Here is a 72,089-nt window from a genome sequence, read left to right on the forward strand (position 1 = left end):
GCCTAGAAATCACATAAAATGATGCGATTTCATGTATCGGTATGGGCTTTTAGGACTTTTGCTTCGATGTAGATGCTGTTGGCAACACGTTTGGGCTAAGGATAACCTCTGGACTGATCGTCCAAGGCCCCAAGCCCTTGCGGAAATCGAAAAGTGATTTTCGATGCGTTTTTCGGCGAAACCCGCCGATAGAACGCGGGTTCGGTTCGGAATTATTCCAACGGTGCTTCGTGAGCTATTGTGTAGTCGCCGAGCCTTGTTTGCTGGCCACTTGCGTCATTTCGAGAGTTCAGAAATGACGAGTGAGCGACGGTGGGTTCCGGTGTCGAATTAGACACTTCCGGGAACCCGAATCGAAACGACTATCCGACGATAATTGTTTCGACACGAGGAGTTGTGTTCACTGCCATGATGCATGATTATTTATGTTTAGTGGCAGCAGGTGACTCGTAGCTCAAGTCGGTATGTTCCGGGACAGTTCGTGGCTCCCGGCGGAGTCCCCGTGCGATTACGGGACTTCCGGCGTATTACGGCGATCGGTTTGGGAAACCGATCTCCATGGGTTTGCTTGTAGGTTGTGGATTTAGTGGTTATTAGCTGTGGGTCAGACACTAACCCGGTGGACCTTCCTTAGGTCCGGTTGATGTCCTTTTTCAGTCAGGAGACAGGCGCAGCATTTGTACAGGTAGGTACTTCGATCCGAAGTCGGTACAGTGGTGCACGCTCGGTGATATTTCTTCTATCCCTGTTCTTCTGTTGCTATTTTCGTATTATATGTTGAGCTTGCATCCCCGTTGTTTCTATTATACTCTACTCATATGTTTCTATGCTTAGTATCATGTGTAGGAGTAGAGTAGTTCATCCATATGTGATACCGGTGACCTGATTGGTCGGTTCTCGTACTTTGTTTCGGTGACCTGATTGGTCGGTTCTCGTACTTCGTTTCGGTGACCTGATTGGTCGGTTCTCGCACTTTGTTTCGGTGACCTAATTGGTCGGTTCTCGTACTTCGTTTCGGTGACCTAGTTGATCGGTGCTTTTATCTTATATCTGTTGACCTGGTTGGTCGGTTATTGCATTATGTATTGGGTTGGTCTGCTTCTTGACTTCCGTCGTTTGATGACCTTTGTGGTCGGTGTACCCTGAGGGGTAGGATTGTCGGCCATGGCCGACGGTAGTTCTAGATTATATACTCAGATGACTTGTTGATCGATTCTTGCATATATACAGTAGTTGACCTATTGATCAGTATCTACATACTTTTGGTAGGATGTTGAGTTGTTCCATCCCAGTTGACTTGATTAGTCAGTACTTGCATACAGTTGAGAGGATGTAGAGTCGTTGCATCCTAGTTGACCTGAGTGGTCGGTTCTTGTGCTTCTTTATAGTTTGATTGCCTATTGGTCGGTTTGCCCCGAGGGGCGGTGATTGTCGGCTGGTTGCCGACATTTGGCTATTGATCATATCTGCATTGATCGCCACAGCTCGAGTGCATTTCACGTACACCAGCGGGTTGATCCCCCGCAGGAGGGTATTCTTTTCCGAAAAAGTGGTCGTACATCCGACCCGTGAGCCCAGCGGTGTTCTCTCTGTGCTACGGTTACATGCCAGGTGTGAGCAGGTAGTGGCTTTTGCCTGAGGTCCTTAGACCGACACGGCGGTTTAGATTGGGTACTTTTGGACTACTTGTCCGGTTGACGCATATAGTTATAGTAGCGGTTGTTACATGTATACTTGTAGTTCCTTCTTTACACTTATCTTGCTACTATAGTTTTGATATCCCTGTATGTATGCTTTTCGTTCTATTTACAGTAGCGGTAGTTGTTCTCTCATATCTATATCTCATTCGTCATTATCGTTGCTACTGTATTTCACTTACCCATATACCATTGTTTATCTTCCTGATCCGGTGAGTACTCCTCGCCCTCGTCGGCTTGCGGTACCCACTGGGAGGGAAGACATGTTTACATGTTCTCACCTCCCCCACCATTTTTCAGGTATTGCAGGCGTTGAGTTTTGGGACGAGACGTGAGGTACGTTCGTAGCGGTCGATAGAGCTTCCGACCCAGGTTATCGGCTTAGTTTTATCCCTACTATTCTATTGTTATAGCTTAGTCAGTTTATATGGTTCAGTATTTTTATTACATTAGAATATGTGGACTTTCATGAATGTAATAAAAGGATTTCTGGATTTGGTAAAATAAAAGGTTTTCTACCCCTCGTGGTAGCTTTTATAAAAGATAAAAGTTTTCGCACATGGAACGGTTTTCAAAAGATTTTCGTGGACTTTTGTTTAAACATTGAATGTAAAACTACGGTGTGAATGGTGAATGTATGAATGTATAGTTATCTGTATATTCATTTAGTTGTGGTTGTATACTGTTTGTACTTTTGTACTTGTGTGACGCCGTGCAAATATAGGGGAGACTCTGTCCGTGTGAACAGTAGACTCCCTGTATTTGTGGCGGATCTGGCATACTCTGGGGTCAGGTTTTCAAAAAAAAATTTAAACGCTTTTCCGCTGTGTTTCAAACATAAAGGGGACCCGGGGCGTGACACCTCGCCGCCCTCGATTTCGGCGACAGTAGGAGAAAACCGAGGTGGGCGACGATAGGAGAAGGGCAAAGAAGGCGAAGGCGAGGCGGCGGAGGACGGCGAAGGGGATGTGGGTGAGGGCGAGGCAGTGGAGGACGGCGAGGCGGCTAGGCGGCGAGGTGGCGAGCCGGAGGAAGTCGAAGCAACAGGGAGATGGCAGAGGGGTATTTTCGGCATAAAAATATATTTTTTAACGGAACCCTAACGGTAGGGGGTGAAGTGTACATTTTTTATTTTACAGGGGGGCAAAGTATAGGTTTTTAAATGTCAGGGAGGGAAAGTGAAAAAACGGGTTAGTACAAGGGAATTTTCTGTAATTTAGCCTTATAAAAAATACTCGAATAAACTATACAGATAATGCGAATTACCTATCCAATGCATTTCGAAATGTTGTAATTTTTGGTATTTCTAAATTAATATAAAACCTTGATGCTGAACATGTCGACAGATAGATCTTATCTGGATATAAATTTGCTAATATTGATTCTAATATTTTTTTCTTAATTGTTATTGCTAATAATTCTGATTTATAATAGTTGCTTTTTATCAGAATGAGAAAGTATAAAAATGTAAAAAACAATTTTATCAGATGCTTGGCATTGCCCCGGAGAATTTAAGAAAAAGCAATAATAGGGAGTGAAGAAAAAAGAAGGAGACAAAAACTATAAATAAGAAAATTGAAGAAGGAAACAGATGAATTCAATATATATATATATATATATATATATATATATATATATATATATGTTGTGAAGAAATATGATAACCTTTGAATAACATTTATTAGCTAGTGAACAATCTACATGTGAAGAAATATGATAACTATTGGAACACATTATAAATTATAAAATCACATTTAAGCAATGAAGGTCATGCTCTTCGCTGCAGCTAGCAACAGATACCTGTAGATAATTTTAAAACATATGTTACTTTACAAAGATACATTACAAAGAGCAGAAATAACAACCATAAATTCTAACCTAAATAAAATAAAAAATCAGAGTCCTTACATAAATTGAAATTAACAAAATCATATAAAAATTTACATGAAAGTAAACACTCGTAGAATCCGAAAATATTGAGAAGACAAAGCAACTAATAATCGTCGATAACATTAAAACCTATATTGTAAAAAAATTGAAACAATGATAATTTTTATGATAAACTAACCAAGCTAGTCGCAAAAAGGAAAAAAATTAATACACTATAAAAGGCATAATTCAAATGAATTCTTTGAATCTCAGCCAACCAACTAATTATAATAAAGCTGTGAGACCCCAGATAGTCCTATATATGAGATATAATAGGGCTAAACTCTTAACTCGGCTTAAGCATTTTGGGTGGTGGCTAGGCCCAAGAGGTTAAGAGAGTTAAGCGTGCTAGGACGGGAGTAGTCCTAGGATGGGTGACCCCTGGGAAGTTGGGGCGTTACAGATGGTATCACAGACAATTACCAGCCGAAAATATGAGATGAGTCTCGGCTGAGCCAGGGTCTGGATGACGGGCTAGCGAGACGAGTCTTACATCGCCTGGTACTTGTGAGTCTGAGCCTGACGAGAACGTCAGAGCTTAAAGGAGGGGAGATTGTAAGACCCCAGATAGTCCTATATATGAGATATAATAGGGCTAAACTCTTAACTCGGCTTAAGCATTTTGGGTTGTGGTTGGGCCTAACGAGTTATTATTGCTAGTGGGCTGGGTCGTTACATTTGGTATCAGAGCCGGTTCACCAGCTGGACATGTGTGGCAAGTCTCGGCTGAGCCAAGGTCTGGATGACGGGCTAGCGAGACGAGTCTCACATCGCCTGGTGATCTTGGGCTGTGTGTGTGATTGGACTGACGAGGACGTCAGGGCCTTAACGGGGGGAGTCTGTGACACCCCAATAATCCCACATCGGATGGGAATGGGGTTGTCATTAGGTTTATAAGAGACTTAGACACTAGTAATAATAACTGGGCTTAAGCATTTTGGGCCGGTGGTTGGGCCCAACGAGTTATTGTTGCTAGTGGGCTGGGTCGTTACAAAAGCAAAAACAATCAGCAAAAAGAAGAAGAGAAGAAAAAGCTTGAAAGGTGAAATGGATAGAGCTAATCTGAGTAATGAGTTGACAATGTAGTTGCTTCTATTTGCAGAGCTTGCACTTTTTGTTCGAGTTCAGCAAAATGATGCAATTTTCTTACCTAAAAATCGTGCAATTGATTGCTTATTGACCCAAATCCTATAAGATCAAACAGAAATATATATATATTAGTGAAGACAACTAAACATTATGAAATCAATAGCTTGCAAACTAAATAGAAACTGCAACTTGAAGAAGTAAGCTGAATCTTTTGCTTCTTCTGATCGCTATATTGCACCCATTTTCCAAGAGAGTAGCGTAGGCAGTGTAGATGCAGATAAATCATAGATCAGAGAGAAAGAGAGAGAGCAAGAGAGAAAGACCCCGAAACCTAAAAAATCTTGATCGGAGAGGTAGAAAGTTCGAAGTAGTAGGATTTATGGTCGGTAGTTGTGCAGAGTACCCGAAACCTAGAAAATCTTGATCGGAGAGGTAGAAAGTTTGAAGTAGTAGGATTTATGGTCAGTAGTTGTGCGGAGTAGTGCGGAGTAGTCTACTATAATTTTATGAAACACATAGTCAAAAATCTGGACAAAAACATATAAGGCTCAGACCTTGCTACCCCCCTACAAAAGTAAAGAACCGCGTCGGCTAGCATGCTGAATCTATATCTGGAGAAGCATCGGGCAGGCAGCGATGATTCCCATAAGGCCATCCGCATTGGCATGCCTTGGGACATTATGTTGTACCAAAATATGAAGTAGCACCTGGAAGGCTGCAGTGATTGCCTGAAAGCCATTCGGACTGCCATGCCTTTTAAATAGAGATAGTAGAGAAGAAAATATCAAGCAGCTACCCTTATCATCATTGCCTTACGTCAAAAAGCAGGAGGAGCAAGAATAAATAAAAGAAAATAGATAGAAAATAATGTTCAGTGCCGGCAAAAAGAACTCCAACTAAAACAAAGAAAGAATGTAAATAAAGCACATAGATAAAAAAAAGATGCATTGTGTAGTTTGGAAAGAAAAAAATTTCAAATTCAAACAAAACAGGGATAGAACTGAACTTCAATAGGATGAGGCACACAAAATGACAGAAGCAAAGCAATAGTACCCATATAGAAGAAAGCAAATAAGAACTTATAGGGATCAGTAACAATAATAAAAGACATTAGTAACAATAATAATAGACATCATAGCCAAAAATATATAGTAGATGGACCACCGAAGCAACATATTTTTGAAAATATATAGCAGACGGACTAAGGAGAGGATTGGATGAGCTACAGAGTGAAAGAAAGAATACCTTTCTCTAAAACAGGAAAGAAAAGAAATGCAAGCAACAACTCTGAAACCACGATTCTACTCGAACACAAAACATATCCTTAGATTCCTTCTTCCCAAACATATTTTACATATCTTTAGATGTTCACTTTCCAAAACAACTAGCTGACAATTTTTTCCAAACAAAACATATCTTCAGAGAGATGGTAAGTACAAAAGGCATGATTTTTTTTTTCCTCCAAAGATAAATGGAAACAAAAAGAAGAAAGTAGACAACATCTGCAAGCCCCCACACCGACCAAACAAAAAAATGATAGGCCGGATATTTTGCAATCATTCTGAAGCATTAGAGAGGACCTGAGCACTATCTTCATCGGGAAAAATAGCAATTCACACATTCCAGTTTTCTTTTAAAATAGGTTTGAAGGTGAAGACAATGAAAAAAGCAGAAGTAAAAATATAGGGGAAGGGAAAAATCTGGACAAAAACATGTAAGGCTCAGACCTGGGCACCGAAAACGGTGGTAGATTTTATGAGCACGATCCTGTCGATCCAGTCTGAAACAGAAATAGGGGGCGGATGCTGCGGTGTAGAGAGGAGAAGAAAAGATTTACTGTAATGGACTGGAGAAGAAGCAAGATCGCATGGAGGGGGAGCGATTTACTGTAACGGATAAGAAGAACATGAGAAGAAGCAAGGTCATGAGGAGGCGGTGCGATTTACTATTTCGCGCGAAGAAGAAGCAAGGTTGCGTGTATTGGTTCGGTTTGATTTAGAAGTTTAGATAGTGAACGGTTCGGTTCGGTTCTGTTCGGTTCAGTTCAGTTCAGAGAGAGGCAGTTCAATGGTTCGGTTCAGATGTTTAGAGACAAAGGTTCGGTTCGGTTCAGTTCAGAGGTTTAGAGAGATGCAGTTCAATGGTTCGATTAAGAGGTTTAGAAAGATGCAGTTCAATGGTTCGATTCGGTTTCAAATAGACGATTCGGTTCAAAAGAAATGGTTTGGTTCAAAGTAGGTTATAGATAATTTTTTTTATTATTATTATAATATTATGAGGATGAAGGGTTTCTTGCCATGTGGCAAGAAAGATTGTCGATTCATTTAGGTTATAGATGATTAAACAATATAAAATGTGAACCATTATATTTCATTCAATCTAAAAGTATGATCAATTAGTTCAATCATTTATGAATGTCAACATACCAAATAATTCAAATAATTAACTAAGTGACAAATTTATTAGTAATCACCAAAAATAAGATAATAAAATAAATTCCTCCAAGAGCGCACTAGTAATACTTCAATGTCATTCACCTACGAATATTCTCGACCTGCAAAAATTAAAACAAATTACAAGTCTTACTACTGCCAAGTTTTAATTTGCGAAAAATTAAATAGTCTGAAATGCAGCATCTCCAATTGTTTTCAAATTTTCATATGATCTAATTAACTTTTCTGATGAAATAATGGGTACTTCAATATAAACTTCCCAAAACTGAGTCCCCAGTCTTCCGCCCCCTACTTGTGTAAATGGATTTTCAATATTAATAAGATAATATGCATGAACTAGATAACAATCAAAGATAAGCAATACAATAAACATTTTCATATACAAATTCAAACATAAAAGTAAAACAAAAAAAGTTTTGAGACAAGGAAAATGTCAATATCATAGATTATCTCATATACTTGAATTATAAATACTCTACAATGAGTAATTTGCCCAACATGAAAACTTTTTATGTTATTTGGAATGCAAATAAGTACTTGCTCTGGGACATCTCAAAAATTGCTCTGTTATATATGGGTAGCTAACAATATTGAATGTAAGATGAGATCCTGGTCACAATATAAATATATAGAGATTATAAGAGATTGCTCTCTTTTAGCTAACAGAAAAAAAAGGCAAATAAATATTTAGGAAAATTAGATGATTATTCCTTTTATATAGAATTAAAAAGACAAATAATTATTTAATAAAAGATTAAAATTAATAAAGCAAAACTTAAAATTTTATAATGGATCAATGCACATGATAAATTATCTAACACTTGAATTATTTTATTATAGTCTGATACTTCTAATGCTTTAAATATGGAATAGTATATATAACAGATTAATGATTTTATTGAGAATTTGTCTACAAATGGTGTGCTATTTTGGTGATAAATAGCTTTTTGTCCAATCATATTGAGAATTACTTCATTATGACAAAAATATCTCATCCTTCTTATTTCCTTGGTAATAATTCAGTGAAAGTTGAATATGGTTACATACTAATTAACAAAAATATAGAAATCCACAAAAAACCCACGTCCAAGACCATATGAAGATCTGAGAGAGAAAATAGATAGATATCGAGAGACCTATTTTCAAGAAACGACGTCAAACGACAAGAGAGCGACGAGGACCACTGGCGACAAGCATCAATTTCAAGCAGCAAGCCGTCGACGCATGAACCACCGGCGATAAGCAACAAGATTTTTGAAGTACCGTACGAGAAGAGAAATAATAAATCGTGAGGAAGAAGCCGCTTGAAAAAAATTAGGAAGGAAACTGTGCGCGCTAAAAATAATTTTAGAAGCCGTTTACAATTGTAGACGCCCGCGCGCTCGTGAAGTTGAGTGGGACGAAGGAGCGAGGAAGCGAAGTTGAGGGCGTTAATTGAGGACGAAGGGGCGACAAGCAAACTAATTAAAAACGTCTGCCTGGGCGAGCAAGCAAACTAATTAAAAAGTCTGCCTAGGGTTTTTTAATTAAGAATATGATATTCTCACTATTTAGTTTTAGTTATTTGGTGTTCACATACACTCCATTATTGTACATAATACATAATATCAAGAGTACAAATAACAAAATAATAAAATATTATTAAATTAACACTAATATCTATCTATTAAAACAACCAGGATTAATATAGTAGCTAATTAATTATAGAAAAATTAATTAATTATGCAAATATGGAATTACAAAGAAAAGGGCAGTGCTATAACAGTCGTTAATTACAACTGAAATTGCTGCTAAGAAATAAAGAGTAGCGGTAACTACAAAGGTCGCTATATATTTAACTTAGCGGCATATTTTGAATCTGTCGCCAAAAAAATTGCCACTATATAGCTTATTTCTTGTAGTATGACGACGCTTTTTGGACTATGGGAAGTGTTGAGCAACAGTGTTAGTGAGGTTTGATGTTCAGATTGTTTGAGGTCCCAAAATCTCCCGCGGTTGATTTAGTGCAAATGACAAAAATCGAGCCGAGATCAGATCGATGAATTGGGTTTCGATTGCGTTTTCACAGAATCGGAATTGTGGATATCCTGAATAGGTGTCAAGCCTCATTGGCTGACCTCGCCTCGCTATTTGTGTCCCTTGTGGCAGTGTAAACGTTGTGGGTGGTCTCAATATCGAAATAAATATTCTGGAACCCGGTTTGAGTTACTTTTTGGAGCTGTGGCTCCTGTTCTTGCGCGTTTTCTTTACGGTTTGCCAAACACCAAAAATAGGGTGATTGGGGACAGCAGGAAAGATTCGAAGATGTTTGGTGTGACTCGGGACATTTTGTGGCCTGACGTGACATCCTGGTGGGTTTATGCGGAAGTAGGCGGATTTCGAAAATCGATAAGTAGGTCCTATGTTTTGATTGGGTCGTTGCGTGTTTGTGGTTGACTTGATGTCACCTGGTTGGTAATGTTGTGGTGTTGATACTGTCGTAGGATCGAACTTTTATTGTGTGCGTAATCTGACATCAAAGTGGTGTTCCGATTATCGTAGCGGTGCCTTTAGGCCTTGTCGTGGGTTTAATTCAGTGGTTGTTGTCTAGTTCGTCGAGCACTTGCCGTGCGGTCGTCCTGACACCTAAAGTGGTGTGTCTCTAAATAGTAGAAGTGTTGTTGTGATTTCCTGTTGAGTCTGTTCGTTATTGGGCTTACTTCTGTGAACTTGGTTGTGGAATTGATGTTCCAGTCGGGTCGTGGTGCACGTTGGTATAGGTTGAGCGTGTCGTTTAGTATAGATGACACGTGTGGTACTGATTGTGACATTTGGTAATTGTATCTTTTAGGTACAGGTGATAGCTAGATACGTTGGTCGAGTCGAGGACTTGGGTACTTGAAGAGGTAAGTACTCCATTCTGAAATCGGTAAAGTTGTATCTTACTCGGTTTTCCTATATATTTCTATTGTTTTATTAAACTCGTGAGTAGTATAACTTGACATCCTAATATGACATGCTCGTTGCTCTACGTGTTGGTTGCTTGATCTATCTACTTATCATATTGCTTATATTGGTACCAAGAAACACTTCCCCTTTCCCCCTCGCTCTCCCCCTCCCTCTCGTCGCTGCTTTTCAAAAGGAAGGAGGAGAACCCCTGAACCCTCTCAACCCTCGATTCAGGAACCTTGCCTAGGGTATATCTACACGATTCCTCTCTCTTTCTCGCTCTTTTTTTCTTTCTCACCCTCAACATAGAGAGCCGTGGGGCGAGCATCGAGTCGACCTCCATTAATGGCGTAAAGCTCTACTCCTTTTCGGGCCAGCGCTACACGGCCACACGGCTCACCCCGAGGAAGCAGAGAACATAGAGCCCTTCGCAAGGACAAAGGTCCTCTTCTAACCCTATCCAATTCAGTTTGTTCTTTATTTCTCTTTATTTATGTTTGTAAAGCAGCCCAATTTATGATTTATATTTTTTGGTTTATAAATTGTGAAAAAATTCATATTTTTTTCCGATAATAAGATCCTAGTTTGATGAATGGGAAGTTGGGTTTTTTCTCTCGAACAATTTATGTTTTATAAATTTTATATTGGTTCGGTTAAAAAATATTTAATCATAGAGGAAATATTGTTAAAAACTTGAAAATAATTATTTTTAGATAGAAATTGGTAGGTATAACATGAGGTTCATAAAGAAAAATAAAGGGAGAAAACTAATACCGAGAATTCAGTTTTGATTTTTATCTTTCATTTATCTCTAGACATAAATTCACAATTCTTTTGATTTGAATATTGTTAATATCGATTATATGAATGGCTATTGAAAACAATAAGTGAATTAATGTATTACAAGAAAAGTTTGATAAGTTGCATTACAATATAATGACTGAACCCTTCATTGTGTGATGTTCTAACCATAGTTAGTTAATTCGTGAATAATTCGCGAATTTTTCGCAAATTTTTGAAGAAACAAATAAATCAGCTGAAATCAATAATTTTTTGAAAAATTTAAAAAAAAAGTGATTTTTTGATCAAAAATAATTATTCGTGAATTATTCGCGATTTCCGAATAATTCGCCCAAAAAAAACGCCCGCTCGCCCGTCGCGTTTGGTTCGAGTTGTGTAATATTATATTGTACTAGTGTTGAACCCGTGCTTTGCTGCGGATAATTTTGACGCTAATTCGAAAGTATAATTATAAAAGAAAAAAAAAAAAAGAGAACCAAGAAAAATTAAAAGAGAATGACAACAAAATATATCATTATCAACTATACAAATATATATTTAGAGTGCATGATTACTAAGCATTAAGATATATTGGTTAAATATAATTTAGAAAACATATAAAAATAAGAAGGAATTCTAAAAATTGACACAAACTTAAGCAATACAACGACCGCTGTCCATCCCGTCAGCACGTCTTCAGGGTGGCGCAATATGAACAGTATGAGCTTTCAGAGATCCAACAAAAATGAAAATATAAAGCTCAGTATAGAAATCAATGTGAAAGAAAGGTGAGGTAGAAGAGACTATTAAGGTGCAAGCTGAGGTTAAGTCTTCTCATACGCATATGTGCACCTTCATCTTTTTAACCTCTATATATGGAAAAGGTTTTGGTCCAAAGGAATATGTTGGTCAAGATATTGACCCTTTCCAATGTTGGTCCTCTTTTCAATATTGGTCCTCTTTCCAATATTGGTCCTCATGTTGGTCCTCTTTCCAATGTTGGACCCCTTTCCAATGTTGGTCCTCTTTCCAATATTTTACCAAATCCGGGTAAAATTTTTTTGCGTGAAAAAAAGAGCCAAATGTGAAGGCTTTAGGGAGAAGAGAGAAAATGAATGGCGTGAAGGCATAAATTACTTCCACGTCTATTGTCACAACCATCAAATTATGTATTTGTATGAATTTCGATATATCCAGATGTCTTGGATTTCTAAATGAGATTACTACTGATGCGGTATTAGTGCGTTTGGTTTAATAAAGTAATGTAATGCTGGATTGCAGTGTTTATAACGTTACTATGTTTGATTCTGTCTATAAAATTTAGTAATCTAGACAATAAAATATAGTCTATTCCAAAATTGTCCTTAGTCATATTTATTAAATTTTTTTTACTGTTCACAAACAATATTCTTTTACCAAATTTTATTTTAAATAATTTAATTTTTTAAATTTTAAATTTTAACAAAAATACAAATTTAATATTTTAATTTAAAATATAAATATAAAATTTCTAAATTTAAAGTCTAAAATATAAATATAAATATATATAAAATAAAAAATTAAAATCTAAATTTAAAATTCAAAATTTAAAATACAGATTTGTATTTTAAAATTTAAAATTTAAAATTTAAAATTTAAAATTTAAAATTTAAATTTAAAATTTAAAATTTAAAATTTAAATTTTAAATTTAAAATTTANCAACATATATATTTCCCTTAATTATATATGTCGATAATCAAATGCATATATAGGAACGATTGTTATAAACGAAACTAATTAATTAACAGTGCTTGCTCCCATATGGGGCCGGGGAGATATATATATATATAGATAGATAGCTAGAGAGTTGCTTTAAGTTTGGCACACTTAATTAATTAATTAGCTCATATAAAGCTGTGTGTCAAATACAAGCTAGATTCATAGATTGGGCTTTTTTTGCAAATAGCCCTCTGATAAATTTTATTTTTAAAATTGGCCCTGTCAAAATTTTATTTGCAAAAATGGCCCTGGTCCCGTCACGCAAGCGCCACGTCAGCGCCACGCGGGCGGGACTGGGCCATGTGTTTAAGTTGAACACGGTGAACCATTCACCGTGTTCAATACAAGGTTTTTGTATTAGACACGGTGAATGGTTTACCGTGTCCAATACAAAATGGTTAACTGCGAGGTATTTGTATTGGACACGGTGAATCATTCATCGTGTCCAATACAAATAATTGAACACAGTGAATGATTCACCGTGTCCAATACAAATACCTCCAACTTAGCCAAAAATGACTAAGTTGTGGGTGTTTGTATTGGACACGGTGATACAAATACCTCGCAGTTAACCATTTTGTATTGGACACGGTGAACCATTCACCGTGTTCAATACAAGATTTTTGTATTAGACACGGTGAATGGTTCACCGTGTCCAATACAAAATGGTTAACTGCGAGGTATTTGTATTGGACACGGTAATTCACCGTGTCCAATACAAATAATTGAACACGGTGAATGATTCACCGTGTCTAATACAAACACCCACAACTTAGTCATTTTTGGCTAAGTTGGAGGTATTTGTATTGGACACGGTGAATCATTCACCGTGTCTAATACAAAACCTTGTATTGAACACGGTGAAGATTCACCGTGTTCAACTTAAACACATGGCCCAGCCCCGCCCGCATTGTGCTGACGTGGCGCTTGCGTGGCGGGGCCAGGGCCATTTTTGCAAATAAAATTTTGACAGGGCCAATTTTAAAAATAAAATTTATAAGGGGGCTATTTGCAAAAAAAACCCTTAAAAAAAATATTTTCATTTTACATAATATGTAGTATTGCCGGTTTTCAGTAATGCAAGATACACGATCCCCTATCGTTAATATTTTCGGTATAATTTTGCTTGATTTGTAATGTTATATTAACGACGAGATTATATAGAGGATAAACCAAATACGATAATTCTGACAGGATTGCTTATAATCCAGTCAGGATAACTTGAAACAAACGCACCTTGAAACAAACGCACCCAAAAAGGCCAAAAAAAAAAAAAAAAAAAAAAACCAAGAAAACCTTCGGTCCGCAACCCCACCTAAAAAAAGAAAAAAAAATCACTCGATCAAAAAGGTTTTGCCCTAACTTCTCACCCCTGCGGCCCTGCCACCGACCCCAGCCCGTATCCCTTCCCCTCGCCCTCTTCCCTTCCGGCCGCTCGCCGAACGCCACCGGAAGCCCCCGCGGGGCCACATCGAAGATCGAGTTCTTCACTCTTCAGAAATCAGAGCCCTCCTCGTCGCCTCTTCCTCTTCCTCTTCCTCTTCCGCTTCCGCTTCCGCTTCCGCTTCTGCTCTCCAACGATGGATCAGTAATCGGGTGGTTCTTTACAAGAATTTTTATGCTTTAGTTTCTCTCTCCCTTTTCTTTATTTCATCTTCTCTTAATTGCTAACTGTATGGTTTTGAGTAACAAGACCATGACTACAACATGTAGCATCATTGTAAACATGCATTTATTAAGATTCATTACTTATTTTTTTTATCTTTAATCTCTACAGCATACATGAATAATTGAATATACCCAGCATACAAGAATAATCAGCAAATAAGGTTTTAAGAATTAAGACCTCAAAAGGTTTGATATGCCCGGCAGGTTGTGAGTAAGGTTTTTGAAAGTCACAAGCATATGCATTGATTAAAAACCAAGGGAGATACAGATTTGAGTTTGCTATTTGCTTAATTACCCTTATTTATTTATTTTGGGGCATAATATAGTTTGCTATTTTTTTTTTTTTTACTTAATTAGCTTAAAGAATTATGAGTATTTATGCTAATAGCATAAATCTTGAGAGAAAAAAAATTTAATTTAATAGTCGAATTTTTGATCCCGAATTTTTAATTGGTGAACGTATAATATCCGTATAAATCACGTATCCGAATAATTGGCGAATCCGTTTTTTAGCCGTACCTTTCAAAGAATTTAAAAATTAGAAAACGAATTTTATCCGAATTATATCCGTACCGAATTTTTGCCGAATCCGAATTAACTAACTATGCTCTAGAACATCGACTCAGGGACCTCGGCTAGGGTCTCTCTCTCTCTTCGCACCACCCTTGACATGGCGGGCCGTGGAGAAAGCATCAAGTCGACCTCCATTAATGGTGTGAAGCTCTACTCCCTCTCGGGCCAGCGCTCCACGGCCACATGGCTCACCCCGAAGAAGCAGAGAGCCCTTCGCAAGGACAAAGGTCCTCTTCTAACCCTATCCGATTCAGTTTGTTCCTTCTTTCTCTTTAATTTATGCCTATAAAGTAGCCCAATTTGATGATTTATAACGTTCTAGTTTAGAAATTCTGAAAAATTTCATCTTTTCTTTAGGAGATATAATCCTAATTCGATGAATGGGAAGTTGGGTTTTCTCTCTAACGATCATATTTATAAATTTTGTATAGCTTCGGTTAAATGCATTTAATCATAGAGAAATATTGTTGGAAACTTGAAATAATTGTTTTTAGATAGAAATCGGTAGGGATAACATGAGGTTCATAAAGAACAAGCATGTGAGAAAATTAATACTGAGAATTCGCTTTTGATTTTCATCTTTCATTTGTCTCTAGACATAAATTCACAATTCTTTTGATTTGATAGTATCAATTTTTGTTGGTAGTATTGTTAATATTGATCATATGGATGGCTGTTATGAAAAATAAACGGATTAACATATTGCGAGAGAAGCTGGATAAGTTGCATTACGATGTAATGACTGAACCCTTCATTGTGTGATGTTCTAATTCTATCATATCTATAGAAACGTAAGAACCAGGGAAGACTGCAATAATAGGGAAAAATTTTATGTTCATCAGCTACTGCTGCTTGCATTGGCATTTTTTTGCCACTTGCTTCCTAAACCTCCTCAAGTTTTATGCTGACTTGATCTAATCTTTACCTCCTTGTTATTTCATTTTGTTTTTCTCGACTTTCTATAGTTCGGTCTTTCAATTGAAAAATAGATTAATATCATAAACTTTCCTATTTTTCTTTTCAGCACTTGTGCTCACTTTGGGGCTTTTGCTAATTGCATTGATTTGAAAATTGTGCTGTTTGGATTTTATTTAATTGAGAAAACGTCCGTATGTGTTACTCTATAATTAGCGAGCGTCCTAGGTTGGTTGCAGTAATATTTCTTACGTAACAGGAGGAAGGTCAAGGAAATTGGCTGAATGCTTGGAACCTTTTTTTTTTTTTTTTAAATGTCTCTTATCTTCTTTCTTCTTTGCTATTTTTCATGTTGTAAGATTTTCTTTAACTGTTTTATGATGGCTTGAGAGATTTTTATGATTTTCAACTGATTTAATGTTTTTCCTTTTATCGAGGATTAGGTTATCAGCAAAGAGTGGACCTAATCCAGGACCTAAGTTTTGAGACAGCAACAACTAAAATTAAGGCAACTCCTAATGGAGAGTATGTTATTGCATCAGGTACATGAGTTCGTAATCATCTTTCTTCATATGGTTATAGTTAATTTAATGAGAGTGAATTGTTCTCTTTTCTTGTAACTGTGAAATCATGCCTTTCTAGCGCATGGTGGTGGTGGAATTTTTGAGTACTTCTTGTGACCATGATTTTTTTTTAGTTGAAACATGTTTAATGCAGTCATTTGGTATTTTGTTTTAGGTAACCATGATTTTATTTGAGTTGAAACATGTTAATGCAGTCATTTTGTTTTAGGTATTTATCCTCCACAAGTAAAAGTATATGAGTTGAAACAGTTGTCAATGAAGTTTGAAAGGCATCTCATTTCAGAAATTATAAATTTCCAGGTTCCCTCTAATGTTCTCATTTCTTATTTGTCTTATTGTGTATTTGCTTTCCAGCTATTTTGCAGATCAGGCATATTTTTTATCTTATTTCCACTTCTTCTGTTGCTTGTGCAATATTCTTTGTTATTTTACAAACTTTAATGCCACTTTTTGATAGGCCAATAATTTTTCTTATATACAAGCCACTGTTAAACATCTTTGATTCTTTCCCTTGTGTTGTTGACGAAGCATAGTAGCTCAAATTTTAGTATTTGACAGTTCAAGGTGATAATTTTGTTCTAAGTGGTGATTTGCAACAAATAAGGCTCTTTATGAATTTTCATTCCTAAGGTTTGAAAATATATGGAAATATTGGGATATAAGGCGGGTTCAAAGATTTTACAGACCACAAATTCGAATTTGTATTATTAGATGTTCACTCTGCAATGTTTCTACTAAAGTCGATAGTTGGGGTGTTTAAAATTTTATTTTTTTTAATTGGTATTTTTTTAAAATTTTTTGGTGAGAAGTATTTGTGACCCTATCATTTTTGTAGATGACTTCAAAAAAATTTAACTTACAGATATTGGGTGTGAGTTGAGTCTTTGCATAATTCTAGAGATCCTTGCTTTTAAGTATGAGCTCACTTCTATGGTCAGCCTAGACCAGTACATTTAATCTTCATGTTCATAATAGTGCTCCCAATTGATGATAAAGCCACTTAACTTAACAGAGTGCTGTGAAATCTGGATTACGAATTGGAGAAATCAAATAGCACCAATCCATTTTCTCTCCATCTTGTTTTACAATAATGTTGGTATCATCAGTTGATGTGGGCTTTTGTCTTGTAGTCAAGGATTAAAGTGCCGCCTCATGCTGTACGGCACGGGGCGGCACGTACCGTGCCTAGGGGGGTCTCGGACCCCCCCTCGTGCCGCGGCACACTCCGCCGTATCACACGAGACCGTGCGTTATGGCAGAGTGTGCCGCGGCACAGTGCCGTGTCGACATTGTTGTTTTATTTTTATTTTTTGCTTTTTGCTTTTTTTTCCTTTTTGTTTTGTTCTTTGGGATACCAAGAAACTTCCGAGTATCCCACATCCCCCAAAGACATTGCAAATCAAAAATCTACTTGTTGAGTAAGCCAAAAAAATTATAATTTAATTTTTTTGTTTGTCAATATATTGACAAATTTTTAATTTACATATCTGATTCATACTGCGGGGCCGAAGCCCCCCGCATCCCCCTCGGATGTCAGTAGTGGGCTGCGGGCTCTAGGCCCGAGCCCTCTGTTTCTACCACAAACATCCATTTTTTCTTTACAAATTATTTTATCAAAATTTGTCGCATCGTGAAATTTTTTGCGAATTAGGGGAACAAAATCGAACTCAATAAACAAATTTTGAGGCACATCAAACATAAAATTTAATTTTTGCGTTAGAAGATTGAAATTACTGATAAAATTAAAAGCTAAATTAAATCAATTGATACTTAAATTTATTTAATTTGTTTGTTATATAATTTATTGCTTAAGTTTTTTAATAGATTTAATAATTTTTTGAAAAAAATAATTAAAAAATAATTTTTGAAAATAATTTTGAAAATAATTTTTTTGTATTTTATAAAAGGAAGACTGTAATATGGTTAAAAGAAAGAAAGAAAGAAAGAAAGATGTCTTTGCATTTTAAAAATTTCAACATGTAAAAATTTTTATTCTGCATCAGGTATAGTTGTACTTTACATACAAAAAAACTTACAATTATATTAATTGATGAGTATAGCAAGCTATACATTGCAAATATTCATAATTATTTGATTAAATCTTTCAAAATAATATTATAAGAACTTATTGGAACAAAAAAAACTGAAATAAGTCCGTGCCAAAACGTGCCAGTAGGAGGTCATGCGTATCCATCGGCACGCAAGCGTATCATGTATCGGCACGGAAGCGTGCCGATGCCGTACTGTGCCAGGCAGACAGCAGCACGCTCCCGTGCCACAGCACTTTAAACTTTGCTTGTATTATCTTACACATTCTGAGTGGACAAACCCATTAGTTCTTATCGACTATCCATATAAGTATGCTGTATGTTTGCTTGAAATTTGCTTGGGAATTAAACATAGGCATTGTATAAAACTATATGCACCTCTGAATCATTTAAAATATACATTCCATTAAGGTTGAAACAATGCCGGTCCTCTTCTCTGCATATTCATAACTTTCTTCTGTGCCATTGGCACCTTCTTTGGGGAGTTCATGATATTTATGCACTTATGTCTGTTAATCAAGGATCACTCTATTTTGGCATGGGTCATGGCAGAAGTCAATACATTTCGGGAAGCTACCATTGCATGAGTGACATGAGCTTGAAATGGATGCGATGAGCCTACATGATTTAGTGCTTGTGGGACTTGGCTTCTTATTTTGCTTTGTACTGTACTCACCTTTAGTAAAGCATCTGAAAAACTGAAAAGTTTGTAGCTTCTGCTGTGGTGGGAAAATTAAATGAGATTTTGAGGGTGCTTTAACAATGTCATGTTTGTTTTGCTCCGCTTCTTCTTTTGCTTTAATCTGCAGTCACATCTAGAAAATTTTGTGGCTTTTGCTGAGCTTCTGATTTTGTGAAGAGAAGCAATTTTGGGCTCGAGTAACAATTCATCGAACATCATTATGCCCTGAAGAAGAGAAGGGCCTAAGTAGGCCCTTAGTACAAGGTCAATATAATCTGGTGCTTGTTGCTCGAATGGTGTATCAAGTGCTTGTAATGTTCTGAAATACTACATGCTTTTTGAGTAGCCTTGATTTACTGAAGTAAATAAAAAAAGTCCTAGTAAGTAGCAGTCGTTACTTAGTCCATCTGTTTACATCTACCTGTTCATGCAGCATATAAACAACTTAAATCCAGTGTGCTTCCTATTTTACAAATACCTGGGTTAAGTAAATCTAATTAGAGTTCCTTTTCTATTGTTTGCAAATTGTAATTGCTTTTTGTTGCCTGTATTATTCCTTGAGAAAGATTTGCGACAAAGTTTCAAGTTGTATCATGCACTTCTTTATTGGATTCTCAGGATAGACTCTTTGCTGATAACCTTCTCCCTTTATATGTATTTTATAGGTATTTTAGATTAGTGAGCGATCTTTTAAATTGTAAAGTACTTATAGTTGTCATTGCTGTGATAACTAATTAGGGTCTCTTATATAGGTATTAGATGAAGACTATTCAAAGATAGCATTTTTATGTTCTGATCGCTCTGTGTGCCTACATGCGAAGTATGGAAGCCACTATAGCTTGAGACTTCCGAGGTTAGTTTAAACTCTCTCTCTCTCTCTCTCTCTCTGTGAATATTCTATGATACAATGTTTCTTTCTGTATTCACTTGGTATAGGAGGGTTTAACTGCATTGGTGTTCTGTTATTCCTGAAAGCCTGATTAGTCCAAGGTTGCTGTTGCCTGTTGAACTGTTGAGCTTGCATAAAGACTAATATTTTTCTATTACCAGGATGGGAAGGGATATTGCATATGATTGCTGGTCCTGCGACTTGCTATGTGCTGCTTCCTCACCAGATCTGTACAGAATCAATTTGGAACAGGTCACCGTATTATCTTTGAACTTAATAATTTTTTTCTTTTCTTTTCGTGCTTTTTTTAAAAAAAACCTTTTAAGCGTGCTTCATATAAGCTGCCTTGAATTTTCCTTTGTGGCTACTGGCTAGGGTCTGGTGCATGCAAATTACATTGTGAAAGTTGGACGTCACTGTTTTAAGCCATATTTAGTAGTATTCTGATATTGTATATGAAGAGAAGGCAAAAAACTATGTTTACTGTTTAATTGAGGGAAACAAAAAAGAAAGGGAGGGGGGCAATAGATAGATCGCTCTATATATCTGTATATTTTTTCTGTCTGTATATTTAGCCAATACATGCAAGGATAGTTCTATGGCTTTTATTGCTTTCATCAGATTTGTTTGGTTAATATTGCGGCATTACTAGTACGCGACTGAAATTAGTTGCTGTTGTTATATACAGATGTTTTGGTCGCAATTTTAGTAGTCTATGAATGGCAATCAGGGAGAAGTTGTGATAGTGACTTTTAGTGTGAGACAAATGCTAGTATCAATAATCCTTTTGCTCTCTTATACTGACTAGGTCCTTTTGGCATTGACAAAAGCCTATCTGCAAGGCAAAATTTTGCTTTTGGTTTTATATTCGACGAGGTGGAAGTTCAAAAGTTTATTTTTTTTACTTATTCTTTGCTCTTAGTTCCTTTCTACATTATAGGTATCATTTGGCATTCTCTGATTCTGATGCAAATACAAAAATCCCCAGCTTATTTTTGATGATTTTGGGTTACTTCAAGTGGGATAGAGAGTCTTGTTGATATAGCAAATTCAATTTTATAGACTGGCAATAAGTACCATAGTTAGTAGCATCTTTAAATTTTGCTGTTAGAATCATCATTATATAGGTAACATACTATTTCTCGAGTCCAGTGGACCATTTGTCCTTGTATAAAATGAAATCCTAACTTTTATTTCTATGATATACATTTTGACAGGGACGTTTTCTATCCTCACTGACCTCTCAATCACCTGCAATAAATGTTGTCTCTCGAAGGTTGGACCTGCTATTTATTTGCGTATTGTCAGACGTATTTGTTTGTTGGTAAACTGTATATAAATTTTTTTTTTATCTCCTTGGATAATTTCAGCAATATTCATGGGCTTGTTGCTTGTGGTGGCGAGGATGGTGCTGTTGAGTGCTTTGATATGAGAAAGAAATCTTCTGTTGGTAGAATCAGTACTGCTGCTTCTCCTGATGACATAGGCCAGGTAAGTGTTTTGCTTTTTTTGTCTTAGTAATTTTCTCCCCCTTTTCTTTCATACAGAGGATTTTGATTAAAATATTTTTGGTGTCCCCAGGAGGTAACAGCTCTGCAGTTTGATGAATCTCAAGGCTACCTCATGGCTGCTGGGAGCAGTACTGGAAAGGTATGGTTTTTACATCATTATTATTATTTTGTTAATTTTGGCTTCTAGTGTTTGAGAAGTTTTTCTGAAGTGACATGCCATAATCTTCACATGCTGTCATTCCATTAAGATGTAAATTGCCTTCTCCATTGGCATGTATGTGTTCTTGTTTGTATTGTACTTCTGAAAGTCTGCTTCTATTTTCAGATTTATTACTGTATGTGAAGAAGAATACCTCGCTGGCACTATAAATAAGCAATAGTAATTCCTATACAAATAAATATGTTAAACAAAATGTCACATGTAGTATATACATTCTATCCAAATTCTGTTGCATAATTTTAACGAAGCAATTTTTGTTGGAAGCTAATTGCATAGCAAATGAACATGGAATGCCTTCTCTTGTAATATCAAATTTTGCTTTCAGTACCAAAGGCTTTCTGAAATTGCATTATTAATTATCCTCATAATCAACATGAAGGAATGCTCTAATCATTCTCTCTTAGTGTGTGTGTATATATGGACTGGAGCTAGAATACTATTAATAGTATAAGAATAGTATTTACTATTCACTTTTTACACCCTTGGATGCTTAGGGTTTGGTGGGGGTTGATGGAATACTAATAATCCAAGGGTGGAAAGGCGGATAATAACCACTATTCATATAACTATTAATAGTATCCTTGTTCAACTCTCTCTCTCTCTCTCTCTCTCTCTCTCTCTCTCTCTATATATATATATATATATATATATTTTTTTTTTTTTTAAGTTTATAAAAGAGCTTCACATGTGCAACTATGTTGGGCTAGGATGATATGCTCATTCTGCAGATACTTAGAAGTTATATCTTGTTAGAATAGATGAGACAAATGGGAGTCCTTTTTTTGTCTAATTGCGGAAGCAGACTTGCAAAGGCCATATGAGCTTATTTGAAAACATTTTTTTACAGCAGCCCAAGGGGCAGGAGGGCTTCGAAGTATTGAAGTTCCACACCTCTCTTTTATGAATAATACTTAACAAGACCATTATGTGTTCCTTTGTTTCTTTCTCTTTCCTCTGTACAACATAAGATAATGCAGTGAATACTGAGCTAATAATGTGAATAGTGAGAACTTAAGGAAACACTTATTTTCATTAGCTTTTCATGCCTATATGTTTCTGAAAATATGAAGTTGTTGGAATGATCCTACAGTGAATATTGAATTAACATCAATAATCATCAAAAAGTGGTGTGATTTATTCAGTAAAATCTGTTGCCAAAAACTTAGTAGCTTTGTTTCTTAGTACTTCAATCTATGTAGAGCAAGATACTAAACACCAGGCCCCCAAAATTTTTTTAAAAAAGAAGCGAAACTTCTCTAAAATTGCATAAAAGTCAACTCATGGAGTTGAGCTCTAATGAGCAAAACCAACTGCTTTCCATGGTTTTAGGCCTGTCCTAATCAATGTTTTAAATAGCAACCGCTTGTGACACCCCAATAGTCCCACATCGGATGGGAATGGGATTGTCATTCTCTTTATAAGAGACTTAGACACTGGTAATAATAACTGGGCTTAAGCATTTTGGGCCGGTGGTTGGGCCCAACGAGTTATTATTGCTAGCGGGCTGGGTCGTTACATTTGTCATGCCCCGGGGTCTCTTTTAGGCTAAAACACAGTGGAAATTTTTTTTTTTCTTTTTGAAAACCTGACCTCAGGGTATGCCAGATCCGCCACAAATACAGGAAATCCACTGTTCACACGGACAGAGTCTCCCCTGTATTTGCATGGCGTCGCATAAGTACAAGACGTATAACCAGGATACAACTACTACAAATGAATATACAACATTCAACCATTTATACATTCATACACCATTCACCACAGATTTACTTTCAGGGTTTAATCATAAAACCACAGCTATCAGTTAAAACGTTTCCTACTCGGAAACAGGTTTTGAAATACTAAGTTACAAAAACCACGAGAAAATCTTTTAAAACTGTTTCCCACACGGAAACTCTTTTTTTTTTAAACACGCTACTACGAGGGGTAGAAAACCGTTTTTATCTCAAAGAAAACCGTAAGTTCTTTAATTCATTTACTAAAATCACATTTATTCAATTGAACAAAAACCAACTGAACTAATATATCTAAGATATAACAACAGAAATAAAAAGAGTAGCAACTAAATTAAACCAACCGGGTCGGAAGCTCTATTGACCGCTGCGAACGTGTCTCACGTCTCGTCTCAACCCTCACCGTCCGCAATACCTGAAAAATGGTGGGGGAGGTGAGAACATGTAAATATGTCTCCCCTCCCAGCGGGTACCGCAAGCCGACGAAGGCAAGGAGTACTCACCGAATCAGGAAGAGATAAACAATAGTATGGGTAAGTGAAATACAGTAGCAATGATAATAAACGAATGAGATATATATATATATATATATATATATATATATATATATATATATATATATAAAAGCACAACAACCGCTACTGTAAGGAAGAACTGAATGCATACATGGATATTAACTATAGTAGCAAGACAACTGTAAAGAAAGAACTGTAAGTATGCAAGCAACAACCGCTATTATAGTCATATGCGTCAACCAGACGACAAGTCCAAAAATACCCAATCTGAAAACTACCCTATTGGTCTGCAGACCTCAGGCCCATGCCCACTGCCACTCTACCTGTATATAATCCAGTTCTGACCGCTTGGCACCCAGTCCTGACCGCTGGGCTCATAGGCTGCATATAATCTAGTCTTGACCGCTGGGCTCACAGGTTGGCACATCTAACCACTTTTCCGGAAAAGAACACCCTCTTGTGGTGGATCAGACCGTTGGCGATCGTGAAATGCGAACGAGTCTCGGGCTATCAATGCTGATATGCTCAATGGCCAACCGTCGGCAACCAGCCGACAATCACTGCCCCTCGGGGCTAACCGACCAATAGGTCATCAAACTGTAATGAAGCACAAGAATAGACCACTCAGGTCAACTAGGATGGAACAACTTGACATCCTCTCAAATGTATGCAAGTACTGCTCAATGTCAACTAATAGTATACTCAAGTACCGACCAATAGGTCACACGAATGTGACATCATGTATCACTGAAATCCAGAACTACCGTTAGCCACTAGCCGACAATCCAACCCCTTAGGGTACACCGACCTCAACGGTCATCGACGACAGAAGTCAAGGAGCCGACCGAATAGGTCACAGATACGAGATACAACGATCGACCAATCAGGTCACGAAACAGATGCAATGCACTGACCGACTAGGTCACAGATAGTCACGAAACCGCTCTACTGTAAACATGATAAAGGATATGTAAAACAGCTAAGTAGAGCAACAAGGAACATGGTATAGGTGCTAGGCTCAACATATAGTATAAGCATGTATAACAACCAGGGAGTAAGGGTAAGAAACCATCACCGAGCGTGCACCACTGTACCGACTTCGGATCGAAGTACCTATCTGTACAAATGTCGCATCTGTCTTCTGATTGCGGAAGAAAGTAACCTGGACCTACGAAGGGTCCACCGTGTTAGTGTCTAACCCATAACTAATAACCACTGAATCCACAACCCCAAAAACAATCCCACGGAGATCGGTTTCCTAAAATCGATTACTGTAACTCGCCGGATGTCCCGAAAATCGCATCGGGACTCCGTCGGGACCGACAAACTGTCCCGGAACGCACCGACTCATGCTACGAGTCACCCGCTGACACTAAACACCATTAATCATGGGATTTGGCGGCAAACACAAGGATACATAACCAAACAACTATCGTCGGATAATTGTTCGGATCCGGGTTCCCGGAAGTGTCAATTTCGACACCGGAACCCACCGTCGCTCACCCGTCATTTCCGAACTCTCGAGATGACGCGGGTGACCAGCCAACAAGACTCAGCGACGCAACAATTGCTAACAAGGCACTGTCGGCAGAATTCCGAACAAAAACCGCATTTCTTCGGTGGATTTTGCCGACAAACGCACCGGAAATGCATTTCCGATTTCTGCAAAGGTCTGGGGCCTTGGACAATCAGTCCAGAGGTTACCCACTACTCACACGTGCTGCCAACAACAGCCGCGACAGACCAAAAAGCATAAAAGCCTTTACTGATAGATGAAATCACATCATTTTATGTGATTTCAGGGCTTTTATGGTCCGTACACACAAACCAGGGATCGATTAGTCACATCGTCGCACTCGCTGATAGGTTTCAGCGTGCCGGAGGCCGTGCTCACCTTTCGGAGCACTGCCGGCCACTGTGACACACGCACGAGCGACGCGAAAACCTGTGAAACAGTGCGCACATCGCTAAGGTTGCAATTAATGCACAATCCAGGGCATCTCTGTCCCTGTCGGAGGTGAGCACGATGTTCAGCACGAGCTTTAGATCATCGTGCTCACTTCCCGAAGTCTATAAGGCTTATCGGATCACCGGAAAGGTGACCGGAACCTCGGAATTCAGTGCTGGAACAAAAAAACAGCCTTACCGGAGCCGGGTGGGCTAGGGTTGGTCGCCGACGGCCGGACGGCGGGCGGTCCGGCCAGGGGAGGGTGCGGACGGTCGGTGGGGTCCGGGGTACCCGCTGGCCCGCAGCTGGAGGTGGCCGGTGGCGTGGCGGCGGAGATCAACTCCCCAAGGTTGCTCACGGGTTCAAGGGCGCCGGCAGCAAGGCGGCGGTCGGAGGAGCTCGAGGCGGCGACGGTTCGACGCCGGAGGCCGAGGGAGAGGCGGTGCACCCTTCGGTGGGCGGCGGCGGCGGCGCTTGGAAGTCGAGCGGACTCGACCTCGGCCCGCACGAGTCTGGGCGGCCGCAGGAGGTCCCAGCGGCGGCCGGCGGCGTGCGGGGACGGCTGGGGGTGCGCGCACGGGGTTGCCGGAGGTCGCNCGGGGGGGGTCCGGGGATGGTGCTGGCCGGCGGCGGGTGGCACCCGGTGGCGCGGCGGTGGAGATCCAACCCGCCTAGTTCCTCTCGGGTTCAAGGGCACCGGCGGCAAGGCGGCGACTGGAGGAGCTCGGGGTGGCGACGGTTCGACGCCGGAGGCCGAGGGAGAGGTAGTGCACTCGTCGGTGGGCGGCGGCGACGCTTGGAAGCCGAGGAGACTCGGCTTCGGCCCGCCCCAAAACTGGGCGGCTGCAGGGAAGCCGAGCGGCGGCCGGCGGCATGCGGGGACGGCTGGGGGTGTGCGCACGGGGTTGCCGGAGGTCGCCGGGACCGACTGGAGGGCGGCGTGGCTGAAGGGGAGCGGTGGCCGCACGCGAAACCCGAGCTCGAGCCTGCTCGGTCTGGGCCGACCCGAGCTGGCCGCAGCTCACTTAGTTGGCTTTGGCGGAGCGCGCGCTGACGGCGGCATCGTCCGGCGACGGTGCCGGAGGTTGGTCTCGGCCAGGGGATGATGGCGCTTGGACTTAGATGACCGGTGGCCGGGGGCGCTCGCCGGCGGCCAGGGCATGCGCACTGCACGGGCAGGGGGAAGCTAAGGGCGGCTGGTGGGCTAGGGTTAGCTGAGGTGACCTCGGGTTAGGGTTTTAGCTTGGAACCCTAGATCATGTAATATATACATGATGCAATCTTGCATAAAACCCCCCTAGTCCAATAGTTTTCGACCAAGCCCCCTGCCAGCATGTGCACTTTGCGTAAAAGTCCCTTGACGTTCGAATTTGCGCGAAACGTCGCATAAAATATAGGGTCTTTTCGCGATTAATCAATTTTGCCAAATTGACCTCTCAGCGATCATTTCGCAATTCCCGAAGATCCGTCTGTCAGATTTTCGAACGGATTGCGCCAGCGCGTTCAGAACGACTGGGGCATTGAATCTAGCATCTTGTTTCATCTGATTTGGTCTCCGATTCACGACGAAATCAACCCTCTTTGATTCCACTATAAGCCACATATAAAAACCATATATATAAATCCAACCTCTTTCTCTCGATAGCCGTGCCTCAGATCTGAAATCCGTCAGTGCCATTATTTCCAGAATAGCTGAACCATTCAAAACGAGCTATTGGATCGCTATGAACGAAGTCCGATACGCGCCGAAAGCCAACTCTACTTCGTGGCCTCTCCGGAAAACCGGAGTTACTATTCACTTAAGTGAATACTAATGATCGCGTAACTTCTCCGTTCTAACTCGTTTTCTCCTGAAACTTGATGAGTGCTTATGTAATTAAATTACACACAAAAACATCATCAACAGAGAGTTCAGCTACACTGCCAAAATCTCTGTCCTTACACCGCTATAGCAGAATTACTATGCTATTGCTACGCTATAACATTTAGAACGAGATTTAGCAGAGTGGAGTTGTTGCAGCTGCTTTAGCGGCGTTGGACCTGCTAAAGCAGATGCTATAAAGCGGGTCGAATCGAAGTGGGTTCTATGTGCCCAAAAGCGTGGAAATTGCAAATGGGTCAAACTGTCTTATCGTGTCGGGTTTTGAAGTTAAATAAAATGATCAAACACAGTAAATTGGTTAAAGATTTTAGAGTTTTTTTGTTTTTTTTTGGTTTGCTAAATCATAATATTTTGAAAAAAGATAATGGTTGTCTTTTCTTCTAAGTTATATGTATTTTCTACAAGGAATATAGGCAGATTATATGGTTTTTTGTGAAACCTGCCATTTGGTTCGTAGCACGCACTATGTATGCGACCCCCCGAAGCGCTATGTACCCGCTATCCGCTATTTATAACCTTGGTCCTATTGCCTATGTGATGCCTTCTTATCTATTTAATTGCTTTAGCACTCCAGTGTTCTATTTGTCGTATTTGTACTTTTTCTGTGAATTGAATATATATATATATATATATGTGTGTGTGTGTGTGTGTGTGTGTGTGTGTAGAGAGAGAGAGAGAGAGAGAGAGAGAGAGAGAGAGAATTGAGCTCCTATGCTTTTAAAAGTACCAAGTCATTGGTGCTTGTAGGTTTTCCGCTCTTGGATTAAGGGATGTGCAGTTAGAATGATAGTAGCCCTCTAGGGTTGAGTGGATTGTTGATTGAATAGTATGATCTAATGGTGGAAATGATCAAAGGGGTAGATCTAATGACGAAAAACTTACAAGAACCAAGTGCTTGGTGCTTTTAAAAGCACCATAGTTAGACTCTCTCTCTCTCTCTCTCTCTCTCTCTCTCTCTCTCTCTATATATATATATATATATATATATATATATATATGTGAATTTCATTTTGATGCCGAACATGCTAAGAGTAGCTCTATATCTTTGGTTACTGTCAACTGTTAAAGCTCCTTACTTCCTTAGCATTCTGTGTAACCCTACATTTAAAGTTCGAGTTTTTGTAACCTTAAATATGATTGCTCCATTCTATTCAAACAGTTTCATTGATTTTCTTTCTTTTGTTATCGTAGTTTATACTCTGAAGTACCTTTGTTATCTAAAATTCCGATCATACTTCTTCGGGCTTTCACTTGTCTACTGCCTATGTTTTTATATTTTGCTGGTTAAAATGCAGATATCAATTTATGACTTGCGTATGTCCAATCCCATAAGAGTTAAGGATCACATGTGAGTTTTCAATATTTGCTTTGATGGTGATTAATCATAGTTTATATTCATTTCTCTCTGGTCATTGTTAAAGCTATTTTGGTTAATAATTATCTTGATTGGATTATAGGTACGGTAGTCCAATATTGGGTATCAAGTGGCATCAGACTCTTAACTTCACCGAACCCAAGTTGATTACTGCTGATAGTCATATAGTCAGGATTTGGGATCCCAATACAGTGAGTTCTTATTTTTTCTGCCAAGAAATCAAAGATATATGTCTTTGCATTTGTGATATGTGCATTCATTTAACTGTCCATATGCATACCTGTATTTTTGTACAGGTCATGCTGATACTAAAAGTTGTTATTAAATCATTACTGCAGTCGGAATGAAATAACTAATTCTGTCAGTCTTTCCTTATTTTCATACATTTTGGAGTAGATATATTAATTTAGTGATATAGTTTTGTTACTCGTCTTAATTTATACTTTTGATTTGCCTTATCTGGACCTTAACTGTTAATTATCTATGCTTATGCTTACTATGATCATTTTTTGGCGACACGGAAACATTTGGTTTTCTTAAAATGTAAATGCATGGGAATACATTAATTTAATGTTTATGTATTTGTTTCATTCATATTGTATTTAAAAACGTAGATAAAGTATATTATGCAAATGAGTTGTGTAATTAATAATTCATGTGCTTCATTCATATTGTATTTAAAAACAGTAGATAAAGTATATTATGCAAATGAGTTATGTAATTAATAATTCATGTGCTTTCCTCATAACAACCTTGCAAGTCCAGTTCGAGAAACCAAGTAACTATATTTGGTTTTTGGTGACTTTTACCTTTTCCGCAGGGCGAGAATATGACCAGTATAGAACCAACCACTGGGAGCATAAATGACATTTGCATTTTTAAGAATAGCGGTTTGATGTTATTGGCTTTAGACAGCAGTCAGATACCGGCTTATTTCATTCCTGGATTAGGTCCTGCTCCAAAGTGGTGCTCTTACCTTGAGAATATAACGGTGTGATAGCTTAACATTTACTCACTTTTTTTTGCATTTTTTTTTTTTGCATGCTTTTTATTCATTAACTGAAAATTTGATGTTCTTCTCTGTAGGAAGAGATGGAAGAGAATTCACAAACCACCATATATGATGATTACAAATTTTTGACTACAGAGGACCTTGAACGGTTGAATTTGACAGACTTAATTGGAACCAATCTGTTAAGAGCGTACATGCATGGATACTTTATAGATTACCGACTGTATAAAAAGGTAACGCTGCTTTCTGCAATTGTAGCGAAGACATTTTTTTGGGGACCCAAGGCAATCACAAAAAACAGAGAAACACTCTTTTACGAGCTACTTGAGGTTGCCAAATGGGCCTGAAATGTGTCTTATTGGTTAACAGTAGTTTGCTTTATTAGAATACTTGATTTTGTGATGCTTAAAGCATTTTCCTCTCTTTTCTCGGTGGTATGTGCTTGACAGTATGCAAATCATTCTACACTTGTGTCATTGTATGATGTTGCATTATCATGCGGTTGTGTTTATTCTTTACCCTTTCCATTTACATTTCATATGACCAGTAACTCCACGGTTTTTAATTATTTTGGACATCAACATCTGGGTAGCATATAGCTCATTACGTCCGCTGCATAGCAGTGTGTGCAAACCAAGCATTTTCATTTGTGTGGGAAGTTTGGGTTCTTTACTAAGTTACCAACTTCTGTGTTTTTTGCAGGCGCAAGCTCTTGCCGATCCATTTGCATATGAAGTTTACAGAGAAAAGCAAAAGCAAGAGAAGATGAAGGCAGAGCGGGACTCTCGTATTACGGTTTGTTCCTTATCCTTTTTCACCTTTCTTCTACCAACTTCAACTGACTAGTTGGTGAACCCCCTATTATGCGTAGCTGTATATATGCGTTGTTTGTGCAGCTCAAAAGGAAGCTACCAAAAGTTAACAGGGATCTTGCAGCTCGTCTGCTAAAAGAACAGGAGGCAGAAGATCGTGAAGGGGAGAATGCTGATGATGAGAATATGACAAAGAAGAAAAAGAAAAATAAAGGAATAAGCAGCGATATCTTGAAAGATGAGCGTTTTGCAATTTTGTTTGAGAATAAGGTACTGTTGGCTTCCTACCTTCTTCAAAAGCTTTTCTGTTCCTACAGAAGTTCATCAGATTGAAATTTACCCTCAAAAGGGTTTATCTTAAGCTTTTCTTATCCTACAGAAGTTCTCCTGATATAAGTTGCAAAAGCTCCTAAAAAACATTGTTTAAGATTTCAATCGTCTGCCTAAATTTTTGTTCTTTGCCTGCTTTCAGTGATGACTGGTCATGCTGTTTACTACTGAATCACGATAGAATTTAGTTGACATACAAATTAATGAATTCGCTTGATTGTGATATGGCGTTGAATCTCTTGGTTGAGCTTAGTGTGATTAAAATGAATTCTGTTGTTTACTTTCCACTTTCACCCTCGGCCATGCTTAGATTCCACAACAATTAGAATGTAATGAAATAACAGCAAATTGGACCTCAAATTATCTAATTTGCTTATGCTCATCAAAATCTACTAATGGAGTTTGGAAGTCAATACAACAATGAAGTACCAAATGAGTGTTTTGAGGAAAAATGGAATGAAATAGCACGGAATTTGCCGATTTAACTGTTGCCTCTGACATGAGTTTTCTCATTGCAATTAAGTCGTTCACTGTACATTATCTTTCCAATGCAGGACTTTGAAATTGATGAAGAGTCGCAAGAGTATCTCTCTCTTCATCCCCAATCTTCTATGAAGCAGCGATCACTTATTGAGGAACATTTCGAACCTGTTAAAGAGGATGAGGAGCAAAGCAATTCTGATGCATCGATGGATTCTCAGACAATGGAAGATGACTCTGACAACGACAACAATGAGTTGAAGAATTCGAGGCGCATGAGGTATGGTTCTTAGCTCTTAGTATGGTAATGTGTTAGACCTTACTTACGCATCCCTACTGAGATGGTGATTATTTCCTGATGGATTGGAACCTTGGCAATGCTTCTATGGGAAACTCGGCAATGCAGAAAAATTGTATATATGAGGTGTATGGTTTTAATTTGTAAGTGCATGAGGGGCATGCTTAGTAAGTAACTTCTACCTTTCCAGGTTGTATGAAGTCAAGGATGAACGGCACGCGGAGGCATTCTTGAACCACGAGTCGCTCGCCAAGGAGGATGCGCTTCCTCTCGGAGAGAGAGTTGCTTTATTGAACGAGCGGCAACCGACAGGTGGCCTAAACGGCGTGAAGTTCGGGGCGGGCGGTTCCCGAGAAATCTCGTTCCTTTCAAGAAGTTCAAAGAAGCAGCAGTACAGGGATGAGGAGGGACCCAAAGAGGCAAAAAGGAGAGGGGTGCAATCCCTAGGGTTGAAGCCGAGTAAAGCTGAATTCTATGCGATGGGTGGACGTGGTGGTCGAGGCAAAAGCAGAGGGAAGAGGGGCCGGAGATGAGACTTTGGTCGCGAGAACAAATATCAAACTAAGTAATCAGGCCAATGTATACTACTGCTTGGTTCAGTGAGGAATGATCCACTGGAAGTAAATTAATTGTGGTTTGATGTCCTCACCAGTTCATAGAGTTTTGTACTTCTGTTTTTAGAGCAGGGATAGCACAAAGATAATGTTAATGTAGGATAATATCTAAAGTGGCTATGGCCTAAAATTTTGGTATTTAAGCTCTTAATTATGAGCTCATAATTTATAATTTAATTGCTGTTTATTTGCATGCATAGCAAGCTTTACTTTGTTTTTTTAAGTTGTTCTTTTTGGCCATTTTCTCATATTAGTGTTTGGATTAGATGAAATTAACATGGCAATTAACGGGTTTGCATTAGATGAAATTAACATGGCAACAAAAATAAAGTTCGCCTGTATGGTGATCAAGTGTATGCTATTTTAGTATTTTCAAGCGCAAAAGCTATACTCAATTTTAAAATGGACCTCATGTCCCAGGTTCCACTGAAATTCGCTAATAGATCCGCCATCTGTACGGGAAACCCCGCACAGGCGAAGCGACTAATCTGCAGGAGTAAAGCATGTACCAATGCTAACAGATATATCAGAGCTGAGTTGAAATAAGACTATTAAACATCAACCAAAAATGTAGTCCACTGTGCATACAACTCCAACGGGTACATGCATTGCCATCTCAACCAAGTTGAAAATAAATACATGTAGAATGCTACTGTCCTAAAACCAGCTAACCGGGGTATTCCTCTAGCGCGGTCAGCAACATTAGGAACGGATTTAACTCGTGACTTCTTTTCCTCGTTCAGAAATTACAATCGATGTAGAGGTTTCTACAAAAAGAACACCAACAGAGAGTGTGAGAACTACTACAAAGTAGTCCTTCGTGGGTATCGTCAGGAATGCCCACGATTTATTCACTAAGTCGAATAGAGGCATAAGTAATCATCTACTATAAAAACAAAAAGTAAGACGAAAAAGAAACTCTACAGCTACTATACCTCCAACCGACCATACAAATGACGGTGCCAAGGAAGAGATACATGCATCAATTCTCAAATGGGGCTCCCAACCAACCCAATCTCATTGACTACCACAACAGGTCCCATCAAGCCTGCGCCAACCTGCGACCACCCACCATCCTCGAGATGGCCGGAACTCGAACCTCAACATCATTGAGATGGCTGATCCAAAGAAGGTCCCTCTCAGGATAGCATCAACAGCAATGCATAAATAGCCAAGCTCTGGAGGGGCACTCGGGGGATGCGACTCCATCGAGGAACAAACATTAATCAGTCGAGCTCAATACGGCCCATGTAGGCTATAATCAATATGAATGATCAACCAGATCAATGGGTTAACAATCAACGTGCCTACGACACAATCCGAAGTAATACTCATTAGTCCAGATCCATAGTCCAACCCCGATGGCACCCAACAAAGCCCATCAGCCTAAAGCTGCTATACTAATCCGTTCGGCTCCTAGCACGAGCGTAAACCGTCCCACACTAACCCGAATGCCCACAACCCTCTAACCAGGGTGACAGATAGGTGATAGGTCAAAACAACTACTATCCAAGCATACTAATAATGGCAACATCGGTCAACATAGTGTAGGGTAAACATGCATAAATCAGACTATAGAGAATAATCCTTCAATATCATACTAGTCATCCAACAGGATGCCAACTACAACAATAGCTCCAAGTCCACATGATTCTCAACTAGTGTCGATTAAATTAACTCATGAATCTTACATGCTATACAGATAACCGACATTGAAATAAACATGGTGGACAGAAAAGGGAGCTCAAAGGGTGGAATGAAACTGCTGGATAGTCTGGGTTACAATTTGACCAGTCGAATCAGTAGATTTAATCTGATTTTTAAATGATTGATACTAATTTAATATACTGTATAAATTATTGATACTAACCCAAAGTTTCTATATACTGTTTAAAATCCGTCAGATTTGGATGCAAGTTTTGAGATTGATAGTCAGGTTCGGATTTAGATTTTTGAAAAATCTGCCCAAATTTGACTTGTCGACATCGCTTACAATTACTTTTTTACCACAAACCTTTTTAATTTTTACATTTAAAATATTTATTTTCTTTGACGGTTAAAGTATCATTATATTTTAAAACATTTATTATCTCTAATGGTTCAAAACTAATATTAATCTCATTCAGTTCAAAGGATTAAACCGAGTGCTTGATAGATTGGAGTACGATCTGATTGGTCGAACTAACCGGTGCGATTTGATTTTAAAATTATTGATACTTAGTTAAAATAAATAATAATAGTTAGGAAACTAATTGCAAACAAAAAGGTAAGGAACTAAAATTTTAAAAATTGACTAAAAATTGAAAAAATTTAAAGGTAAAAATCAAAACCAACTTAATAAATCAAATCAATTAGACTGATCAAATTGGTAAAATATACAAGTAGTTTAGATTTGTTCCCAGCAGATTCGTTTAATTTATCTATAGTCCTAATTTTATTTACTTTATTAAAACTCTATAGTGGAGATTTATTATAAAGTTAAAATTTAAATTGTATAGTCTATATTTATTCAGTCGTTAGTTTAAATTGCATTATACTGTTTAGACTTATAGTGGGTTTCTACATACTGTTTAGATTCTAGACTTCAAATTTATTTTCAGTTTAAATTCTAATACATAATCTCATTATTTTTAAAAGATGAATTTTTTACTATTAAAATTTGAATTAGATTAGCCCTCAAAATTCTATTTTGAAAATAAATTTGAATTATATCCTATATTCCTATTAAATTTTAAATATTTAACCACATTCAAATCTTTTAAAATATTGATACAAATTTAATGTCTAAATTATAGGAATTCTAAAATTCCTTAATCATATTAAATATGTTGAATTTAAATATTTACACACTTTTAAATTTTTTTAAATGGCAATACAAAATTAATGTCTAAATTAGAGGAATTAAAAAATTCCTTAAAGATATTAAATGTATTGAATTTAAATATTTACCAACATTCAAAAATTTTTAAATAGTAATACAAAATTAATGTCTAAATTAGACGAATTTTAAAATTTCTTAAACATAATATTTATATTGGCTTTGAATGTTTACCCATTTTCAATTTTTTTTAGATATTGATATAAAAATAATGCTTAAATTGTAATTCTATAATTTCTCAAATGAATGGCTAAATTAATGACTAAATTAATTAATGCCTAAATTTGTGAAAGGGGTATCAATTAAAATTTTTTAAAACTTTTGTGATGTTTAATTACGAAAATACTCTCGACATTAAATTATCTTTTAATCTGGATAAGGATAAAATGACACTTTTATTTTCTATTGATCAACACTTAAGGATTTTTTTTATTTTATTTATAACATTAAGTACAGAATTACTTCTCTTTTTATTATTAATTTATATTTATATTTTAACGATAATTATTTTTAATTATATATATATTTTTTTATCGAATAATAATTTTTATGTTAAATATATTTATTTTGAGCCAAATGCGATTCTAATCCTATCCTTAACCGTAACCCTAACCCTAACCCTAACCCAACCCGATCGATCCCCCTCGACCGCTCCGAGCTCGAGCCTTTCCCTCTCTTACACGTCTACTCAGCCCCCCTCTCCTTCACCTCTACGCGAGCTCTCCGCGTCCTCTCCGAGGTCAGCTTTGGCCCCCGACCTTCTCGACCCCGCGTGGGCGATCCTCGACACGGCGATTTGATCCGAGCCCTCGGCGGTGCCGCTTGTCGATTCGGTGCTCCGATCCATTGGTAAGAGTTCTCAATCTCAGATCCTTAGTTTCGTCCTTGAATCGACAAACCCCCCTTTTTTTTTTTTTTCCCTGATCTCATTTGGTTTTGCTGTGAATTTGTAATTATATGTAGTTTTTCATATAATGGAAAACTAGATATATCAAACTAAGAAAACAGGAAATGTATGCTACTAGGTTCAGTGAGGAATGATCCACTGGAAGTAAATTAATTGTGGTTTGATGTCCTCACCAGTTCATAGAGTTTTGTACTTCTGTTTTTTAGAGCAGGGATAGCACAAAGATGATATTAATATAGGATAATATCTAAAGAGGCCATGGCCTAAAATTTTTCTATTTAAGCTCTTAATTGTGAGCTCATAATAATGTATAATTTAATTGCTGTTTATTTGCATAGCAAGCTTTATTTTGTTTTTTAAGTTGTTCTTTTTGGCTATTTTTCTCATATTAGTGTTTGTATTGAAGTGAATTTTGTGTCGGGCTTGCACTAGATGAAATTTACATAGCAACAAAAATGTATGGATATCAACTGTATGCTACTTTAGTATTTTCAAGTGCAAAAGCTATATGCAATTTTAAAACGGACCTTTTAGTTCATTTTTTGGTACCACTTTGTGTTATTTTAATTTAATTGAGAATTTTCTGAAGTGTTTCGGTAGTTAAACTGAGAATTTTGTGAAGTTTAATGGGGATTTTGTTAAATCTAATGCTCGTAACCTGTTTTTAGTGGGGGTGCTTGATTTAACGTAAAATTCTAGAAAATAATATTTTTAAAACATAACTTTTTCACGTACGATAGTTTTTGCCCGTTTGTAAAATTGTTGAAAATAATCGTTCAAGTTTTGGATTAACTACTTATGTGTCCTCATAATTCATATGCCAATGAATTTGCACATTTATCCTACAAAGTTTTAGTTATTAATTATTGTTATTTAAAGTTGCATCTTTTGCAAATATATTCATGTCCATCACTTAATCAATTAAAGCTGACTTTTTTTTTTTTTTACCAAATAATAATCCAAATTTTTGATAATATGTTTTTAATTATATTTAATATTCTTTATCCATGTTGATGTTTTTATTTAAACTTTGTGTAATTTTACATGAATCATAAATTATATATTCTAAACAGATTTTACTGAACCTATATTTTGATCAGAGCATAACAGTCTAAATGGAAAAAATTTACGACCAACTAGCAATAACTTGTAGGAATAAATTTGAATATTTTGGAGTTTTAGACAGATAAATTTAATAATTTAATATATCCATAATTTAAAATTTTATAAGTATACATGCAAAACTATCCCTTACTTTTAATCCTTTTATAAGGATACATGTAAAATTATCCCTTAATTTGTAATCATATTATGAGGATACATGTAAAATTATCCGTTTTTAATTATTTTGATTTCATTTTCTTTTCTAAATTGAGAGGACTTGTTTAGGCTATCGGCCGTTGACAACTAATAAAAGTTAGGCCATGTTTGGATGCATGAATATCTTATTTCGGATATATTTTTGATTTACTCAAGAAGTTGTGCGGTTTTATACGGATGGATGAATACTTTGTTCGATATACCTTCATAATTTACTTAAGAAGCTTCTATATTTGATAGATGAGAAGTGTAATTAAAGTCTAGAATTGGATACAATATTTGGCCTTCAAGTCGTTTTCTTATATATACTATCCTATTAAATTATGGATGTGAAAACCTTTCAATGAGCAAAAAATCGTACTCCTTTTTTACAATCGCAGTAGAAAATCCTTATACTGAATAAGTTATCCTTGAATAACTTATTCCAACTTGCAAACAAGATCGTAGTATTTAGTACATGAGAAATATAATTAAACATCTTGAATGGAGTAATATATTCTACTTTCTAGTCAATTTTTCAGAATAAGATGAGTCATCTTGTAAGTGAGATATGCTATTCTACTAAATCATAGATGATAAGACCTTTCGATGAGCAAAAATTAAATCTTTTGCTTCCAATCACATAAGAAAAATTTCATGCCGAATAAGTTATTTAACGATAACTTTTTCCAACATCCAAATAGGGCCATACACCCTATTTAAATAAATGAATATCTTATTTGGTATATTCCTCCAAATAGGGCCAAAGACCCTGTTTGAATACATGGGTATTTTATTTGTTATATTCCTTCAATTTAGTCAAGAAGTGTGCGGTGTTTGGTAGATGAAAAGTGTGATAAATGTCTAGAATGGATACGATATGCTTCTTCAAGCCATATTTTTTAGAATAAGATAAATCACCTAAATTAGATGTAATATGGTATTCTAATAAATCATTGATGCGAAGATCTTTCAGAAAGTAAAAAATTAAACTCCTATGTTTACACACAAATTTTTTTATACAGAATTAGTTATCATTGCATATCTAATTTCGACGTCCAAAGATAGCTTTACAAATCCTATTGAAAATTTCTCAATTTTTTTTAATATACTTAACAAAACTAAATTAGTGAAGGGGTTAAATTAGTCTAAACTGGGCTAAACTGGGCTGTTGTGGCACCCAATTTCGGCCCTTCACCTAAACCCCAAAATGGAGTCGTCCGAATCCAAACTCCACACCCTGCTCCCTTCCTCGCACATTTTATTTCTCTCTCTCTCTCTCTTCCAAGCTCCCTCCGATCCATCTATTCCCTTCCTCGAATTGATTCTTCTTCTCTCCATCTTTGATTTTTCTTGGAACAGACTGGTATCCCTCTAAATGTGTGGATATAATATTAATATATGCATCATTTTGCAGATTTATTTGCTTTTTTTTTGTTTTTTGGATGGAGTTGTGCTATGCTGCAATTATTGGAGATCTTAAATGATATATAATGGAATTTCCTCAAGTGTTATAAAACTGGGCATTGGAATCTTGAGTTGTTTGTGGAAATTTGATTGGTTCTATACAGTAGAATTTCGACATGAAATAGTATAGGAGTGTATGGTGGATTGCTCGCAACCAAAAACAAAAAACTTGGAAGCAACCATTCTTTTTCTTTTTTGCTCTTTTTTTTTAAGTTGTCATTCATCAACAAGCCAAGGTGGTATATTCAATTATATAGATGTTGGTGTTTAAGAAATTAATTAATGCAATGATGCCAAACAAGGCCTAAGTTTTGCTTTCTTTTGATTGACTTGCCCTCATCTTCTAATTTTTTTTTTGTTGATTGAGTTGTTCCTGTTAGTTAAGTTTAGGATTTTGTCGAATTTTTATGTTAACTCTTGCAGTTACATTTGCTGTAAAATGATTAGAGTTATTAAACTTAATGGAGTGATCGTTGGGTTTAGTGAATCTCCTGTTTATCTGACTAAAACTGCTCGAATAAAACAAAAAAAAAAAATCAAAAGTTGAGGGGTTGTAAATAAAAGAAAAAAAGATAAAAGCTGAGGGGGACATTTCAAACTATCCTGTAGCTGAGGGGGTTGCTTTTTTGTCTTTATCAATTATATTTATGATTCATCTTCTTTCATGCTCTTGTTTGGTACTAGATTGTTCTGGTTCTTTAGTTTCACTAGCCTCTTGCTTTTGCACTTGCAAGATTATGCTAATTTTTACGATAGCAACCCATGATACACCAAATCAAGTAGATTGTATTTAAATCTTGATGAGAAACGAGGAATGTCTCTTCAAAAATAGTTGTTTTTTGTTAAGCTGTTCTGTTGGAGATATTGTACTAGCTTTCAAATATTGTTCTCTACAAACACATTAGGTTGGTTATCTTGCAATTATTGACATGATGCTCCACACCATGACATCTACTCTTAAGGCCTGTTTGGCCAGACAAGAGCGTTTACAAGAAGTGTTGTTAAGTAGAGCTGTACTTAGGCCACAGTTGGAATGCTTTCATACACCACGCATCCCCCAATCAAAACCCAAAAAAAGTACTTTAGAATTACACTATTCTGATGCTATGAGATAGTTTTGGGAAGCTTAAGCATCCACTCCTCTAGTGTTACAAAGTAGCACTGGAAACTCCACTAGAGAAGCACTAGGATCCCCCACTGGAAGTTCCCACTGCCATTATGTAAGTTTCCAGCTCTATACTATTTTCAGACTTTTCTGGAGCTATAAAGCATCAAAGAGGTTTCGTTAGGAGAAGCATTTGCAAACGTATCCTTAGTAGCTTAACAGCTTCGTAACTGAAGTCTTCCCAACAGTTTCCCTTTGAAGCTCGATGCAAATGAAGTTGAATCAGATTTTGAACTTTTTAAGGCCCAGAAGCTGATTCTGCTTTCCGCTATAGCCAAGAGTTGCATATTTTCATGTTTGCCAAATGTTTGACTTCCTTCTCGAGTTGAGAATCTAGTCCAAAAGCCAGGTGACAGATGCACCTAGCAAGAGAAGCAGTACAGATCTTAATTCCTTGGTGGAATAAACTATTGCTTTAGAAAGTTTTGTACATATAGTTTTGTTTTTTTATGTTATGAGCACCCTGATTGAAAAGCATTACAGATGTCAACTGCTAGGCGAAAGCAATTGCTTTAGAGAGCCTCTTATATGTAGTTTTCCACATAATGGATAGCCTGATTGATTTTCTTGTATTTTGCATCAGATATTGGGTATCTCATCATGCTTTTGTCAAGGGTTCTTAGGAGAACATTATGTTCTGCTGCTAAATCAGAAACTTCGGCCGCTGCAGCCGCAACATCAGCATCGGCTAAGACAGCAAATAATCCTCTTGAGCAATTTTTTGAGGTGGACAGAAGCACCGATGAGGAGAAACCTGTCATCTACGGTACAGCTCTGACCTCTTCCTTGATCGGAATGGTAGAATACTATAGTTCTGTATGTGCCATAATATTATCGAAAGGATTTGTTGTCTTTTCTACTAAAGGGATATTGGAAATAATTTGTTCCCGTAGTTGGTAGATGCAGTTAATACCACAGAAGAAAGAACATCTAATTAATCTTTACATTGTTCTATTTTGCAAGTAATTTTTTCTTTTTTTTTTGGCATAGTATATAGAGCCTAGAGTACCGGTATTTTTTTGTAATTATTTAACTTAAAAGTCTCCTTTCTGTGAATATTTAGTTAATGAGTATTTAGTTCTTGGTTTTAAATGGATTTTATGTAACAAGATATCTTTCTGGTGCATCTCTTTGCATCATATTTTAGATACTTCTTATATGTATGTACCATTCATGGTAGTAATTTTAGCAGTAACACCTCCAAATCTCCAACAGGTGTTGTTGATGAATAATTTCTTGAGTTTAAGTATTGTCATCGCATAATTGATAATGAAGTACAAATTAGTCATATAGACTTGTCATAAATTGCTAGTTTTGCACACCGTTTCCTTGTCTTTCTATCTACATAGCATAAATTTTGTTTTCTCTTAATCTAAATAAATTTATATCATATATCACATGCTGTCCTTACGCGAAGAAGAATGTACAATTTTTTTAGAATTACAGTTTCTTCTATCAGTCATAGTAGCAAGATTTAACTATACAAAGATTCCCTTATTGTCTAGTTCCAGTAAAATTGTAGTCTGAATTGGAGGTGTTCGGCAATTTGTCTTATATATAACTGTTATAAAAAGATAGAGGACCAGGACAATGCATTAGCCCCTGCTGCCTCAGGTTCATCATGGTCATACCACATATTCTTGGAGGGTGGAGTGGCTTCATTGGTCACATTGCAATTATGACATGCTGCCGTAAGCCTTTCATTAAACAAAAAAGAAAAGTTAAAATGTATAGACATCTCCTGAACTGTACTGCAATTTGAAATTGACCCCTGATCTTTTTTTATTTGATTTACACCCCCTGAACTTTAGCTCGATTTGAAATTGACACCTGATTTTTTTTTGTTTGATTTACGCCCCCTTTACTTGAAGCTTGATTTAGGTCGTTCCCTTAGCAATTTTGGGGTTTATTATTTATTTGGATTTTTTTTTTTTTGATAAGCCGATAAATAAGTGCAATATTTTAGAGGAAGAAGGGTCATTGACTTTGTAAATACGATTTTCGCTCAAATTCTAATATATTTTAATATTCTTCAGCATTCTAACTTGTAATCTACTATTTTATTGTCTTTGTATTTGTTTATTGTAATTAAAACATGGCGATCAACATTAAGCTACAAATCTATTTTATTCGTTGTGCATTTCACTGGCCTTTTGATTCTAACAGAATTTTAAAAATTACCAAGGGAAGGGCTTAAATCAAACTTAAGTAAAGGGGTAAATCAAATAAAAAAAAGTTCAGGGGTCAATTTCAAATTAACTTCAGGGATGTATATCAAAAAAATAAAAGTTCAGGAGTCACTTTCAAATCGAGCTAAAGTTCAAGGGGTGTATATACATTTTAACCAAAAAAAAAACTTAAAGCCTGGCAGACAATTGTCTTAATTATTCATTGGAGTAGATGTGATTTTATTTAATGCAAAGATTTTAGATGAACAATGGTAAAAATTTATTTACAGGGGAAGGAGCTGCTCCTAGGAGTAGTTTCTCCTTCAAGTAATTTCTGGGAAGATGGTTATTAACATCGTCGTACTAGGAAGTGGAAGTACGAGTTCATTATGAAAGTAGCTTCTAAGTTGCTTTGCACTTTGTAGAATGACGGAAAAACATGAGATGCCCATATATCTTGGATTAAGCTGAGGCTTGAATTGGCACTACTTGAAGCAAGTAAAACGACGAATATTATGTGCAATATGAGAAATTTGGATATTAGCTTGCTACCAAAACTCTGATGGATGAAAAAAGCTTCAGTCTTTCTCTTTAATGCATTTATATTGACAACCCAATTTATCTTATTTGCGCATTTTGTTCTCAACTTTTCACAAGTCAGCATTGAGATATTAGCAGCTTTGTGCATCTAAGTGATGCTACTTATTTCAAAAGGCATTGACAACTTCTGTATGATTGTCTCGGTGTCTCCTAACTTTACCTAAACGTATGGGTAGATTTGTAAAATCTAGATTGATTAAATAATGCTAGTCAACCAGGAGATGATAGATGTTTTACTAAGACGCTATCGAGAATTGCCCGTGTTGCCCCGTGCTGAGCATGCTGTAATGTACTGAGGCCATTCCGCAATGTTGCACAGGTCGTGCCGATTCCATATCGAAAAAATTATTTTTTCATGAGTTTTTTAGGATCTTTGTTGAGATTTTTTGAGATGAAAAGGTTTAGAAAGGTTTTTTCATACTTAAAATACGTAAATCTTGTAGATTTACTAACATTTAGAGAAATTATTGAGTTTCATTGCATAATGCAGCTAAATTTAGCTGGAAAATACAAATTGGTAATGTTTTTTAAATCATTTTAGATCTAGCCTATATTAGTGTCTTCCTATGAAATTTTACCCACTTATAACTTTGATTTTTGTTTTTATGCTTGTACTTCATAATATTACTTCGGTTATTAAGATGCTTATTCCTTTATTCTTACTGAAATATAAGAGATATGCTATCTAATCCTTTTTTATTGCCTTAAAAACGTTAATGCACTCTAACATACTATTTTGTTTTTATGAAATGTTGATTGAAAAACCCGTGCCAACGTGTACCCGTATGCCACTGTCATGGATAGCCATGCCGACATTGGCACGGGGCGTGCTGCCGTGCTGATGGCACACCAGCACTCCCCGTGCCACTGGCATGGGAATTCTTGGACATAATATTGTGGCTATGTTTTCATTGTATGATGGGATTATATTTTTGTTAGAGAAAGTTCTAGAATTTTCTTGCATTGCAAATAGTGAGTGGACTTCGGTGAAAACAATCCACGTCTTCTTATTGCAATGATCTGCTGAGCATTTCTACATTATACCTATTGTGGATATGTTATCTGCAATTTGTTTGGAACTTCATGTTTTTCCTGTTATCAGTTTCACAATTTGTTACATTGGCAGCCGAGCTGCTTAATCTGAATCACACTGTGCTCAAAGAAATTTATTTCAGGTCGTGGCTGGAAGGCTTCGGAATTACGTTTTAAGTCTTGGGATGATCTTCACAAGCTATGGTATGTCCTCTTGAAAGAGAAGAACATGCTTATGACCCAACGCCAGATGCTCCATGCGCAAAATCTGCGGTTTCCTAATCCAGAACGCGTTCCTAAGGTACGCTATTCATCCCTATACAGCCTGCTTGAGTGTATGAACAACATGTTCAGATATCTCTTATCATTACTAAATGATCTTGTGGTAATTGGTGATAATGCATTCCTAGTAATTTTAGTCATTATCCCTGGAGTTTAATCCTTCCAAGTATTCTAACTCTCTCTTCTATCTGCATCACCGCCATTGCTATGGTGTACGGTCAATCTGAACAGGACCTGGAGCAGCACTTTCCCTCGAGTGTTTATCTCTGCTTTCTTTGAAACATCATTCCATCATTCTTTGAATTCTTTGACCCTGTTTGCCTTTCCTCCTTTCCTCATTTACTCGACAGATCACTGAAATCAGAAAAAGTTAAGCAACTAGGCCTGATGATTAGTTCCATTTACCAAACTTTGAATTTCTGACAAAATTCCATGGTTTCTTCCTCAGTTCCTAATAATTTTGCATCCTAATAAAATATGATTGAGTAGGTAATTGAAACATTGTTTCTGTTGCCATTTCTAATTAAGAATTAGACGGAACATGCGATTACTTGCTTTAGTTGCGTATGAACCAAGCAGCTATTTTCATACATCATTGTGTTTACTGTTAGAAAGTTAAGGTTCAATAAGGCAACAAACTAAAGTTGTCTGATAATGTAAGAACTGTCGCTTTGTTTCATTTCTGTTTTATGATGCTCCATTCTCTGTGAATTGTTGTCTTCTTGTTCATTTTCGGCAAGAGCAGTAAAATGTAGTGTTTAAAGAGATCTTTCTAGCTATCTAAAACATCTATGGAGTGATATAGTTTTGTGAGTTCTTTCTTTTGTTGTTCTAATGGCTATGCTTGTTTTGTTGGTCTTCTTGTGAAGATTATTTAGAAGGAACAAATTTAACAGTTTGCTGTATTGTGATCACAATTCCACCTCGTAAGGGTTTTCTTCCTGGTTGATTACTTGGATTGATCACTTTAGTTTGCTGACCTAGGATCCAGCTCGAAATATAAGGTCTAGTTTCCTCTAGTTGTTTGAGTTGTGATTGTTCCTAATCTGATTTTCCTCCCTTGCACATCACGATTTTCGCGACTGATTTATCATCTCTTAGGCTTTTTTTTAATGCTAAAGAAAGATACAACAGTGTTGATTTGCGTTCTTTCATAAATTGCAGGTGAGGAAATCGATGTGCCGGATCAAGCATGTCTTGACCGAGAGAGCAATTGCCGAGCCTGATCCTAGGAGGTCTGCGGAGATGAAGAGGATGATTAATGCGCTTTGATATCCTTCGGGAACCCAACCCACTTTAAATCTTAACTTAGATTCAGATATGTCTTCTGTTGTTTGTACATTTGCCTGAAGTTAACGACTACTCTCGTGAATCGCATGTGTTTGGGACTCAGAATATATTTTTGGAAATGCTTGTTATGGAAAATTTGAACCAAAATAAACTCGACGCCTTCTCAGATATCTGTTCTATCTACTTTTAGCAGTCTAGCACCAAAATAAATCGACGCTTCCGAATCGACGATCTACACCGTTAAACGTTATCTAGAGCATTTAAAATGTTTAAAAATTAAATTTTATAATTTTTTGACATCATTTACCTTACGATCAAAAGGTTACAAGATTGACAATTTTTAATGGCCGGTATGGAATATTTGCAGTTTAACGGTGTAAAAAAATCGAAATCAGTTGAATTTTTGATAGAAAATTCTATTCACTACATAAATAAAGATCAATAACTTCAATCTTAAATTGAAGGATCCGAACATTTATTTTTAAGACGTTGTTCGATTTTAACCTTTCCTTTATACCTGCTTGATGAATTTTATTATGATTTCGAAAAATTATAAAATTTATTTTTAAAAAGTTTCAAATACTCTAGATTATATTTAACGGAGTGGATCGTCGATTCGGAAGCTCTATCATCGAAACCAACTTATGAGTACGAAGGCGATCGCACTCATAAGAGTATAGTAGCCTCTATATATATATATATATATATATATATATATATATATATAGAACTAGGCTGGAATACTATCAATAGCACCAAGCAATTGATGCTATTAGTTTTTTAGCCCTTGGATTGAGAAATGTGTGGTTAGGATGATGTGGGTCTCGTAGGGTTGAGTCAGTGGTTGGTTTAATAGTATAATCTAACAGATAAAAATAATCAAAGGGTTAAATCTAGTGATGGAAAACTCGATAGCACCAAATCCTTGGTGCTATCTATAGTATCCCAGTCGGATTCTATATATATATATAAATTAGGGCTACTGTGCTATTAGGAGCACAGCAGCCCTTATACTTTTAACCTCCTAACCATTTATTAATTTTGATGGGTGGTTAGGATGAGAAAGAAAAGAAAAATTGGTGAGAAATTCAAAGAGAAGAGAATTTGAGACACAATTTTTCCTCAATTTCTCTTCTCTCTCTTTCACCTTGATGGATGCATGGTTAGGAGGTAAGTAGCACAAGAGTTGCTATGCTCCTAATAGTACAGTAGCACTGCTATATAGAGTCCTGCAACTATACTCTTATGAGTAAGATCGCTTTCATACTCATAAATTATTTTTGATGATAGAACTTCCGAATCGACGATCCACATCGTTAAACGTTATCTGGAGCATTTAAAACGTTTAGAAATTATATTTTATAATTTTTCGACATCATTTACCTTACGATCAAAAGGTTACAAAATTGACAATTTTTAACGGCCGGTATGAGATATTTGCTAGTTTAACGGTGTAAAAGAATCGAAATTAGTTGAATTTCTGATAGAAAATTCTATTAACTATATAGATAAAGTTCAATAACTCCGATCTTAAATTGAAGGATCCGATCATCTATTTTTAAAACGTCGTTCGATTTTGTCCGTTCATTTTATACCCACTTGATGAACTTTATTCTAATTTTGAAAAATTACGAAATTTATTTTTTAGAAGTTCCAAATACTCATCATATTTAACATGGTGAATCGTCGATTCGGAAGCTTCAAAATAACTTATGAATACGAAGTGCTCTATACTCATAAGAGTATAGTAGCCCTAGCCCTGCTATATATATATATAGAGTTGAGCTAGAATACTATCGATAGCAAATGGGCTCTATTGCCATACATTTGTTTTTGATGATGGAGCCTCCAAATCGACAATCAACACCGTTGAATATGATCTATATCACATGAAGTGTTTAGAAATCAAATTTCATACATTTTCGATATTGTTCTCTTATCCATCGAGTGGACACAAAAATAAACGGTTGAAAATGAATATTCTTTAAAAAATGATGATAGGAGTCTTGAAATTAAGATCAAGAGTATAGATCTTGTTTTATATAGTTTAAAAAATTTTCTAACAAAAAATCAATTGGTTTGGATATTTTTACACCGTTAAACGAGAAAACGCCTTATATTGATCATTAAAATTACAAATTTTGAAATCTTTTGATCATTAAGCAAATGATGTCGAAAAGATTTGAAATTTGATTTCTAAACACTTTAACTGGTATAGATTATGTTCAACGGTACCGATCGTCGATTTGTAGGCTCTATTATTGAAAATAAATTGGTGGCAACGGAGCCCATTTGCTATCGATAGTATTCTAGCTCAACTATATATATATATATATATATATATATATATATATATATATAATACAAAATGAATTTGGGTTTGGGTTCGGGTCGGGTACAATCAAAATTCATATTCGAATTCATATCCGTCGGATTTCTATTTTTGATATCTATATCCGAATTCATATTCATATCCATCTATCTGATATATCCGTTTTATTCGGGTTTGGGTTGGGGTAAAATTTTGGGTATCCATACCCGTTGAGATCCGTAGCATCCTGTGGTTCTTCTCCTGCCGGATCGGGTGGTGATGCCGACGACCGACCCATTATTGACCAAACTCATACTCTATTGATCTTCTTTCCCCCATCCCTGTCGTTCGCCCGATGCCCTAGATCCTCCCCCGTGTCCTCCGCTGCTTCTCTTCCTCCTCCCAGTCCCAGTTACTGCACAATGGCGTTGGCGTTCGACGAGTTCGGGAGGCCCTTCATCATCCTCAAGGAGCAGGAGCAGAAGACGCGGCTGCGGGGGTTGGACGCGCAGAGGGCCAACATCTCCGCGGGGCGCGCTGTGGCTCGCATCCTCCGCACCTCGCTCGGCCCTAAGGGCATGGACAAGATGCTCCAGAGCCCCGACGGGGACGTCATCATCAGTTAGGGTTTACTACTTTTTTCAACCTCTCGTTATCTGTTGAGTTAAAATGGATTTGTGAAGAAACTGAATACTTCGCTGCTATCTTATTGTATGCTTTTGTACTCCGGTGTAGAGCCTTTATTGTGACCAGCTGAAGGCTTTTAGTCATAGTTGTGCACAACATAATCATCTTGCGGATGACATATTGGTAGTAATTCGTGAATCCATACGGCTTTGTGATTTAGCTTTCTCTAATGCGATAGTAATTTGTGAACTTGCCCGCAAATGCTTTTGGTTTTGCAGCGCTTGTGCAGCCAATTGAAAACGTACCCCTCAATAAGCACTTTCGTACACCCGGAGTTACATTGTTTGGATCATTAACAATTCATGTTGGTTTTACTGTGGCATATGCCAGCTGGCAATGCGCCGAGTGTAATTGTAACTTTTGATCCGTTTCTGCTTTTTCGGAATTGTCTGCAGCCCGCAAATGCTTTTGGTTTGTACTTAGACTAAAAAAAATGATTCAAGTCTTAAAAATTAGTAGTTCAGGGCGGTGCCAAACCCAGTAAAAGAAAAATTAGCTGAGGGGCTTATTTCAAAATGGCCAATTGTTGGGGAGTTGCATTACATTTTTGCCTTCTTTTTAAGGCATGATGTGTGGATGTGGAAGGACTAAAGGACTAGAAACGGAGAGATGGGTGTGTTGGGGATTTGAAGTAATCGGCTCGTCTAGCTTGTTGTGGTTAGCATTGTCTTGTTTACTTGGAATGTAAGTGGATCTGGTTTGAGTCAGTTTAGGTGTAGGAGGAATCGGATGGGATGCTAAAGATTTGATTTTTCTAGGCCTTAGGAATGAATGATAATACACTTCATTGCTAATCTGTAGCGTTTTCTTTCTCTTTTAACCTTTGGGACGTATGAGTAATATCTATTTCCATCAGATTGGATTAACTGTATTGATATCGTGTAGTACCTCAGTTAATTGTTCATAACAATTATGCATATATAAAACTATTTTGTAGTTTCTGTATTGTTCTTCAGATCTACTAAATTATTTCGTAGATTGGATTCTTACTGTTGCTCATTAGACCCATTCGTTGTGAGATAATAGCCTGAAGCAAATCCTGTTCGAATTTTATGTTGTGCAATTCGCTGATCTTTGTGTCTTGCATCAATAGCAAATGATGGGGCAACAATCTTGGAGCAAATGGATGTTGACAATCAGATTGCAAAGCTGATGGTGGAATTATCTCGTAGTCAGGACTATGAAATTGGTGATGGTACAACTGGAGTTGTTGTTATGGCTGGTGCTCTTTTAGAACAGGCCGAAAAGCTACTCGAACGTGGCATCCATCCTATTAGGATTGCTGAGGGTTATGAGATGGCCTCCAGGATTGCTTTTGAGCATCTTGAGCGTATCTCTCAAAAGTTTGAATTCAGTGCGACTGATATAGAGCCTTTGGTTCAGACGTGCATGACAACTTTGTCCTCGAAAATGTAAGTCTGCTTGAATATTCTTCCACAGTTTGTAGAATGGTCAATGATACTTTATTTTAGATTTTTTTTTTTCCTTTGGTTCTTTTTTGTGATTGGAAAGATGATTAACGTTGGTTTTCGTATTATCGTAATGCTCTAACAAAACCAACAATATGGCGGACTGATGGTTTGGATTTCACAATTGTTTGTCATTGTTCTGAGTAGGGTCTTGCTTACCTTTTATTGCTGCTTGGTTGATTTCACTTCTTCCAGATGTAATTTTTATGTCATAACAAAGAAAATGTACTTGTTCGCCACTTTCTTATGTGGCCATTTCTTGTCAAATGTAAATTAGTTGCAATCTTTTTTGATTACCACCATATTGCTAGAATTGTCTTAGAAAGAAAACAAAGCATGTAGTAGGATGCCAAAACTCCCTGAAAAGCTTCATAAATAGATCAAGACAAATTTGTGGTAACATTGCGGATTTCTTTCTTTTTTTTTTTTTTTTTTTTTTTTTTNTGCAAGGTAAAAAGCTGCTCTTTTTTGAGCCATTAGAAAATGCAAGTGTCTATAATTTATGCATTTGATCTTTTGAATTCTGAGAGTTTAAGCTAGCACAATTATGGTGTTAGTATACTCAATTGTGTTTGTGGTGTTGTAGTTTTGATTTCATGGACAGTTTTTCTTTTTCTCTTTTTGTTGTTGGGGGGTGGGGGTTGTGTTTTTTGTTTGGTTTTTTTTTCTTTTTTTTGGGTTGGGGGGGTGGGGGGGTGGGGGGAGTGATATTTATCAATTAAAACTGAAGATGAAAGTTCTTATTATCCTGTCATATGGGGTACCGAGCTATCTATTCTTTTTTAACTTGTAGAGTGACTTATTTGCTGATCTCGCTTGTTCTATTTTTGAATCATTGTAGGATGTTGGCGCAACTCTAGTTATTTGTCAATGGGGCTTTGATGATGAAGCAAATCATCTGTTAATGCATAGGAATCTGCCAGCTGTCAGATGGGTTGGCGGTGTTGAACTGGAATTGATTGCAATAGCTACAGGTAACCATATTCATCCTTTTCCTGTAGATGGAAGAGTTTGCTAAGAGCCTGAGGAATTTCCCCTGTTGGCTACATGCAGGTGGAAGAATAGTTCCCAGATTCCAAGAGTTGACACCAGAAAAGTTGGGGAAGGTATATTTATTTTTGCAATTTATTCACCTCAGATTTTGATATTTTTGAAGGCTAACAATTTACTTTGGTGTTGAATCCCTTATATTGAAATCTTGGTTCTAATTCTTTTTTGATTACCATTAACTGTGCAATTATCATTTAAACAGATTACTCTTATTTGATGTACTTGATCAGGCCGGATTGGTGAGAGAGAAGTCTTTCGGAACAACAAAAGATCGTATGCTGTACATTGAACAGTGTGCAAATTCCAGGGCTGTAACCATTTTCATTCGTGGTGGTATGTTTGAATAGCCCCAATGTGATGCCCTGTCATGCAATTGAGCATATTATCATTGTCGACCATGAAATAACATGTCTAAGTTACATTTTGAACATTTATACTGGTTTTTGAAAGTTGTGGTGCGAGAAAATTATCCTGAGTGCTGCATAGCTAATCTTATGAAATTACAAAATGTGATGGTGTAGGCAACAAGATGATGATTGAGGAGACAAAACGTAGTCTTCATGATGCACTTTGCGTTGCAAGGAATCTTATTCGTAACAATTCCATAGTTTATGGTGGTGGCTCAGCTGAGATCTCTTGCTCTATTGCTGTTGATGCTGCTGCAGATCGATATCCTGGAGTTGAGCAGGTGATTATTTAGCATTCAACATATGGATTTTTTTTAGTTCCATTTTTTTTTCCCTTTTTTTTAAACCTTGTCGACTTTTTCAGTTTTTGCAATTTTTGGCCGAAATTTTCCTTTACAGACTGAATTACACTCAACGCTCCTTTGTATGAATGCCAGGGTCCTTTTAGCCTTTGAAAAGATGCTCTTGTCGAAAGTTGTGTAAATAGAAAAAGACTTCTTATTTTCATTTCTTTTTTCTGGGGTAAAATGGCCTTCAAATTATATCTTCTGAAAGGACGGCAGACTTGACTCGCTATTTTACTTCTGTATATGCAGTATGCTATCAGGTCATTAGCTGAAGCTTTAGATTCAATACCATTGGCTCTAGCGGAGAACAGTGGCCTGCAACCTATTAATACTCTGACTGCAGTCAAATCTCAGCAAGTCAAGGTATTGATTACTAATTCTTTTTGTGGTAATATCTTTCTACTACATTTGTTATATATTCGAATCCTCTGCAACTTCATAATAGATTTGTTTTTTTCCCCTGATGAATGGTCTTAAAGTAGTTTTGAATTTCGGCATGTAAATTCAAAATTTGATGTTTGCCTCTGTTGTATGTTGGACTTCAGTGTTTAAAAATCATATATTAGTCTACCAATCTCTGTAATTTTTTTAGTTTCAACATACCAATTATTTTGATAGATATAATTAATTGTGTGTGTGTGTTTTCCCCCCTTTATAGTGCTCCTTCAATTTTCTTAACCTCTTGGTTCGGTGGATGCAGGAAAACAATCCGTTCTGTGGCATCGATTGCAACGATGTCGGGACAAATGACATGAAAGAGCAGAATGTATTCGAGACTTTGATCGGAAAACAGCAGCAAATCTTGTTGGCAACACAGGTGGTGAAAATGATCCTTAAGATTGACGATGTGATCGCACCATCCGATTATTGATGTTGTTTGAGAGAGAAGCATTTGCCAAGTTTTGCGTTCTGGACAGTTTAACTATCGTCCGAAACTGAAACTGGTCTAAAAGGCCAAGTCGTTATGTGGTGTTTGGAAATGTTTGTTGAGCCTGATAACTGTGCTTTAAGATCTGATTTACATCTCGCTGTGACTGCTTATATTGTGCCTTGTTAATGTATTGGAGAGTGAAGAACTTTTGGACAAACTGACGAAGAGGATAGCAGTAAATGTTTTGTCGATTATTTATGTATCAACGACGGTGAAGATTTAAGGTATTTCTTTGAAGAATTTTCATTTCTGATAAATTCTTATGTTGCTTGGGTTTCTGTTCTGAAGCTTTATCATAAATATAATAGCATTGAAAAGTAGCGTAAACAGTGTAGCAGTGCTTCTGTCATTAGGGGATGATTGCTTCTGTCATTTGTCACATGGCTGAGCGGCTGTCATGCAGGCGAACGAGGAAGAAGGAAGAAGTCCTCTCTTTGAACTGATATTCCTTTTGCTACCTGCATGTACTATGGTGATTGTGATTTCAGGATGTGATGCGAAGGAGTAGAGTAGTTTGATTCCTGTATTATGAGTCTAGAGTATGTTGGGTGTTAATATTGTTAGATGGAATATCTGTTACACAGAATATTCTTAGGGGAAGAGGGAAATTATGGTAGAGAGAGAGATGGATGCAGTAAGTGCTCGTATTCAAAACTCGCTAATAACGAACTAAAAGTTGTTGCGGATAGGCGGTTTAAGGCGGAAATCGACAGACTGAAGCTCGGGCTGCTGCGGAGTTCTACATGCCGGGCAACTCCTGCATCCGAGCTCTCGCAAGACTATGAGCTCATCTGATACGACCTCCAGGGTCATTCTCCTCCCATCGCTTCAATGTCAATCAAATTAAACACTCAGAGGAATCCGAACAAACTCATAGTTGATTTAAAATAGTGTGTCAATCCATGGTTTCTTCCTCAGTTCCTAGTAATTTTGCATCATAATAAAATATGATTGAGTAGGTAATTGAAACATTGTTTCTGTTGCCATTTCTAATTAACAATTAGACGGAACATGTGATTATTTGCTGTAGTTGCGTATGAACCAAGCAGCTATTTTCATACATCATTGTGTTTACTGTTAGAAAGTTAAGGTTCAATAAGGCAACAAGCTAAAGTTGTCTGATACTGTATGAACTGTTGCTTTGTTTCATTTCTGTTTTATGATGCTCCATTCTCTGTGAATTGTTGTCTTCTTGTTCATTTTCGGCAAGAGCAGTAAAATGTAGTGTTTAAAGAGATCTCTCTAGCTATCTAAAACGTCTATGGAGTGATATAGTTTTGTGAGTTCTTTCTTTTGTTGTTCTAATGGCTATGCTTGTTTTGTTGGTCTTCTTATCAAGATTATTTAGAAGGAATAAATTTAACGGTTTGCTGTCAGAGGAATTTGCCAGGACTTGTGATCACAATTCCACCTCATAAGGGTTTTCTTCCCGTTTGAATACTTGGATTGATCACTTTAGTTTGCTGACCTAGGATCCAGCTCGAAATATAAGGTCTAGTTTCCTCTAGTTGTTTGAGTTGTGATTGTTCCTAATCTGATTTTCCTCTCTTGCACATCACGATTTTTGCGACTGATTTATCATCTCTTGGGATTGTTTTAATGCTAAAGAAAGATACAACAGTGTTGATTTGCGTTCTTTCATAAATTGCAGGTGAGGAAATCGATGTGCCGAATCAAGCATGTCTTGACCGAGAGAGCAATTGCCGAGCCTGATCCTAGGAGGTCTGCGGAGATGAAGAGGATGATTAATGCGCTTTGATATCCTTCGGGAACCCAACCCACTTTAAATCTTAACTTAGATTCAGATATGTCTTCTGTTGTTTGTACATTTGCCTGAAGTTAACGACTGCTCTCGTGAATCGCATGTGTTTGGGACTCAATATATTTTTGGAAATGCTTGTTATGGAAAATTTGAACCGAAATATACTCGATGCCTTCTAAGATATCTGTTCTATCTACTTTTAGCAGTCTAGCTAGCATCTATTTTATTAATCTCTTGGCTACTTCCAATTCTTCTCCTTAGAATTATTGATGTTGAGTAAGTGATTACACAGGCTCTGATTTCATGAAAGGAAAGATAGTGTACTGAATTCATGTGTATTAACATTCTTTGATGATTTTTTTTATGTACAGAGAAGGTTGCTCTTCTTATTTCTTAACTATATTTCTGCAATTTTGAATGAGAGTTTTTAAGTGTTTAATGTTTTGAGTACAGTGATTTAGACTCCTGAAATCTACAGCTGGTAAAGATCATGCTTCTTGCTTATTTTTATTTTTATTTTTATTTTTATTTTTTCTGAAGGTTGGAGTCAGGAGGATTAGATAATAATGTTGAGATAGGTGAAATCTGTCACAGATGGTCTGTTACAGTAACTGATGAATCAGACATGTTACCGTCATTTTATAAAAAAATAATATTTCTTTTTTTTTTGAAGAGAAGGGACTAAAGATACTATAGGCATAATTCATATCTATTATAAAGTTTTACTTATGAACTATTTTCCTCTATTAAGTTTCAAACTACGCGAGTTTAGTCCTACATGTTGACAATAATAAGTTAGTCATTATATTTTCACTGTGCCATTATGTTCTTGTGAAAAAAGAAACAATTTTCTTCAAAATTTTCTGAAATTTATAATTATGGTTACATAGAATTACACAAAATATACAATAAAACTAATAGAAATGATAAATGATCTTAAATATAACTAAAAAGATATTTTCTAAGGATAAAATGGTAATTTTCTAGAAGAAAAATATATTTAGAAAGGAATATATTGGGTAACTAAATATTAGGGACCAGAGTAGGGCTACTATACTCTTATGAGTATAGAGCCCTTCGTACTCATAAGTTGTTTTCGATGTTGGGCTTTTCGAATCGACGATCCATATCGTTAAACATGATCTAGAGTATTTGAAATTTTTAGAAAATAAATTTCGTAATTTTTCGAAATCATTATAAAGTTCATCAAGCGGGTATAAAATGAACGGCTAAAATCGAACAACATTCTAAAAATGGATGATCGGATCCTTCAATTTAAGATCGGAGTTATTGATCTTTATTTAGGTAGTGAATAAAATTTTCTATTAAAAATTCAACCTATTCCGATTCTTTTTTACTGTTAAACTAGCAAATATCTTATACCGGCCGTTAAAAATTATCAATTTTGTAAGCTTTTGATCGTATATTAAATTATATCGAAAAATTATAAAATTTGATTTCTAAAAGTTTTAAATGCTCTAGATAATGTTTAACGGTATGAATCGTCGATTCGGAAGCTCTATCATCGAAAATAATTTATGAGTACGAAGGTCATCGTACTCGTAAGAAGATAGTAGCCCGACTTTTATTAGGGACCAAACTGTTTAAGTTAAATTATAGGGACCAGCCTGCAACACATCCTTTTGTTAAGTACTTTAATTGCCTTAATGTTGATGCCTGCTTATGGATTGTCAGCATTTATGCCCTCTTTTTCATTTTTTTTAATTCTTTTGGCCGCTTTCTTGTGATAGTTTTGTCAAATTTTAATGTTGAAAGATATATTTTTTAGATTATGATTAAGCATCTTCATTTTTTTCGAATTTCTTCTTTTTTTTTTTTTTTTTTTAGAGAGATAGATAGCACGCTATCCGCTTCGTTTATTTCATTTAGAAATAAATTTAGCTGAAAATGTGAATCAATTAGGATTCTAATTTTTTTTTCTTATTTAATGTTAAGGTCTGTTTATTACTAATGTCTACACTAGCAGAAAAAATAGAGTTGATGCGAAAATATGTAAGAATATGTTTTTATATTTTTCGGTGTGATCATAAAAAATATATAGAACGTAATATTATGCGCAAAAAAATAGTGTAAATTAAGAGTACATTAAGTTTTTTTTTTTTTTTNTTGAGTGGAGACAATCTGTAAATAATTTTCTCTTATTTAAATAAGTTTTTTGGAAGTGGACCTAATGGTGACGTTTTTTTTATTTTTATTTTATGAAAGGGTGACATATACTAAATAGAGACGTGTTTTTGGTGTCTTCTTTATCCCATGTGTCTAACAATTCGGTCTGTTAGTATTAATAAATTTTGGAATACAAACCATTAACCTATAATATTTTGAGAGATAGATAGCATGCTACCCGCTTCATTTATTTCATTTAGAAATTAGTTTAGCTAGAAATGTGAATCAACTAGGATTCGATCTTGGGTCTCGGATACTAACCACCAAGCTCTTTGCCACTTGCTCTAGGGACGGTCGGTTAACCTACAATATTTTAGTTATAATTTTTAGGGCTTGTTTGGTTCAAGAATGGAATTTAAATAGATAATGGAATGGGAATGAATTGGAATGGTAATTGGAATTGCCCACTCTCCCAAGGCGTTTGGTTTATTTGTGGATTGAGAATTAAAATGAGTTATTCACATTTCATTGTTTGGTTCGTATAAGCTAAAAAAATTATAGGATACTATAATACTAATTTTACTCTCAAATATAAATTTATATTATTTAAAATTTATGAAAAATATAATACTATTCTCTAATAAGTTTTCAAAAAAAAATATCAAATTTATTTTTTAAAACTTTTATTGATGTGGGTTAGGGATAGGGTTTTGAGAGATGATAGGTTTTTTTTTTTTGATGAGAAAGGGGTGAAGAGAAGGAGGGTGAGATGGTCACATGGGCTTCGAGAATTTAGTGGGCTTCCGGAATGAAATTTCAATCCGGACTAGAAGACTGGAATCAAGTTGAAGGCTAATGGGCCATTCCCATTCCAGTCCGGAATAGGAATTCCAAACCGATTCATGCGAACCAAACAAAATTAACCGGATTTGATCAAACCGATTCTCATTCCATACTCAAAATGGATGAAACAAACAAACTCTTAGCCACCGTTTGGTTCGAGATTAAGTAAAAACTTGTTATTTCATGGATAGGGTTAAGTTCAGGGTTAAGGTAGGGTTAGAGTAATTTTGTGTTTGGTTGAGAATTGGGTTTAGTACAGGTATAGATAAAATAGTGTTTGGTTGGAGTAGATGGGATAAGAATGATAGTGAATAAAATAGTATTTTGTTTAGTTGGAGTAGTGGGGTGGGGTAGGGTTAGCTAACCCCATCCCTAATGGAATATTTCAGAATAGCCCATTTGAAGTAGGGTTAGCTAACCCCACCCTCCAAATTAGGTGTTTGGGAATAACTTTGGAGTTAAGGAGTTATTCCACCCCTTAATCCCAAACCAAACGGGTGCTTAGAGTATTTAGTTCTTTTATATATATATATATATATATATATATATATATAGAGTTCGGCTACTATACTATCGATAGTACCAAGCCCTTAGTATTATTGAGTTTTTTACCGTTAGATCTACCCTTTGATCATTTCCACCCGTTAGATTATACTATTAAACCAACCACNACCCACTCAACCCTAGAGGACTCACATCATCCTAACCGCACATCTCTTAATCCAATGACCAAAAACTTGGTAGCATCAATGACTTAGTGGTATTAATAGTATATTAGCCTAGTTCTATATATATATATATATATATATATATAATATGATTTTTTTTATTTAATATATAAAACTTTAAATTTAGAACTTGCATAGAATATATGACTTCTAGACACCGAAATATAATTTCTACTGAGATAGCAAAATAAAGTTTATTTGGTCTAGCCGTGCATTGGGCTAATCTGCCATACAACATTGCAATAGCAGAAAGCATTAATGCATATAGTATTGCATGAGAAAAAAAAAAAAAAAAAGACCGTAAGAAAGTGCATCCCATGAAAAAATATTCTATTTATTTTCTTAAAATATATCATATGTATTATATAAATTGTAATAATTCAGTTAAAATATAATTTCACCCGTCATCCAAAAAAAAAAAATATATATATCTCTATATACTTGTTTTTTTTTTAATTTATTTTGACCTAACTCGCAAATAGTTTAGGTTGTTGTTTCTCGCCGCCATCACTTTCCACAGAGAAAATTAGAGAAAATTATGGTGGAAAGCCGCCACCAAGACCTCCTATTCAAGCCAACTAATCAGTTTTTAATTTGATTTTTTCACTATAATTCCCGCATTCTTTTTTTTTTTTTTCGCATTCAGTTTCTTAACTTTAAATAACTCTGTAATGAAAAGTTTCGCCAACTCTATCAAAAACTGTTACGTCAGTATCAAATAATTTTTGTAGCATTTTTCGGTTAAACTTGTTATTTCAAAATAATTTTGTGTGTATAATCTGGTCCTATGATCACTAGTTCTTTAAGATTAGTTGTTGCTTAGCGGATTTTCTTTTGGCACCGTAATTTGAATTTAAATTTTATATAGTGTGAAATATATGACCTACAGTCATCTTTATTAAAAAAGAAATTTTTTTAAATAAATCTCACCGATCACGGACGATGAAATTGCAGCCGTCGAAATGGCTCTTTTGCCTGATGCCACATAACCGAAACAACCGCTTAATTGCTCTACGAGTAATCGTGCACGCTCTTCTCTCCACCAAAAATGACACCTAAAATTAAAAATTAAAAAATTAAAAACTAAAACAAAAAGAAAATGTCCACGTAAGAACGGGCCCCACGAGAGGCACCAATAATTGCACTCCACCCACGCATACACTTACTTAAAAAGTCTAGAGAGTTTTAATTGTGTAGTTTTTTTTTTTTTTTTTAATATTTTGGAAGATAGGTAGCACGCTGTTCATTTCGTTTATTTCACTTAAAAATAAACTTAGCTAGAAATATGATTCAATTAAGATTCGAATTTGAGTCTCGGATATCAATCACTAAGCATTTTGCCACTTACTCTGGAGACGATCGTTAGTTTTAATTGCGTAGTTAATAATAATATTTGTGTGTAGTTAATATTTTGCCCAATTCCGTGTGGGGATAAGACAACGCCGAGATCGGTAACGTCTCCCTCCATCGCTCCTCTCTCATTGGTCCCCTCGGATTTTTCGCAAATCAGTCCCTACACTGGGTGCACCACATCGACCATACACTCACAAATTCATAGTTATATTTTATATACTAAAGTTTTTATATATATATATATATATATATATATAAAATAATCCTCTTATACTTTAGCCTCTGTCTTAAGTACAATCCATGATAAAAATTATACCAATTACATTTTTATATATTTTTTCAATGTTTTAAGTAAGTCAAAGTATCTGAAATAATTGTTAAATTTAGCTATAAAACTTTATAAAAATAAGTTTACAGATAAGGTAACTCATAAATAATAAAATTACTTTATAAACTGTCAATTTTGATAATAGTAGTAAAATTGGAGACATCCTTTATCTAATTTTTTTTTTCTATTTTTTAAATTGCGAATTAAATTAATATTGATAGGCAAATTAGTATGATGTGATGACTCATTTTTAGTAAAGTTTTGCAATATAATTTATTATTTAAAAATTTTTTGAAACTTTTTGAAATATGGCAAAGTACAGAGTGATAATTGAGATAGGGGTGGCGTTTTTTTTTTTTTTTTTTTTAGTTCTCATCACCGTTTCCTTAGTTTTTTGTTTTATTAATTTGAAAATAATATTTATGAATAATTTGATTAAAACTATGAAGTAGATTTGACATTCCTTTTTAACATGCCTAAGGGGTGAACTCAAATAAAAAAGGAGCAAATAAAGTGTAATTAAAAGTCCGAGGAGATAATTGATTATTTTAAAAAAGCTTTAATTGTTTCTATTTCTTTGTAGTGATAACTTTTGAACATTAACTTATAATGAGACTGTCTGATTAGATATAATTATAAATAATATAATATAGTTGGACTTGTATATAGTTAGAAATTCAGCAGTTGTAACTATATGCATTCTGTTTAGTTGGATGTAATGGAAAGCGCAACAACTATAAATAAATTTATTTGGTTACATGCAGCTGAGAAATGATATTTAAAATTTTATCATTTTGTATTATATGATGGTGAGATTACCTCCAACGTAAAAAAAAAAAAATTTTTTTGTTTAAAAAATAATTAAGGAGGTAAACTTACTTTTTATTTAAAATTAATCGCTCTAATAATCAGTGCAGTTGAAACTGCGGCCAATTTGGACGTTAATTCCAACTGCTATAGTTGGACGTCCTCCTGTAATTTCTACTGCAATAATTGGAGTTAAATATATCAAACCAAATACCAAATTTGTATTTGCATGTAATTATAACTGTCGTATAGTTGCAATTATACGCAACATTTCTTTCTAAAGTTTAGATTACATTTTATTATATTTTTAATATTAAAAAAATAAAAATTGCCTTTAAAGGATAATTGTTACGCGGCTTTTAGTAGCCGAAAATTATTTTAGAGGTTCCTTTGAAATGGACACTTTATGAATTATTGGCATACACAATATGAAGATTTTGATTATTTTTAGTCAATGCATTTCACAAATTATTATTAAAACTTTAATTTTCAAAATGTTGTTCCAAAAGTTTTCTCAAATACCACCGATGCACCAACAACTATAATTGGCCGCGCACGTAGATTTATTTAGATTCATATTTATAGAGACTAATAACTTATCAGTGAAACTTTGCATAAAAGATGCTCTAAGGTAGAGATGAAAATGGATCAGATATTATCCTAGCCGACTTGACTAATCATTCTAAAGTTATTGTTGGATATGCATCGAGATTTTACAATCGACTTGGATTCGAAGTCGAATTCGAATTCGGACTTTGAATTAAAATTTGATTTTGATGTAATTTCAATATGTATCATTTTTATTAAGTTCATGTATTGCATTGTTTTTCTTAATTTTTTTTCTTTATCAACTTTAGGAAGGTGAAATATTATATTGACATTTTTCTTTTTACTTTTAGTTCTAATATTTATTAATATCTGATTTGTACCCACGTTCGATTAAATCCGATTAGCATCCGCATTCATTTTTATCGAATATGAATTTAAATTTAATTTTTGACCAATGTTCTAATCTGAATCCGGATATTCTAAAATTCAAGATAAGAAAATGTGTAAAATGTGTTTGAATCCGGATGTTCTAAAATTCAAGATAAGAAAATGTGTAAAATGTGTTGTAATAAAAAAAAAAGTCCTTCCACGTGCTGAGGTGGTGCACCAGGTGCAGCAAATAAAAACCGCCTCCAATCGTCTCCCTCGCACAGAATCCAAATACAAAAGTTAGGTGACCTCTCACGTATCAGATACTCAGAGATTCCTCACCTACGCCCTCTGTCTAAATAATTGGGTGCACGCTTTGCTACCAAAAATTTAGAAATTAAGAATTAGTAGGAGAAACAGATCTTCTTTCTTTCTGATTCATCATCATATTCTTCTTCTTCTTCTTCTTCTTCTTCTTTTTTTTTTTTTTTGTTTGTTGGATTATTAATTGTATGGTTAAAATAAGTAAGTAAATAATAAAGGTAGAGCTTCGTAATTAATATTATATAATGGGGAATTCGATGGGCTGCTCTTCGTTCGGGGAGCGGATGGCGGCGGCGGCACGCGACGGCGACGCGGCGGAGGTGCGGAAGCTGCTGGACGTGAACCCGGGCCTCGCGCGGTCCGCCACCTTCGGCAGCCTCAACTCCCCCCTCCACTTTGCCGCCGCCAAGGGCCACAATGAGGTTAGTTGGTTAATTCTCCATCTTTCTGAAATTAAAAAACTTCAGCGGGAAACTCTCTAACGACGTCTCATTAGTAAGTTTTCGATCCGCGTTAATATTATCTTCGTTTAATGATTTGTTGAATGTTTTTCAATACCAAAATTTTTAAAAAAAATTCTGAAGTAAAGGATTATAATATTTAGATAGAAAAAAAGTGACAAGTTGCGACGGATTGAGATTCATCAACTTTTTTTTTGCCTTTTCGTGCCCATGTACGGAGGAGAATTGAATTCCTTAACTTAATTTCTATTTTCTCTTACCTGATTTTTTTTTTTTTTGGTAAAGAAAAAAATAGGATTGTAGCCGCTTCCTCCATTGCGTGTTAGAAGGAAAGATTTTAATTTGAGTCTTTCTGTGATTTAGTGTATTTTTAGTTTGGTACTATATGGTATGATTCGTTTTGTTATTTATGATTTTATTTTTATCTCGCCTAAGGCCAGAGGTTAAGTAGAGTAATAAATTGATATATTTTACAAATCACAAAATAACAGTATGAAAATATAAGTTAGTAAAATAAATACTACGATTTAGCATCCCGTGGGTTGCAAAATTTATTAATTCACTATCCTGTGCTATATAAATTTTATCACTTTAATATCCTACTTAACGACAGGTCTTAATGACGAGATAAAAAGTAAAATCATAAAATAGTATCGTGAAACATTTCAAATTGTAGGGTACCAAACTGAAATTGTACTACACCACAACGGACAAAAAAAATTTATATTTAGAAATGAACTTAGCTTGAAATGTGAAGCAAATAAACTTCGGACTTGAGATCTCAGATACCAGCCATCAAATTTTTTGTAATTTCCGCTAGAGACAGCCAGCCTGATTTTTTTTTTTTATTTTGGTCCTCAACTTTTTATCTTTTATAATAAATTCCGATCGCTTATTTATTATTTCGGTTAAGTTTTTTCTCTAATAAAATTGCCAATACCAAATAATATTTGACACTCAGCACCAAACTTTCCCATGCGACTAGGGGTGTAAACGAGCCGAACACGAGCGAGCTAGGGTCGGCTCGTGTTCGGCTCGTTTATTAAACGAGCTGAACACGAGCTGGCTCGTTAAAGTATCGAGCCGAAAAATTCAGCTCGTGTTCGACTCGTTTATTAACGAGCGAACACGCGCGTGTTCGGCTCCACGAGTTGGCAATGAATAATAAATTAAAAAAATTAGATTAAATATATATAAAAAATAAATTTATAAAATCTTATCCATTAGACTTTGATCTAATAGTTGAAACTTTAAATATAAATGATTCTTTTATAATTAAGCTCGCATTTATATTTTTATTTTGCTAAAATTTAAATAATAAAAATATATATTATATATAATTATTTATTTATATATAAAAATATAAATTAAATAAATTATATAAAAATAAAATATATGTATTCGAGCTGTTATCGAGCCGAACACGAGCGAGCTGACCCCAGCTCGTGTTCGGCTCATTTATTAAACGTGCTGAAAAATCCAGCTCGCTGTTCAACTCGTTTACTAAACGAGCGAGCCGATCTCGAGCTCATTTTGAGCCGAACACGAACTGGCCACGTAACAGCACGAGCTGGATTGCCACCCCTACATGCGACAATTTCCGGCTGGTTTAATTTAAATTAAAAATAAGTATAGGGATATAATTGTAAAGAAATACTGGGGACTAAAATTAAGAATTAGGTAAGGTTGGGGACCAAATGGTTAATTAATGAAACTGTTTTACAAGCATTGCTCACCATCAGGAAAAAAAAAAGGGAAAAAAATAAAAAACGGGGGTTAAGTGCTCCACTGCTCCACAACATGAGTTTTCACTGTTTTAGTTTTCACTTTGGTCTCCGACCCTCAAATTTTCGCATTTTGGCCCCTAACATTTATTAGTTTTTTCAATTAAATTCTTTTTTAAGAAAAATCTATTAATTTGAACATAAATTGCGACGCTTACCAACTTAATTAATATGTTCTGAAATACTTACATCTTTTTCATTACTAGCTAGAAAAATTTGCCCACATAAATGAGGCAAATTTACTAGGAAGCATGTAATAAAATTTAATTGAAAAAAAAATGGTATAAGTTTTTTTTTTTTTTTTTTTTTTTTGAGAAAAAGATAGCACGCTACCCGCTTCATTCATTTAGCAAAAAAAAAAAACAAAGTTTATTTCTAAATAAAAGGGCTTGGTGGTTGGTATCCGAGACCCAAGTTCGAATACTAGTTGATTCACATTTCTAGCTAAGTTTATTTCTAAATGAAATAAACGAAGCGGGTAGCGTGCTATCTATCTCTCTCAAAAAAAAAAAGAAAAAAAGAAAAAAAAAAAGGGTATAAGTTAATCTGTAATTTTGAGAGGCTTAAATTTAGCATGATCTATGACCCCACTCAAGGGAAAAAAAAAAAAGAAGAAAAAGTAAACTTGACTGGGGTGCTTCTAACGATGTTTCGTTAAGGAGCCTTAATCAGTCGCCACGTATTATTTTTATATCTATGCAAAGGTCATAATCCTTTTCTTTAGGATTAATTTTTTTTTTAAGATTTTAATATTAAAAAAATATGCAATGAGCCATTGAAAGAAATCAAAATTAAAACATGACAGCATATCGAGGGCTCCCTAATAAGGTGTCGTTGGGGACCTTCCTACTAAAATTTTATCCCCGCATGAGTGTTGCTATGAAATAATTGTACAATTTCTTACCTTAATATGACTTCATGTAAGGTCTTACATGAAGGGAAAAAAAAGGAAAAGAAAAAAATCTATTTGTTGTAAGATACATTTCTAGATTTATTTTTTATTAGATTTATTTTTGGATAACATGATATCAGAGTCATTTCTAAGCTCCCACTATTTTATGAGGTCGTGGGTTCAATCAATATTCATTTACATATTTTTCTTTAGCCGTTTTCTACAAGATCGATCTTTTGTGCTACGTATGTGAGGACAAATTTGCCCAGCAAATTAGACAGCAAAATGTTTTTTACTTGCAATTATTGCAGTGGTAAAAAGGCTAAGATACCCTGTGGATCTTGGTTATGCTTTAGTGCAAATGACATTTGAGTAATAGCAACTTTGTTCTAATATTAGTATTTGATATGAAGCTTCTCTAAAGTGCCATAGATAAACATAAATAGATCTGATCAACTTATAAGTAATTAGTTTTGCTTGTAGAGAGTTTCTTGCCACCTCATGCTTAGTGTTGTGATGTTATCGTGAGTTAGGATGTAAAAGGAACATTTTGGTTGAATATTTCAATTCAAAATTCAATGAGTTTTCACTAGAACAGTTGTCGTGGCGCGATCTTTCGGTTATTCAAGTATTAGTGCAATAATAATCTCTCTTTTAAGTTTGATACATCTCTCTCTCTTTTGCACGGCAGTAATGCGATTTTATTTGTAAATCACAATATAGTACTTGAAAATGCGAACGCTGATAAAGTTGTCAGAAAACTACAATGTGTTCTTGTGTGATCTCCATACTACTATACAAGTTTTTTGCCGATCGACAAATACATATGTTTGCAAGAGGGATGCGAAGAATCGAGTTGTCGATGCAGCTACAGCGATTCTAACTTTGTTTTTGTTCATGCTGCAGTAGCAAGATATAATTAGGTTGTGATATCACTATTTTCATCAGCTTATTCTAAGGTGATATTGATGTGCAATATCATTTATCTGTTTAGGTTGTTAGAGTGCTTCTGGAGAATGGCGCAGACGTGAACTCGAGAAACATATATGGACAGGTATACACTTATATCATCAATTAAAATTCTTGAGATCCTCCTTTGGTTAACTCTCATTTTTCTGATACTCTCTTCTTTTTTCTTTTTTCACTCTTCTGGCTAAAGACTCCGCTTATGCAAGCATGTCGCTGCGGGCACTGGGAGGTGGTGCAGACTTTCTTGCTGTTCAATAGCAATGTATGTGCATGTCTTACTTATTTTGATTTTGTTCGTGATTTGTGTATACATATGATTTTAGTCAGTTCTTATCTTACATCTGGTTTCAACTTGTGCTTAAAAGGCATTAAAAGTGGAGTGCGTTAGTAGTCGGACCGCACTGCACTTTGCAGCAGCTGGCGGACACATAAGATGCATCAGACTGTTGGCCGCAAACTTTGCCCCCGACATTTCTTCTGGAGCAACTGCAGATTCTAAAGCTGAAAGCAAAGAGGATGACAGAGGCAGGTAATAATTACAAGATTGTATAGACACCTCACAAACTATAGATCATTTGGAAACAAGTCCATCTATCAATTTTTCCAGATTCTAGACTTCGACAACTGTGTTGTTTCATTTACAGAAAATTCCATCAGGTTTTATCAGAACTTAACACTTTCTGAGTCTTTTGCAAAACCAATGAGTTGTGACAGAATTTAATAAAATGAGACAGACATGTTAGTTTACAGACTTTCATATAGGAAGGTAACCAATAACTGTATCTCTCTCTCTTGAGACTCTTACTGATGTTTCGATGATGTCGTGGTATGTCGAGATCATGCCTAAGCTAGTTTCTGCATCTCCGTGCAGTGCCCTCTCGAGCTTCATCAATAAGCCGGCCAGTGGCGGTGTGACAGCGATTCATATGGCAGCTTTAAATGGCCATTTCGAGTGCGTGCATCTGCTTCTGGATTTGCATGCTAACATAGCGGCACAATCACTTACTTACGCCACATCATCCACCGGTTCAATAGGTATCTTCAGTGCTTCCATAACTACTCTCCCTTGATTTGCAACACTATTGACGGCTTCCGCTCTCTTGTATCCTGATTGGTGTGGCAGGAGCTGGAAGCACTCCTCTGCATTATGCCGCTTGCGGGGGGAATTTCAAGTGCTGCCAGGCGAGTACTTTTGACAACTCATTTCCGACTTCGGTAGACCGTATAGTGATCAGCTTCTTATCGTTTGTTAGATTTGGGCCGTTTCTTTATTCAGGTTCTTCTTGCTAGAGGTGCGAGTAGATTGGCGGTGAATTGTAATGGGTAAGCCCCCCACTCCTACCCACACGCACATCACACACACACACACACACATACACTCATTAGCTATTCCTTGAATGATACACTTTATTTTTTCTCTTTTTCCTGAAAATCTAGACTTATATTCACTTTTTTGATGGTGGTATCAGGTGGCTTCCGATCGATGTTGCTAAGATATGGGGATGCCATTGGCTAGAGACATTGCTATCACCAAAGTCCAGGATGATAATACCCGCGTTTCCACCGTCAAGTTATCTATCATTGCCTCTCACCAGCATTCTAAACATTGCTAGGTACTTCATTTGTGTACCAGAATGTGCTTCTTGCTTCTTGTTTTTACCACAACTTTCCGAGAATGTTGCAAGATATCTACATATTCGAAAAACATGATCGACTAATGCGTGAGAAAGAATCGAGATATCAACTGAAGACGAGGAGATTGTGATTCGACTATCTTTTGCTAGCCATTCATGCCTTATGACGAATAATTCCTACTCGGAAATTTATTACTCTTGTTTTGTGGTGTGGTAATCATATTCACTAAATCTTTGTGTGCAGAAAGTATGGTTTGCAGCTATCACCTGCACTCTCCGATGATAGTGATGATAATGATGTTTGCGCCGTTTGCCTCGAAAGATCTTGCAATGTTGCTGCTGAAGGTAATTGGCCTTTTATTTTCAGTTCTTTTTAAATAATTTTCATGTAATTATGGAATTGATCCATGTTTCTCTTTGCCATACACTCTCAGAGCATCAATTAATGTTATTTATACTCATTAGATTAACAATCTTGTTTTTACAGTATTTATAGCTCATCCATCCAATCCAAAATGTATCTTGCTATCTTTTTTTTTTTTTGTTTAAATGAAAAACAAATCGCATTCGGGTACTCCTGACGCTAAGTAAGATTTCATCAGAATAGCTCGGTATAGCCACTGGCGAATTGTTCCTCCTAAGTTCAGTATCCACTGTGTTACCACACTATGTTTGATCACTGGAATAAGGGAATTGTTCCGATGTTTTCATATTATCAACTCATTATATTTGTTTGGTTCACGTTTTAGGTTGTGGACATGAGCTTTGTGTAAGATGCGCGCTGAATCTCTGTTCGACAATCAAAGCAAATGAGATGTCTGAGGCAGCTGGTTCAATTCCATGCCCCCTGTGCCGCAGCGGAATACTATCTTTCAGAAAATTGCCTACTCTTTCACCGAAAGAACATGAATCGAATCTGCCTGTCAGACTTGGCAACAAGTGTTGTCTAAATCCTTCTGATCGCGCCTCATCTGTAACTACCTGCAAATCTGAATTGTGTAAGAACCGTGTTGAAGCACTTCCCTCTGAAGCAATCGACGCGCTCCCTTGCACTCCATTCTCGTCTTCGGCCATCCTTTCCTAAAGGAGAGAGTAATTGAGATGTACATGTTAAGTGGAGGAGAGATGTTGTTCTACCGCGCAAATAATTATCGAGGACAAAAGGCGACACAAATTGAACATGAAATGCTTTGGTATCCGACAACTGGTGCGAGTTATCTTATTCGAATTCGTTCTCGTCGCCGTAGATTGGTTCCGTCTGCGTACTGCTAACTACAGTACATATGTTTCAGCATGAAAGATGGCTATTTTGACATAGGTAAATAGTGGAATTAGGTGATTTTAGAACAATCATTGGTTTGTGAAGATGTAGCATATAATTCTTTTAGTGTGTCTTATTAAAAAGCACATTCTTTTAGCATGATTCAGAGTGTGGTTGTAAAATATATTGTAAACATATTGTAAGCGCCTTGAATAGATGATTGTTTGAAAAAATTCTGAAGCACTTGAACTTTCAATGTTGAATGGATTTGTGGTCAAGAATTTCAATGTTGGATTTACTTGTATCAGTTTTCTCAATGAACCATACTACAAGAATAAACCAAATGAACTAAATTTTTAATAATTTAATATTAATATTAGTTTTTTTTATTTTTATTTTTTGTAAAAAAGTATATATTAGTGTTATATAGTAATTACACACTTAGAGACTTTAGCCACTATTATATCTCCTCCAAGGTTCAACATAAAAACTTATACATCAAGGATTGCTGGAGAAGGAAGGATTGGAAATGGAATAACATCACCAGAGGCCTGATGAATGGTTCGCCACCTATAGTTGTTATTTGTTTTATAGAAATCAAAAATTCCGATTTCTATTCCATTCTGGAATAGAAATGACACAATTCATTTATGGCCAAATTCGCCTTTTATGTTACGGCGGTGGGCTTCCAACAAATACATCGATATGCTTGTTACGGTATATAGAGATCTCCACAAAAAATAAAATAGGAAAGGTAAGAGAGGAAGAAGACAAATAAAAAAATCTGGTACGTTGTCATGACTCATGAAAGCAAAACAAAATAACTTTATTGAAGAAAATAACTCATCACCGTATGGAACCTTCGGCGAGCGCTAATTAATTATGGCGACTCCCGACTTCATTAACCAAATAATCCCGGTCTATCTATTTATAGCTAATTACATAGAATCCTACTCTGATTCGATTTCATCTTAACCATAATTTAAATAACCGAATATAATAATGAATAAGATCAAATAATCTAATCCTAATCTCATTCGCATTATCTCTAACATTCCCCCATAATGCTAATATTCTTCACACTGATCTTCTCTCGGCAAAATATGAATTTCTCCAATGGTAGCGGCTTTGTGAAAATATCGGCCATCTGCTACTCGATAGCGCAGTGTATCAACTCGAACCCTTCTCGTACTTTTTCGATCATCAACTGAACCTGTCCAATCACTATTAAAACAATAAAAATCATTAGGGTTAGTATACCACAACCGTAGTATACTACAACCGGTGGTCTCTTGTTCCTTTCAAATATCTCAATATCCTTTTCGCCTTATATATTCACTTAAATCCAATAACTTATTTATCTATAGGCGATTCAACAAACTCGTAGATATTATTTTTCCTTGACGCCACATTTTCTTTATTCGTCACCTTACACTAATCATTAGATTTGGTCGCCTTTTCGAAGTTTTGTGATTCTCCACATTGTGAATACATGCACTGTTCGTATATTTTACTAAGTGATTTTACTTTTCTTGGCGTCGTCTCTGGAGAAGTTTCTGGTGAACTCTGTGGTGAAGTTCGTGGCCGGTGTTGTTTCCGTTTTTGTCGTACTTTCACCATTGTTTCTATTTCAGTTGCAGTTTCATTTTCGAATATCGAAAGTGGATTATCCTGTACTTTTGAGCTCCAATCCCAAACTTTTTGTTTATCAAATATAGCATCATGACTTATAATTAAATAGTTAGTAGCAGGATTATAAAATTGATAGGCTTTACTTTTTTCGCTATATCCAACAAAAATACATTTCTGATTATCATCATCCAATTTTTGCCTATTTTGTGATGGGATATGAATAAAAGAAACCGATTCAAAAATTTTAAAGTGTTTTATCATCGTCTTCCAACCTGTCCATGCTTCATAAGGTGTAATATTCTCTAGCGCTAAAGTTGACTTCTATTGAGAATGTATGCTGTAGTAGATACCGCTTCTGCCCAAAATTTGTTCGGGAGTTTTTTCGCTTTCAACATACTTTTTGCCATCTCAACTAAACTTCGATTTTTGCGCTCTGCAACACCGATCTGCTGAGGCGTGTAACTGGTTGTCAACTGCTTGTGAATACCATTAGCTTTACAAAAATTTTCAAATTTGTTAGAAATAAATTCTCCTCCTCGATCTGTATGGAGGGTCCTAATATAATAACCAGATTCGTTCTCGACCAAATTTTTAAATTTCTGAAAAGCATTAAAAATTTTGGATTTATTTTTGATAAAATAAACTCAAGTCATCCGGTTATAGTCATCCACGAAAACCAATATTGCTCACTCCTAATACTCCCAGTGAAGATCCATTTATAAGAAATTGATGCTTGTCTGATTAAGCACTGAGCACAGCAGACTAATGCAACTTACTGCATTATTGCTTTCCTGAAAATAGGGCAATGAAATTGTCTCCCATCTCATAAAACTCCAGAATTTTTTTTAAGAAAACTTTCTATTATAGCAGTAACACATTTTTTTAAAAAAACATCAAACATATTAAAAATTATAATTGTTAAAAATAAAAGAAAAAATAAAATCAAATAGGCTTTGCTTACAATTTTGCTCACTGCTGTAACTAAAATCTGATTTGTATACTATAGACATAGTTGTACAAAGGGTTTGGTTCAATCTGAATATCCTGACTATGGGCTCGTTAATTTGGTCTAGATTTTAGATTATGGAAATGTAATTTCTGTAAAATTAATTTTGGTTAAAAACTATAGAATGTTTAGCTCAATTTTGATGGAAAACTATTTTTTTGAAGTGATTTTGTAAAGCTGTCTAGTAAATTTTTTTAATATTTGCAAATAGTAATTTTTTTACTAAATTGTATTTTAAAATAGTTT

The 72,089-nt window shown here is 36.0% G+C and overlaps 4 protein-coding genes across 6 annotated transcripts; all 4 read left to right on the top strand.

The window, feature by feature from the left end:
• LOC109727250 (nucleolar protein 10) lies at positions 13,989-32,921 on the top strand. Of its 2 annotated transcripts, none has more exons than XM_020257288.1 (17): positions 13,989-14,231; positions 14,917-15,103; positions 16,235-16,333; positions 16,584-16,675; positions 19,858-19,958; positions 20,156-20,246; positions 21,212-21,270; positions 21,365-21,485; positions 21,576-21,644; positions 29,099-29,151; positions 29,261-29,369; positions 29,999-30,169; positions 30,265-30,423; positions 30,893-30,985; positions 31,087-31,272; positions 31,887-32,092; positions 32,301-32,921. In XM_020257288.1, the coding sequence occupies exons 2-17, from the start codon at positions 14,974-14,976 to the stop codon at positions 32,641-32,643; spliced, it is 2,082 nt and encodes a 693-aa protein (XP_020112877.1). In that variant the 5' UTR covers positions 13,989-14,231; positions 14,917-14,973; the 3' UTR covers positions 32,644-32,921. The 2 variants fall into 2 exon arrangements, with proteins under 2 accessions (XP_020112877.1, XP_020112876.1); XM_020257287.1 differs by having other exon boundaries at positions 14,930-15,103.
• Positions 36,250-45,980, top strand: LOC109727488 (39S ribosomal protein L47, mitochondrial). Its single transcript, XM_020257626.1, has 4 exons — positions 36,250-36,451; positions 41,024-41,206; positions 44,384-44,541; positions 45,687-45,980. The coding sequence occupies exons 2-4, from the start codon at positions 41,041-41,043 to the stop codon at positions 45,792-45,794; spliced, it is 432 nt and encodes a 143-aa protein (XP_020113215.1). The 5' UTR covers positions 36,250-36,451; positions 41,024-41,040; the 3' UTR covers positions 45,795-45,980.
• Positions 48,430-55,006, top strand: LOC109727352 (T-complex protein 1 subunit epsilon; the record flags this gene model as incomplete). 2 transcript variants are annotated; one of them, XR_002220753.1, is given in 8 exon segments in its annotated part: positions 48,430-48,744; positions 49,904-50,222; positions 51,333-51,385; positions 51,560-51,662; positions 51,851-52,017; positions 52,333-52,446; positions 52,784-53,238; positions 54,666-55,006. XR_002220753.1 is itself a non-coding variant. In XM_020257446.1 (7 exon segments), coding segments are annotated over 7 exon segments (1,126 nt in total), but the record flags the coding sequence as incomplete, so codon positions are not given.
• LOC109726927 (probable E3 ubiquitin-protein ligase XBOS36) lies at positions 62,199-69,492 on the top strand. The gene is made up of 10 exons (XM_020256748.1): positions 62,199-62,626; positions 66,336-66,395; positions 66,501-66,572; positions 66,676-66,839; positions 67,182-67,345; positions 67,434-67,492; positions 67,587-67,633; positions 67,780-67,923; positions 68,189-68,289; positions 68,694-69,492. The coding sequence occupies exons 1-10, from the start codon at positions 62,450-62,452 to the stop codon at positions 69,026-69,028; spliced, it is 1,323 nt and encodes a 440-aa protein (XP_020112337.1). The 5' UTR covers positions 62,199-62,449; the 3' UTR covers positions 69,029-69,492.

This window comes from Ananas comosus, linkage group 22 (genome assembly GCF_001540865.1).
Source record: "Ananas comosus cultivar F153 linkage group 22, ASM154086v1, whole genome shotgun sequence".
Lineage (NCBI taxonomy): Eukaryota > Viridiplantae > Streptophyta > Magnoliopsida > Poales > Bromeliaceae > Ananas > Ananas comosus.

Excerpts from the sequence above, each read along its gene's own strand:
- LOC109726927 (XM_020256748.1), top strand. The coding sequence starts at position 62,450 with ATGGGGAATTCGATGGGCTGCTCTTCGTTCGGGGAGCGGATGGCGGCG. Across the intron at positions 66,573-66,675 it reads TCTTGCTGTTCAATAGCAAT|GCATTAAAAGTGGAGTGCGT; the intron begins GTATGTGCATGT and ends TGTGCTTAAAAG. Across the intron at positions 66,840-67,181 it reads AAAGAGGATGACAGAGGCAG|TGCCCTCTCGAGCTTCATCA; the intron begins GTAATAATTACA and ends ATCTCCGTGCAG.
- LOC109727250 (XM_020257288.1), top strand. The coding sequence starts at position 14,974 with ATGGCGGGCCGTGGAGAAAGCATCAAGTCGACCTCCATTAATGGTGTG. Across the intron at positions 16,676-19,857 it reads CAGAAATTATAAATTTCCAG|GTATTAGATGAAGACTATTC; the intron begins GTTCCCTCTAAT and ends TCTCTTATATAG. Across the intron at positions 30,986-31,086 it reads AGCGGGACTCTCGTATTACG|CTCAAAAGGAAGCTACCAAA; the intron begins GTTTGTTCCTTA and ends TTGTTTGTGCAG.
- LOC109727488 (XM_020257626.1), top strand. The coding sequence starts at position 41,041 with ATGCTTTTGTCAAGGGTTCTTAGGAGAACATTATGTTCTGCTGCTAAA. Across the intron at positions 41,207-44,383 it reads GGAGAAACCTGTCATCTACG|GTCGTGGCTGGAAGGCTTCG; the intron begins GTACAGCTCTGA and ends AATTTATTTCAG. Across the intron at positions 44,542-45,686 it reads ATCCAGAACGCGTTCCTAAG|GTGAGGAAATCGATGTGCCG; the intron begins GTACGCTATTCA and ends CATAAATTGCAG.